Below are 72,089 nucleotides of genomic sequence, written 5' to 3'. Positions count from 1 at the left end.
TTTTTTAAAAAAATGGAAGGGGAAATGGACACTACATTATAGTGTTAAATTAAGAACTGAATATCAGCGTTTCTCATATCCTTGGAAGAAGAAATCAGAACTCATGGTTTGTATATGTTTTTCTTTTCTTTTTTTTTGGTATTTTTCTGCACATCTCTATCTTTTTTCTTCTTTATCTTTGTTTCTGATTGTTATCTTATGCTAGTTTTCAATTTGTATGTTTTGTAAAAGTAATAAAATCATTAATATGGCCAAATTCCTTGTTCTTCCTGTTACTGGAAGATCTGCAAGTTGCATTCATTTCAATACACACCAAGAAATGGATGAAACATTTTTTTTTCATTTGGCTTTCTTTAATATAGATATAATAATAATATAATATAATATATTAATAATAACCAAAATGCCAGAAGGTTTGTATGTGCTTACCATATAAAAACATTAATTTTCCAGAAGGATACAATACAGAAAAATCATTGAAATTAAAAAAAAAAGTTTTTTTAGGCTTTCTAAACCTATTAATACAATAGTTTAAAAGACAAAGATTTATAGTTAAAATATGTGCAGGTTATGGATGGAGGAATTATGACCACTTCTGTAATACTAGTTTTTATTGTATCTGTGTTATCAATGAAAATAGGAAATGTGGGCATTGTATATTACATGCTTGAAGTCTACCGAATCTCCTTCCCTCTCTGAATGGAAACCAGCTGTATCTTCAGACTTTAAACTGGACTGAGATGGATCATCTTTGTTGGAATGAATGCCAGGCTAAGCCCAGATCAACATGGCATAACCAACCATAGTTTGAAGAACAGTTTTCAAGCCACGGCAGAGATTGAGTTGATCTGACATCATCTGTTTCCTAATGAAGAGGGGCAGATCAAGAGGAGAGAAGGCTGCCTTGTCACATCAAAATAAATTGGGTATCTCTAAAGTAGGAGTCAAGCTTAGGAGAGCATCTAAAAATGGTACAATTGTCAAACAAAGATAATCTCTGGATTCTGCCTTCTTCAGAATTTCTCTTATCTTATTAGGCTCCCCCCCCAACAATGGTTAGTCAGATGATCTGAGTAACGTTCCGGCATGAAATAGTCACCCTCTCCAAACTGGCCTGCTCTGGCATGTGGGCTACTTCAAGAAGGATGATGTATAAAAGGATCACGGCTAGTCACTGCTAGTCTAGGTAATCTCTGAGGATTTCTTGAGATAATAATCATTCAGGTTTCTTATATTGCATATACTTTTAGTTGGAGTTCTCTGGGCTTAGAGAAGATCAATACCAAAGTAGGGGTCACTTTTTTTTTGCAGATGTTTTGACTTTCATTTACAGAGAAATTTCCTCAACACGACAATTCAGAATTTGGGATCACCTTGTAGTATTCGTAGTCTGTATGGAATTTGAAATTTGAATTTGCCTTCGTTTGTGGAATTTGAAATCTTTGGGATTGGTTGATAATGGGGAAGGGTCTTTCGGGGAAGTCTTGGTTGAGAATGGTGTTACCTTATTTTAATTCTCCAGGCTCATGTAAATCCTGCAAGGCGATCTCCACGTCTGAAACTTTGCGCTGAAGAAATCTTACTGAAACACAAGGTACTGGCAAACATCTGCAAAAACATGATTTTTGCTTAGTATTGATTTCTCTAAATCCAGAATATTACCTAAAAGATTGTATAATTTCTGAGATTCCTTTTAAAACAGCTTCTTCAGACTTTATAACTTTCCAGATGAACTAGATTTCAATCCCCAGAAATCACTTGCTATGAAGGATCTTCAGTTGAGAGAAAGGTTTGGGTAAAAGATACTAGAGCAAGTTGACCATGATAATCTCAGTCTGATAAACCATCGTTCACTTCTGTGCCAATGAGGGTAAGGTTGTGCCATAGCCTCTCTTTCTTATTCTCTCTCACGTGCCTCAAAGCACCCCACTCTGACTTGGTGTCCCCTAGTTTTGTTGGCCCATTGTAATCCTTAGTGGCATGACTGGGTTGAGCTAAAAATTTGGAGAATTGACATCCAGGCGACCTGCCAATGAGGGATTTTAAGCCTGTTGGCTATATACAAACATAGACCTAGAGCATAGCCCTGCTGGAAAATTGTCACCCCTACAACAGTCTACAAAGTCTTCAGATTTTACTACTTGCCATTAACCATTTTGTAGAATATGCACTAAAAGTCTTTGGGGGAGATACAAGGAGAATTTTCTTTCTACAAATCAGCTAAGAATCAAGGGGGGGGGAATGTAGAGACCTACTTAAGAAATCTGGTCGTTTTACTATTGTGGCACTATTTCACTTAGCTGGTAGAAACTCGTAGGGTAAAAAAATTGTCCAATTAGGATTCTAATAAACACGACATAAAATAGGCAGTAAGAATTAAGTGCACTTTTTCTGTAACCATACAGATGGCTTTTCCTTGGGAATGTTTACAGATCCAAAACATAGATGAACGTAGCTCAAGGGAAGGAAAAATTTGCCACCCTCGCCTTCACAGGCGTTGTTCCGTTAACAAATGTTCCGTTTACATCTGAAAAACAAGCTGTGATTTAAGACTTGACGGCAAAGAGAATTGTAATGCATGCGCAAATTTACAAGTCAAGCGAATAGTTCTTAAATCACTGTCTCCCAGTGTAAATCAAATCCAAGACTGGCTCAAACAAACACTGCCAGTGTACCATTAAGGTATGTGCAAGGAGGATGGATAACATTTTTTTGTTGTTGCTGTTTTTATAAGGTTACATGGTCAGGACTGGAAAATCCAGATGGCTCTTAACATCTAGTGCTTATCCAGAGTTTGCAGCCTAGATGTAGATTTTCAGTCTGGTAAATCCTTGCTTTTCAGTTATGCTCGTTACATCTGAGCTGAGTCAATTTATCCTTTGGTCCCGTAACTAAGGGTATATTTATGTCATTGCCGTAAATGCACAGTGATGCTCTTCTGTCTCTCTCTTTCGTGTCACACCTTTTGAGCATAGCACTCTTACATAACTCTACCATAATGTCATTTTGCTGTGCGTTTTCCTACCATCAGATTTTGCAATTGATGCCCTGTTGCTGGGCATGCAGTACAGTGTTATTCACAGATTTTTTATTATTATTATTATTATTATTATTATTATTATTATTATTATTATTATTATTATTTTGGAAGACAGGAAGAACACATAAGGGCCGGGACACCCTTTTTGTCCTTAGAATAAAGGTCTTTGGAGATCATCTAGGCTAACCCCTGTTCAAGCAGGAAAACCTGATACCATTTCAGACAAATGGTTGTCCAATCTCTTCTTAAAAACCTCCAGTGTTGGAGCAGCCAGAACTTCTGGCTTAATTAATTAATTAATTAATTTATTTATTTTATTGGATTTGTATACCGCCCTATTCCCATAGGACTCAGGGCGGTTTACAGGGCAGTTAAAACCATGAATACAAAAAATTAAAAACAATTAAAACAATTAAATTAAATTCAAGCCCCAAGAGTAAATCTAAAACCCAGTTAAATTAACAACCCCACAGTCTGGACCAAACAGATCAAAGAGCCAAGTTTTCAGGTCCCGGCGAAATGAGCGAAGGTCGGGGGCAGTCCTAAGTTCTGTGGGTAGTTGGTTCCGTAGGGCAGGCGCACCCACAGAGAACGCCCTTCCCCTGGGAATAAACCGCCGGCATTCATTAACCAGCGGTACCCTGAGAAGGCCCTCCCTGTGGGGGCGCACAGGACGATGGGAAGATGATGCTGGCAGCAGGTGTTCCCTTAGATAGTCCGGACCCAAGCCATTTAGGGCTTTATAGGTCATTACCAGCACCTTGAATCTCACCCGGAGGGCAACCAGAAGCCAATGCAGCTCACGGAGAAGAGGTGTTACACGGGAGTATCGGGAAGCTCCCATCAAAACTCGCGCAGCTGAATTCTGCACCAGTTGAAGCCTTCGGGTGGTCCTCAAGGGCTGCATTTAAGAGCTGGCTGTTCCATATAAAAGGAAACTGAGATACACACCATCCTCTTTTCTTCAAAAGAAGTCTCTGTGCCATACCTTTCCAATATGAAAGGTATTGCAACTTGTTACTCTTAAATTCAACCCCTTAAGCTTCCTTTCAAAAATTTCCAAGGTAGGACCCAGTGTGGGTCATTTGAGTGTTCTCTCATTTGGCACAATTCCCATGTGTTTAAGCAAGGAGACCTTTTGGCCAGATGACCCTTGGGGAGAAAAGATGCCCAGATCCCTTCAATGTTGTTGTGATCTTGTGACAGCCCTTCAACAGTCTAACAGTCTATCGAGAAGTGAGTGATTGAGAGAGGTTAGGACATTTTAGCCTGCTTGACCTTGCAGCATGGAATAGATTTAGGAATCCTATTGTTCTGAAAAAAGGGTTTGAAAAAAAAAACCCAAATACAGGAAACATAGACTTGTTTCATTTTTCTTTTCAAAAAAACCAATTCCTCAATCCTGAATAGAAGAGAGAAATAATAAATTAAAAGAAACAAGAAAACCCTTCACGGGCAGAAATATCAATGCGTTTCAGTACCTTGAAATGAACTCATTAATCCATTGGTTAGTTTTCAAACATCCTGCCTCCTTGCAAAAACTCAGGGAATCCATTCTGAAGGGACGTCATCAAGACAACCCCTTCGGCTGAACGTATTGATGCATAGTTTTGTCATAGAATGTCATAGAACAGGGGTAGGCAACCTCGGCTCTTTTATGACTCATGGACTTCAACTCCCAGAATTCCTGAGTCAGCTATGCTGGGAATTCTGGGAGTTGAAGTCCATGAGTCATAAAAGAGCCAAGGTTGCCTACCCCTGTCATAGAATAACAGAGTTGGAAGGGACCTTGGAGGTCGTCTAGTCCAACCCCCTGCTCAGGCAAGAAATCCTATATCATTTGAGACAAATATTTCTCCAATCTCTTCTTAAAAACTTCCAGTTTTGGAGCATTCACAACTTCTGGAAGCAAGCTGTTCCACTGATTAATTGTTCTAACTGAACAAATTGTCTTCAACGGGCGTCGATCAAGGCAAAATGCAACTGGGAAAAGAACCAGATCTCTCTGGCATGGATGCTGAAGGGTAAAGCTTGGCTTTAGGACACAGAATTAGTGGAACTCAATGTAGGTGTGCCAGAAAGTAGTAACTTAAGGCAGAAACGTGACTTGGAGTCTCTTTGGGAGACATGCAGTAATGGGTGAAGGTTTATATGCTATACTGTATATAGCCCATCCATTCAGCTACCCAACAGTGCAATCCTATACATGTCTAGGAAATTCAGGAGTACGCCCTACTGAATTACTTTAGGATTATTTCTACATACCTACCTAAGGATTGCAGCCTGAGGGTCACGGAGGATCTCGTTGAATACTTGAACAGGTTAAATGTCTATGGAGATTCTCAGCCCTCCAGATCATAGTTGTTTCAAAGGTGCCTCTTCAAAAGGCAACTGGACTGTTGTTTTTTTTTCCTTGAGGGAAGAAAAAGACCTTTTGTTTCTACTGATCAATCACAACTGATGAAGTTTCTTGGATCAGAAGTGAAACGTTGTTGTCTTGTTCCTCAAGGGGAAAAACAAAAACAAAACAGTCCAGTTGCCTTTTGAAGAAGCACCTTTGAGACTTGAACAGATTGTTTTCATTTTAGAGCCCGTGAGGTGAGCAAAAGAGAAAGAAAGTGTACGTCATTCCATAACCTCTAACACCCTCTCCAACCTTTAGGTTCTCTTGGAAGCCCTTTATACCATGGGAAAGACAGGATAATTCTCCATTCCTACCTTCAACATTCTTCACCTCAAAGGGACGCACCTTATATACAAGTCTCGCCTAGATCTCTGGACACCTTAATTTGGGGGAAGGAGCCCTCACCAGCTCTAAAGGTAAAGGTAAAGTTTCCCCCGCATACACGTGCTAGTAGTTTCCGACTCTAGGGGCCGGTGCTCATCTCCGTTTCAAAGCCGAAGAGCCGGCGCTTGTCCGAGGACGTCTCCGTGGTCATGTGGCCGGCATGACTAGACGCCAAATGCGCACGGAACGCTGTTACCTTCCCACCGGAGTGGTCCCTATTTTTCGACTTGCCTTTTTACGTGCTTTCGAACTGGGACGAGTAACAGGCGCTCACTCTGTTATGCGGCACTCGGGATTTGACCCGCCAAACTGCCAACCTTCTGATCGACAAGCTCAGCGTCCTAACCCACTGAGTCACCGCGTAGCTCTAGACTCCCAATAATAATGACATAGACAAGAGATGAGGATCAGGGATGACAACATTATGCAAACTCTACAGCTTATTTTGATGGGTGGCTTTTTTTTCTAGCAATTCAAATTGGGATACATGCTCTACCCTTTCATAACCTATTCATTCCTTAACTTTCCCCAGATGTTTCTCCTGAGGACCACACACCAAACCCAGCTGGAAATGTTGCCTGTGATGACATTAGATGCCAATTTTAACTCGCACTTTGCCTTAACAGAAATTGCTAGGAGGGCTACATCTATATGTATATATTTAAGAGAAAAGCATAGCTCTGCTTATAGGCTACACACTCTACCATCCTACATAATCTCCAATAGCTGTAGAGCAGTGTTTCTGGATGTCTGGATTTCAACATGGGGAATTCTGGGAGTTGAAGTTCAGACATCTACAAGTCACCAAGGTTGAGAAACACTGCTGTAGAGTTTTCCCTCCCTTTGCTTTACATATTACATTATTCAAGCATGACACACCCTTGCTCTCATTCACTCAGAGTGGCTTTGAGTCGGGTCTTCAAACTTGGCTGGCTGAGGAATTCTGGGAGTTGAAGTCCACAAGTCATAAAAGGGCCAAGTTTGAAGACCCTGCTTTGAGTGGATAAAGATGGGTTTAGTTCCTTGGAGTTTGAGGAACATCTCATGGGGCTTATTCAAAAATGCCATTTTCAATGGGATCTGCAAGGCTGAAGCCAGATTGATTTCCAGCTTCCATGAGAAATAAATGGAGTGGGGGGGGACTTATACCTATAGCATCAATTTAATGAAACAGTTCTAAAGTACAAGATATTTCTTCAAATTTCAACATTTTCATTTTCCTGGATTTCATGCCTTTCTTGTGAGAAAGATCACAAGCAACAATTGGGAGAGGAGGGCAGTGTGCCAGATAACCACAATCTGTTTTGTCCTTTGTAACCAATTCCCAGTACAAAATACAGAAACAATAATAATAAAATTACAGCCTTCTTCAGATGCTCAAAAATCTGCTTATCAAGGTGAGATGGGTTTCTTTGCTTTTTACCCCCAGCTTCCCCATGGAATGGAGAAGTTAATCTTACAGCAGCTTGTAACTGAGGAGCTTACAAAAGGGGCTTTGTCTTCACCAGATACAGGTCAAGCCAAGTGCAACTGGGGAAGAATCAGGTCCCCCCTTCATGAATCTTGAAGACCAAAACTCTGCTTCGTACAAATGGGTCTCCTTCAATAAAGAACACTTTGTGTATGAATTGATTGCTTATACATGGAGCAAAGCGTGTTGCGATTCCTCTAAGTTGGCCATGCCCAGCACAATGCAATGGGCTACAGATTATCCATTGTCCTCCAACTAGCATGTCTGCTGTAGGGCGAAGCCAACTAATTAGCCCCCAATTGGACTCATCGGGACAATCACCTCCATGTATTTGACCAAACAAACATTCAGGTTGAATTGTCCACATTTCAGAGATGAGTGGTTGATTTTTTTTTAAAAAAAACCCATTCCTTGTTCACCATAGTTTCATCATAGTGACTAGCAAACAAGGAGCAACAAAGGTCTTTTTCGGAGATACTTGAAACAGCTTCTTTTTTGTTTCTTTTCCCCATAGAGTGGAGTTGGCTACAGCTGGATTTATGCAGGATAACGCTCCAAAATCAGGTGCCCACTTCTTTCCAACTTGGCTGTTTTTCGCCTCGGAGAAATTAAAATCGGTTCCCACCGAGCCTGCGCTGTGTTGAATACCACAGAATGCAGACTTGCCATTCAGGGAACAGATCTGATCGCCATGATTATTGTTAGTATTATTTTGGTCCTCTTTCTTCATCAAACACCATTTTTCGAAGCTTCCATTTGCCCTCCAATAAGATTTGGACTTTTTCCCCCACAGGATATCAAGGCATCAGAAGGCACGGTGTCAGTACACTAAAAAGGCCAAAGGTCTATATGTTTTCCAAAAGTCTGACCCACAAGACTATTCAGTGATAACAAACGACATTAGTTATGGCTAATCCAAAAGTTAATCAACATCTTTTTTTTTACAACTAGCTAGTTTTGTACAATTAAAAAGGGGAAATCCATGACTTATAAACTTCAAAACCAATACCCCCTCCAAATGTACAAAGAGTTTCAGTTCATCCAAACATGAGGGTGGGGGGAAAAATGCTCTTGTAATTTTAAGATGCACAAATGTAACCAAATGAGACCTATGGATGATGGTAGATTTTTTTGTTTTCCTGCTTAGCTTTTTAACTGTAACAAACGTAGCACTGTTTGGCACGATGCCGTCTACCATACAGTATATTCAGCTACTCGGAGAACGTGTATAAAGTCCGACAGTCATGTACACTGTTAAGGAAGCTATTAAAATACTGCATCTTGTCTTAGTATTAATACTAGTGGCAGAAATTCTACGTAGAAGTTGTGGACAACACACGTTGTAATTTATATTTCGTTTTTGTTTTTTTGTTGTTGTTTTGTTTTTTATAAAAAAGCAGTAAGATATCAGCAAGATAGGAAATAAAATAAGAAGCAATGTCCAGGAAGGCCAAAATGTTAGCTTTAACCGGGCCTAAGAGCTACTGTAGTAAACTTTGCTTTGCCTATGTAAAACTAAGCTTGGCCTATATGGTTGACTTCCTACGTTTCTTCACCTGTTCTCTGAGTTGCTTGCTTCCTGTTGCTGGGTGTTGAGCAGAGCTCATTCTAGTCCAGGGGTGTCAAACTCACCACGTCACGGGACGCGTCTTGACATAGCGTGGCTATTTTCCCCTTGCCGGAGCTGGGGTAGGTACGGCTTCCACCTGACACATCTGGCCCGCAGGCTGGCATTTTGACACCCCTGTTCTAGTCTGTTTGGTTCCTCTATTCCAGGCGATAAGCAAGCATCATTCTTGTCTCTCATTTTCTCCAGGCTGGGCGGGGTTAGGTTTGCTGAGATTCAAGAGGAGAGCCAAATTGGTACATGGAAAAAGAGTGTCAAATCAGGAAATCTGGGACACAGACACAGAGAGAGAGAGAGACGTATTTACGAATGACAGGATAAGAGAGTAGGGAAGTAACTGGTAGAATGGCTGTATTCTAGTAACTCCGCTTCCCCTGAATGACACCAGCGGGCTCATGATGACACATGTGATTGTCATGTATGGCAGAAACAGCAGGCAAGGAAGGTAAAAGAAGGGGGAGAAAATATGCCGGGATCTCCTCAAGCCTTCACTTCTCTCAGTCTACCATTTTTTCCAACCTCTACAGAGACTTAACTTTTCCTGACACGTCTTATTTTTCCCATAGGCAAGATTTTATGAAGACGTCTATGGAGATTCTCAGTCATCCAGGTCGTGGTTGTCCCAAAAAGTGTTTTTTTTTTCCCCAAGAGGCAACTGGGACGTTCTTTGTTTTTCCTTGAAGAGATTTCGCTTCTCATCCAAGGAGCTTCTTCCATTCAGAACCGAAGAAGCTTTTTGGATCAGAAGTGAAATGTCTTCAAGGAAAAACAAAGAACGTCCCAGTTGCCTCTTTAAAAAAAAAGAGAGAAAAAAAGGACCTTTGGGACAAGATTTTATGAAGTTTATTAGGATGGGGCTGCACCAAATTTAGCGACCGTGATATGGTAGCAGAGTCCTAAAGAGTTTTATGCATCTTTCTCTGCTGCCGTTTTAGTGGTCATCTGGATTTCTGTAGCCCTCGTTTATGATCCTCATTTATACAGGCTGGTTTCCTATGTGCTTGGTGGCTCCTTGGTTGAAATCCTTCATCCAACAGAGTGGAAGGGTGCCATCTGCAGAAAACTGTCACTTTTTGATTCTGCTGATTTTCCAAGCACAGCCTGAATGAGCTTCTAACCAGTTTTTGTATATTCAATAAACTGAGTGGAGCATGTGTGAGTTGCATTTCCCCACGTGATTCAGAGTGAATCTGAGAAGATTCTGAGTGGTTGGAACAGCTCTTGAATTGAATTTTTTTTCCTTTGCATGTGCCTAGAAATGAGGAAAGAGCACACTTATGGATCTTATATATCCTCAGTTCTGGCTTGCAGTCCTATATTGTATCTACTTAGAACGGATGTCTCCAAACTTGCCAACTTGTAGACTTCCAACTCTCCCAACTCTCTTCAACCCTCTTCAAGTTGCCACATTTGGAGACACCTGACTTAGAACTTTCTGCATTCTCTGCTAGGGTTTCGACAACTATTTTGACACCCAACGGAAGATACATACTTCCAAAATGACCGGGCAGGAAAGGCTATTTGCAAAACATCCATTGACCAGAAGGTAAACCGACTCTTCTCAGAAGCATTCTACTACTAGGGGGGTGTGTGTGTGTGTGCGCGCGTGCGTGCAGACACGCAGGTGCATACATGCTCCTTCAAATCACTGTTGACTCCTGGCAACTGCCTGGACACATCCCTGAAATTTTCTTGTCAAGTTTTCAAAAGTGGTTTGCAATTGTCTCCTTCTTAGGGTTGACAGAGAGGGACGGATCCAAAATCACTCAGCTGCCCTCATGCCTAAAGTGGTGGGACCAGAACTCATGGTCACCCATTATACCGGTGTTTCTTGAGCTCGGATCTTTCTGGATTTCTGCATTTGATCTTCCTTAGGTAAAAGGTAAAGGTTCCCCTGCACATGCGTGCTAGTAGTTTCCGACTCTAGGAGCCGGTGCTCATCTCCGTTTCAAAGCCGAAGAGCCAGCGCTTGTCCGAGGACGTCTCTGTGGTCATGTGGCTGGCATGACTAGACGCCAAAGGTGCACGGAACACTGTTACCTTCCCACCGTAGTGGTCCCTATTTTTCTACTTGCATTTTTACGTGCTTTCGAACTGCTAGGTTGGCAGAAGCTGGGACGAGTAACAGGCGCTCACTCTGTTACGCGGCACTCGGGATTCGACCCGATCTTCCTTACCTAATGCATAAAGGAGGTCAAAAAGGTTTCCTAACAGGAGCCTAGGCTGTTGCCTATGGAGATGCCCAGTGATCCAGGTCATGGTTGTCCCAAAGATGCTTTCCTAAATGGCAACTGGATTTTGCTTTTTCCTGGAATACGTTTCGCTCCTCATCCAAGAAGCTTCTTCAGTTCTGAAGTGAACTGAAGAAGCTTCTTGGATGAGAAGCGAAAGGTCTTCCAGGGCAAACGAAGTCCAGTTGCCTTTTGAAAATGCACCTTTACGACTAGCATAGGCTTGTCTTTCGAGGGAGAGGAGCACTGGCGTTCTTGAAGTCCCATTTGCTGCCTTGTAAAAGGTTTTCCTCAATTATGGATACAGAGATCTGTCAAGATTGCTCAGAATCCCAGCCTTTGGACATCCCTTTTTCAGATCTGCAGGGGTCGCTTCTTAGTCTTTTACCTGGCGGATCCTTCTTTTCTTCTAAAGGTCCCTTCCCCAGCTGACTGTCTTTCACATGCACAGAGCTATAACTCCCAGACTTCCTAGCCAATATGACCATTCGCCTAGTGCAACTGGAAGGCAACTAGTTGGGAAAGAGCATCCCAAAGCACCAGTAGTTAGCATTAGAGCCATCCAATATGTGTGATTCTTGATAGGGAGGCATTTTTATTGATGTATGCCTATTTTTTGCATTGGAAGACCCTTTTTTGTGGGGGCATGCTAGCTTCCAGCTGAATCGCGTCTGGACAAGCAGAGTGAATGTAACATAAACTCTGATCTTCATCACTTGTAAATAGCGCTAACACCTAACAGGTGCTGCTCACGATCTTAATCTGCAGAGCAGTGTTGCCCTATTTAATATCATCCATAATTCTGACTCAGCAAGAACCCCTGAGAGTCCTGGTTGGAAATGATCAGGGTTACAGTCCGATCGATCAATATCCATGCTAGTGACAGTTGGGTGTACTCTGGGTTTACATACACAGTGCCCACAGCGTCCTGCCAGTGTTGGAGAAACTGGAAAACTGGAAACTTGAAAACCAAGTGGTTTACTCCTTGGAAAAACCAAGGAGAACACCACGCCGGCAGGAAAAGCTGCTGCATATAAACAGGCAGCACACTGTGCACTCCCTAACACTGATGGTATTACCTAGTTGGGTAATGAAACATCTGAAAGAAAACAACCCAGCTCAGTGAGCACAAGGACGCCACCATTTCTAGCAGTATAAAATTATAGTTGCCGTGATTGGCACTAATCCTGCCCCCAAATGGACATCCCCAGCCCGTTGGGGAGGTGTCAGTGTTAGCATGCACGGACAACCTGAGGGCAGCCAATTAGATACAGGCAGTCCTTGACTTACAACCACAACTGAGCCCAAAATTTCGGTCGCTAAGTGAGTCGTTTGTTACGTGAATTTTGCCCCATTTTACATCTTTCTTGCCACTCTTGTTAAAGGGACCATCGCAGTTCATAAGTTTGTAACATGGTTGTTAAGTGGATCTGGCTTCCCCATTGACTTCACTTGTCAGAAGATCGCAAAATATCACTGTGGGATGCTGCAACCGTCATAAATATGAGTCAGTTGCCAAGCACTGGAATATTGATCATGTGACCATGAGGATGCTGCAATGGTCGTAAGTGTGAAAAATGGTCATAAGTCACTTTTTTCAGTTCTGCTGTAACTTCAAACAGTCACTAAACAAACTGTTGCAAGTCGAGGACTACCTGTACTTCTTTCCAGTGGGAATATTTCAGAATGATGTGGTACAAGCTAGCGTTGCCCAGGGGAAATCAGACTCACAGTGGAGAGTGATTCCTGTAACAGTAGGAATCTGTTGTACTACTACTTTACTACTGCATACTACTAATTACTTAAGTAGTAGTGAGGGATTTCTGCTCTGTGATCTGCTTTCTTACTCAAAGCTCTTCTGGAATAATGGATATCATATTTCCTCCCAAAGTAGGTGTCGAGTTTTTAACTCAACCCTTTTTTCTTGCTCTTGTTTTGCGTTATAGATAGAACTATGTGAAGTTTAAACAGCAAAATCCTATCTGATTGGCTTTCAAGTTTGCCTCGACTTTTGATTCTCCTCATTAGAATATCAGTTAACAGAGGAGTTAATTAATTTCATGTCGTTTATGATCATGACTATCACTATTACTTGTATGTACACTGAGAGTTTATGCACCGGAGACAAATTCCTTGTGTGTCCAACCAAGCTTGGCCAATAAAGAATTCTACTCTATTCTATTACTGTATCACAGCAGACCTTCTCTGTTTGATGGTACCCTCGTTTTATCTCAGTGTCTCTCAGGCTTGGTGACTTGAAGATGTCTGCGCTGTTGCTGGCTGGGGAATACTGGCAGTTGAAGTCCAGAAGTCACCGGGGTCGACAAACACTGTTCTGTCTTATCCATAGCTCCTCCCTCTTGACATTACTAGGAGCTGGATAGGGATTTATGCTGTGGATGTAGTAGCCCATATCAATTTGTATAGCAAAATCTCACAGAGTAGTTTACCCTGTAAATATTGCTTCATACAGAAGGTGGCCATTATTATTATTATTATTATTATTTTAAAAAAGCTCAGTTCTTTCTCACCATTCCCCATGCTTAAAAAAACAAAAATGTCCGGGAGAAAGATTGAGCTAGCTTTCTCCTGACATAATGATTCGGTGTCTTTACAAGAGTGATATTCGGGGGTTTTCAGGTGAGATGTAGGAACATTGGATTCCTTATATGAAGCCTCAGATCTGCTCCCCTCAATTTAAAAGAGTCTCTGGGATGGGAGTGACCTCAGATGAAAAGTTTAGTCTATTGGTTCAGAATGACCAGCTGGATCGGGAGATCTTTGCACATTTTTCTCTCTAATCCTCTTTTCTGCAACCTTTGGGGACGCTCTTCAAAGAAACCAGTGCCACTTCAGTGTGTCTCATGAATCAATTTGGCCTTGTTGGTATTGCCTTCTAAAAAGTGGGAATTGCCTTAAGACGTTAATTGGGATTCTGCATTTTTCATTCATCCAAGTCAGGGGTCTTCAAACTTGGCGCTTTTATGACTTGTGGACTTCAACTCACAGAATTCCTCAGCCAGCCTCATGCTGGCTGAAGAATGCTGGGAGTTGAAGTCCACAGGTCATAAAAGGGCCAGGTTTGAAGACCCCTGATCCAAGTCCATACTGAATTGACCTGGTTGCCTTTTAGTGTTGTTGAGTGAAGCTGAATAGGGGTTCACTCTCTACAATGCTTTTTTTTATTTTTACTTGGTCTCTTTTGGTTTGAATCATCATTGGGGTGGTAGCATCTCTCCCCCGCCCACCCTACAAACTCACTGGTCACCTTTACAACCATTTCATTTCAAAGTGAGTGGCATGCAATGCGAACGCATGCTTCCCATCCAGGCATGCTGCTACAACTTTACAAGGCTAAAAAAAATGACAAAGAGAGAGAAAGAGAGAGAGGAAGAAAGAAGGAAGGAAGGAAGGAAGGAAGGAAGGAAGGAAGGAAGGAAGGAAGGAAGGAAGGAAGGAAAAAAGAAAGTTAGCATTTTAAGGTTATCTAAAGAAATAAAGCAAAAACTCACATCTGGAGCAGCACAAACACAGACCGATTACAAACTAAATTGTGCTATATATCCGTATATACCTATATATATTCCTATCTCTATATATAGATATATATGTGGGTGGGCGCAGGTGCGGGTGTGGGTGTACGTAGATTAAGTAAGAATGGCACTGATTCAAAGGAATTGGGACTTCTATCTTGGTTTCCTTACGTCCACAGTGAAAGTATAGAAATATAGGCCTGCCTGGTTGGTGGGGGCAACTTGTGTCACTTTGTCAATGGAGTTGACGTTCACCTCATCCAATTCCCCACACATGTTCACATACGCCTCTATCTTTCCTTTTTCCCCCCCCAACATCCTCCAAGTGGGTTTTGAATGTAGAAAAATCGATTGGAAACCAGCCTGGTCCACCCTGAGGGGTTTTAGGGGCACCAGAAAAGACCCCCTCTTGCATCTTGGTCAGAAGTGTAGAAGTTCCCTCTTCTAAGTTCTTGAGGAAAAAAAAGCGACCACTCTTCCTTTTTTAAGACTCTTCTTCTGCAGTCGAAACCATCAGACGCATGGCAACAGGCAGGTGATCCGTGAGTCCTGCCAGCTGGGTGATAAAACTGAATTCTTCTACTTCCTGCAGAGGGAACGACAAAAGGAATGTTTTTGTTGTTGTTTTTTTAGAAAGACCAAGCCTAGGACTTCAGCGGCTCTGAGGCTCCCTTCTGTTGAGTCTAACGAGCCATTTCATGATGTCTGGTTGACAGTGAAACCTCTTCCTACAAATCAGCTTGATCATTATTTGACGCACAAGGCAATTTTTTTTTTTAAAAAAAATCGATGCTGCAAGCCATGGGTCTTCAACCTTGGCCCTTTTATGACTTGTGGACTTCAACTCCCAGAATTCCTCAGCCAGGCAAGGTTGAAGACCCCTGCTGCAAGCTGTCAAAAGTTGTGAAATAATAAAAATTAGCCATGCCAACACTGGCCACACACGTGAATTTATTGAAGCCTGGCATTCTACCAAAGGAGCAATTAATAAGCGTATTGATTTAGATCCAGCATATGAATACCTAAAAAGCCAGACCGTTTGAACGACCAGTCAACAAAGGAACCAATCAGCTGCTCAGAATTTAAATATAGCTCCAACTGAACAACCAATCACATGACCAGCTGACCACACTGGCACACAAAAGACAGGTAGGTATAAGCGAAAGAGGAACAAAACAAGAAAATCCTGCTGATGATGTAACCTAGTCTGGTAATGAAACGTCCGGAAACTAAATTGAAACAAAGCTGGCAAACCAGGGCCAAAATGTCAAGGAGTTTAATTATAATGGATTTAGAAGAGAACGTGTGTAACTCAGGGTCAAAGGGTGGGTGGTCTCTGAGCTTGGTGGCTTTCTTGCAGACAGTTCATTACCAAAGTAAGTAATACCATCAGTGCTAGAAGGGAGTGGGGTTTATTGGGGGAGGAGGAGGAGGAGGAGGAGGAGGAGGAGGAGGAGGAGGAGGAGGAGGACGGCCATGGGGTCAATGGTGCTGTCTCAACTAGGTTGTTTTCTTGATAACCAACTAGGTAACATCATTTTATTTATTTATTTATTTTTATTACATTTATATCCCGCCCTTCTCCGAAGACTCAGGGCGGCTTACAAGCTTAGCAGTGGTAGAAGGAGCTACCAACTCAGACAAGCATTTTTGTAAAAAAAAATATTTTGCTTTATCATAAAAGATAAAATACAAAACAGAAGAGACTAGACAGCCATTTCCCTGAAATGGTATAAGATTTCCTGCCTGAGCAGGGGGTTGGACTAGATGACCTCCAAGGTCCCTTCCAACTTCTTCTTCTTCTTCTTCTTCTTCTTCTTCTTCTTCTTCTTCTTCTTCTTCTTCTTCTTCTTCTTCTTCTTCTTCTTCTTATTATTATTATTATTATTATTATTATTATTATTATTATTATTATTATTATTATTATTATTATTACAGAAAAGTCAGACAATCAAACATTAAATAGCAGCCCACTCCCACCAACACTGTTCAGGGCAAGCTTTTGAAGAGAGCAAACCATTGTCCCTTCTTGCACTGTTGATGTTACCCAGCTGGGTAATGAGATGCACACAAGAAAACAGCCAAGGTCAGAGAGTGCCCAGGACCCTACATTGCATTTGCCTTCCAAACAAAAAGCTCCCAAGGCCCACAAATATAAGTCCCACTTCATCGGCACCACAGTCTAGTGATGTAGTGGGGGTGGGGTGGGGGGTGGGGTTTGTCTGAAGGAAGGAAAAATAGAACGAAGCAAATATAACATCAATTAGCTTTCTTTGTACATAAGTATGTGGATGCTGTCCAAACTGTTCGCATTCATATTTGTCCCCAGATTCTGGAATTCAGAATATGTTATATATGCCTGTTTTACAGCAATCTAGTCACACACATGCAGACACACAAATGTACACATACTCGTAATGTACACTTAAATGTATCGCTCTTCTCAAAATTTGCTCTTCTGCACAGATTCCCATTATTCTTGTTGTTAGCCAACATCTGCAGGAGAATAAACCCTAACAGATAATTAAATTTAGATCTTTCCTTGAATTCAGGGCACATCACGCCATTTCCCTCAGTTTGGAAAGATCAAGTTCTCCTTTCATTCACCCCTTCCAGTTATATTACTGAGCCATTAGGATGCAAATTTCTTACTTGGTATTCCTGGTGGGAAAGCCCTTTTCCTTAACAGGGGACCTGAAATTTTAGCTTTCAATTTCATTAAAAATAGCTTACCGTTTTCCACTCCAGGTAGAGTCCTTCCTTGCTGTAAAGCAGGTAGTCAATCCTCCGTCCATTGCCTTTCAGAGCCCCCTTCCTCCCTTTCTGACTTGAGGCCTGGCTCTTACTGGTGGGAAAGACGAGGAAGGCTTTCCGACCGTCTTCGCTTTCCATCGTCCTGGTTTGCAAAGACACACGGGAGGTTTTAGCGCAGGTCACTTCCAGCTCAGTCTCCTCCACCACAGTTTTGCTCATAAATGCAAATAGCTTCCCATTACATGGAGGGGCAAGAAGCTTTCAAGAAGGGGAATGAAATCACTCATTGGTTGGGAAGGATGTTCATGCATCAACCCTTGTTTGGGCAAAGTCACAATAGAATCATAGAATCAGTCACAGAATCACAGAATCAGTCACAGAGTCATAGGTTATAGAATCGTAGGTTCAGTCATAGAATTATAGAATCAGAATCAATCATAGAATCATAGAATTATAAAATCATAGAATCAATGACAGAACCATAGGTTATAGAATCATGGAATCAGTCATAGAATCATAGAATCAGTCACAGAGTCATAGGTTATAGAATCAGAATCAATCATAAAATCAGTCATAGAATTATAGAATCATAGAATCAATGACAGAACCATAGGTTATAGAATCATGGAATCAGTCATAGAATCAGTCATAGAATTAGAGAATCACAGAATCAGAATCATAGACTCAGAAAACAGAGAGCTGGAAGGGACTTTGGAGATCTTCTAGTCCAACCCCCTGCTTCAGGCAGGAGATTTTATACCATCCCAGTCAAATGATTGTCTAGTCTATTTCTGAAAATGTCCAGGAGGCAAGCTATTCTATAGAATTAGAATTAGAATTAGAATTAGAATTAGAATTAGAATAGAATAGAATAGAATAGAATAGAATAGAATAGAATAGAATAGAATAGAATAGAATAGAATAGAATAGAATCTGGAAGGGACCTTGGAGGTCTTCTAATCCAGCCCTCTGATCAAGCAGGAGAACCTATACCATCTCAGACTAGTGACTGTCCAGTCTCTTCTTAAAAACCTCCAGTGATGGAGTGCCCACAATTTCTGGAGGCAAGCTGTTCCACTGGTTAATTATCCTCACTGTTAGGAAGTTTCTCCTTAATTCCAGGTTGCTTCTCTCTTTGATTAGTTTCCAATCATTGTTTCTCATCCTTCCCTCTGGTGCTCTGGTGAACAACCTGGCTCCTTCTGCCTTGTGGCAGCCCCTCAGATACTGGAACACTGCTATCTTGCCTCCCCTATTTCTTCTTTTCTTTAGACTAGCCAAACCCAAGTCCTGCAGCCGTTCTTCGTATATTTTAGTCTTTGATCATCTTAGGTGCTCTTCTCTGAACTTTTTCCAAAGTCTCAACATCGTATTTGTAGTATGGTGACCCAAGTTGGTTGCAGTATTCCAGGTGTGGTCTTACTAGGGTTTTATATTGATTGATTGATTGTTTTTCACTGTTAGAACATTTCTCCTTATTTCTAGGTTGGATTTCTCTTTAATGTTCTTACTCCTTGTCCTCCCATCTGGTGCTTTGGAGAACAAGTCAACTTCTCTGTGAGAGCCCCTCAAGTATTGGAAGACAGTTATCATGTCCCCTCCCAATCTTCCTCTTTGTTAAAGCTAAATACACCTAGCTCCCTTAACCATCATAAGATGAAGCCCCCAGGCCCTTTGTTCCTTTTCTCTGCACTCTTTCTAGGGTGCACCATCTTTTTTGTGTCGTAGCAAACAGCTGCATTTTCAATAGCTGTAGCTTTTACAATATTACTGTTGCAGCAGCTACACTTTTGTCAATGCTCCCTGCTATATTGGAGGGTCAGGGGCAGAGAAGGGAGCAGGCAATCTCTTTTTTTTTTGAGCTGGGGGAAACACACTGGAATAAAGAAGATGCTACTTGCTGGTCCTTGACAGCAGCCCAGTTTTCCATTTGTTTTCCGCTCAATTTAAACAAAACAAAATTGAAAGGAAGACTCTAGGGGCATGTAGAGGTCACTTTGCCTGGTTGTAGCATGGATAGCTAACACTGGATCGGCTAGCTGCTCTATCTTAAAGGAAAATGGAGCTGCGAAATAGGAAGCTATGTGAATTGATTTTTAAAAATGAAATAAGTAGATGGTTCACTGCTAGTCTACTTGACCTAATAACTTGCCCAAGTAACAAGCAAGACTGTTAGTTGACCAATCTCATTCTATACGAACTTGGGAGCCCTAATTTGCAGTATGGTGAATACACACAGGCACAGACACAGACAGACAGACACACGAAGTCTGATGCGTAGTTATCCATTAATTTTAATAAATACGATCCTGGCGTCATTAGGGTTATAGTCGAACCATATATTTAGTGGGTGTCCTTTTTGAGTGTCATTGCCATTTCATTCTTTCCTATATAGAATCATGTCCTACATCGTTCTAATCAACTTCAAGTCACTTAATCCTAAAGGATCTAATTGAACGTGCTTTGTTTCCACTTCGATGATTTCAAATTACACTTCTCACCTTGCAAATTCCCACTGCATGCGTCCTTGTAAAATAAGAAACTTTTATTGTAATACAGGCACCCTCAGGGATGGGATTTCCTGATAGCTTTTGTTTGACCACAGCTTTCTTTTCAAAGCTCCCTGTGGAAGTTTGACATTTTTCTTCCATGTTTAGGGGACAGTCTTCCGCTGAGAAGAGATTATCACTTGCTTAGAACTACCACTCTATTCAAGGCTAGAATAGGAAATGTGGTACTTTTAACAAGATCTTAATGTAGCCTGGACCCTAAAAATTACCAATCCCTCACAGGTATAACACACTTGCTGTCCAAACGGTCCCAAAGAGAGGAACAATCATAAAAACTCTTTCTCCTCCAAAATATAGACATTGAAATAAAAGCCTGATGATACAGTTGAAAATCATGTAGGTTAAAGCCACCATCATAGTCAGGTAACCTCAGTTTGGCCAAAGAAATTAGAACAGAACATAGAATAACAGGTTTGGAAGAGACCTTGGAGGTCTTCTAGTCCAACCTCCAGCCATTCCTGACAAATGTTTGTCCAATCTCCAAGACCTGGAGACTAAAACATATGACAAACTGCTGCAGGACTTGGGTCTGGCTAGTCTAAACGAAAGAAGAAATAGGGGTGACATGATAGCAGTGTTCCAGTGTTTGAGGGGCTGCCACAGAGAAGAGGGGGGGTGTCAAACTATTCTCCAAAGCACCAGAAGGCAAGACGAGAAACAATGGTTGGAAACTGATCAAAGAGAGAAGCAACCTGGAATTAAGGAGAAACTTCCTGACAGTGAGGACAATCAACCAGTGGAACAGCTTACCTCCAGAAATCGTGGGCGCTCCATCACTGGAGATTTTTAAGAAGAGACTGGACAGTCACCTGTCTGAGATGGTATATAGGTCCTCCTGCTTGATCAGAGGGCTGGATTAGAAGACCTCCAAGATCCCTTCCAGCTCTATTCTATTCTATTCTATTCTATTCTATTCTATTCTATTCTATTCTATTCTATTCTATTCTATTCTATTCTATTCTATTCTATTCTATTCTATTCTATTCTATTCTATTCTATTCTATTCTATTCTATTCTATTCTATTCTATTCTATTCTATTCTATTCTATTCTATTCTATTCTATTCTTCTTGAAAACATCCAGGGATAAGATAGATGATAAGAGATAAGATAAGGGCCTTCTGTGTGGTGTCTCCCTCTCTGGAACATCATTCCCTCAGAGATTAGACTGGTCCCCACTTTAGCACTCTTCCAGAAGGCACTGAAGACTTGGTTCTGCCAGCGGGCCTGGGGAGCACAGCAGATGGCTAATTTAACGTGTGTTGTCTTTGGGGGTGGGGTGGGGAGTTATTATATGTTTTTATTATTTTTCCTCGTTGTTTTATTTTGATAGGGTGTTTTGCTATTGATGTAAGCCGCCTTGAGTTGCCATGTGTGAGTAGGCAGCAATACAAATTGTCTAAATAAAATAATAAATAGATGAAATGAGATAGGATAGGATAGGATAGGATAGGATAGGATAGGATAGGATAGGATAGGATAGGATAGGATAGGATAGGATAGGATAGGATGATTAGCCCGATGTACTGTATATGAAAAAATCCATTAATTCATCTAATAGGACTATAAATAGCTTTCTTAAGATATACATTAATCTTACTGTAACATTCATTTTAATAACATTAATTGAAGTTTTAACAGTGGAATTATAGCTAGTGTTTAATAGAAGAACCCAACGGTTCAAGAGCCAACGTGAAGATTTAAATAGACAAGGGACATCCTTGTAACTGGACAGGTTGAAAGAAATATGCATTTGTAAAGAAAGGTAAAGGTAAAGGTTCCCCCACACATGCGTGCTAGTCGTTTCCAACTCTAGGGGCCGGTGCTCATCTCCGTTTCAAAGCCGAAGAGCCAGCGCTTGTCTGAGGACGTCTCCGTGGTCATGTGGCCGGCATGACTAGACGCCAAAGGCGCACGGAACGCTGTTACCTTCCCACCGTAGTGGTCCCTATTTTCCTACTTGCATTTCTACGTCCTTTCGAACTGCTAGGTTGGCAGAAGCTGGGACGAGTAACAGGCGCTCACTCTGCTACGCGGCACTCGGGATTCGACCCGCCAAACTGCCGACCTTCTGATCGACAAGCTCAGCGTCCTAACCCACTGAGCCACCGCGTCCCTATCCATTTGTAGCTACTCCTATTTCAACTTATACTGAATTTGTCTAAAGCCTCCAGCCACTTGCCAACCATGCAGAAGCAATTTGCCATACCATCTTTCACGCCTGAGTTTTGAAGCTCCTCCTCTCTAAGTTGTTTGAGTTTCCCCCAAAAGGTCTGGCTCTTTCTTATCTCCTTAGCCCTACATCAAATGAATGAACTTGCACTAGGTTCAAAATTTGGGTTTTTCTTCACATAAAGACTTTAATACCTAGGCTTTCATTGGATTCACTAAGTCAGGGCATAGAATTCTTAGGGTTACTTTGAAATTCCTATTCAGTCTTACACTGCTTGTAAATCTCCTCCTCCTCCTCCTCCTGCCATGTGATACACTAGAAAGGGAGTCAGTTATAAATGTTTTTCAAATAAATACATAACATGGGGAGAGAAAAAAGAAGAAAATAAAGCAGATAACGTGCCCACTAGTCAGAAACTGACTATTCAGAAGGAGAAATATGACCAGCTCTCAAATACAGGCAACTCTTGATTTACGATTATAATGTAACCTGCCAAATTACAGTTGTAAAAGACCCAAAAGTTGTAATAAGGCCCATTTTATGTAATAAGACTGGCCAGATTTTACGATGTTTTTTGCAATGTTTGCTAAGCAAAAGTAGCACAAAAGAAAAAGTGTGTGGTTATCTGGTGACCAATTTAATGAGCGTCACAACTTTACAACCATCATTCTGGAACCAATTACAGTTGTTATTTGAGGACTGCCCATACAGGGGATACGAATGAAAAGACAGGATTGCAATAAAGGAGGGCCGAAATCAAAAGAGGGGACTAGAACAATAACCTATAAAGCCCTAAATGGCGAGGGTCCAGGATATTTGAGGGAACACCTGCTGCCGGCATCAAGCTCCCTTCGTCCTGTGCGCTCCCACAGGGAGGGTCTCCTCAGGGTGCCGCCAGTTAAAGATTGCCGGCGGGTAACACCCAGGGGTAGGGCCTTCTCAGTGGGAGCGCCTGCCCTTTGGAACCAGCTGCCGGTGGAGCTGAGGACTGCCCCCGACCTCCGATCATTCCGCCGGGGCCTGAAGACCTGGCTCTTCGAGCTCTCCGGCCCAGGCTGAGAATTTTTTAATTTTTAATTTTAACTGGGTTTTTATTTTTCTCAGGGTTTCATTTAATCTTTTTTAATTTGTTTTAACTTTTGTATTGATTTTCTTTTAAATACCCTGTAAACCGCCCTGAGTCCTTCGGGAAAGGGCGGTATATAAATCTAAATAAATAAATAAAATTTGCAGACTAGACCAACCTCTTAGGTGAAAATAAAAAATGAGAAGAAACTTCTAAAGAACGTAAGAAGGAGAACGGAAAAACCTCAAAAGGAAGGTAAAAGTCAACTGGCATGCTAATGAACTGACAGCTGAGAAAGATGGCGATTGAGCATTCTGTTTTCTCAGATTCAAGAACAGAAAAAGGGGTACAATGTGCTAGAGAAGAAATGCTACACTCCAGGGAGAAAAACGTTGGAAAAGTAGACAAGATGAAGAAGGACAAGGAGAGTTCAGGGACAACAAGAGATCAGAATAGTTCAAGCGGAACTCTTTCCGGTCCTACAACAAAGCTCTTAAAACTGGATATTGCATAAGAGAGAGAGAGAGAAAAAGTTAAAGCCCTTTGAATGGAAGATTTGGAGATTGCCACTACGAATTCAGTGGCCTAAAAGGATAGATAGATAGAGATATAGAGCTATCTTTCTCTGTATCTGTCTCTATCTCTGTATATCTGTCTCTATTTATATCTATCTCTATCTATCTCTGTGTCTGTCTGTCTGTCTATCTATCTATCTATCTATCTATCTATCTATCTATCTATCTATCTATCTATCTATCTATCTATCTATCTATCTATCTATCTATCTATCTATCTATCTATCTTTCTCTATCATCTATCTATCTATCTATCTATCTAATCTATCATCTATCATCTATCTCTATCATCTATCTATCTCTATCTATCTCTATCATCTATCTTTCTCTGTCATCTATCTATCTATCTATCTATCTATCTATCTATCTATCTATCTATCTATCTATCTATCTATCTATCTATCTATCTATCTATCTATCTATCTATCTCTATTCTCCATCTATCTATCTATCTATCTATCTATCTATCTATCTATCTATCTATCTATCTATCTATCTATCTATCTATCTATCTATCTATCTATCTATCTATCTATCTATCTATCTATCTATCATTCTTCAGCTGCTAAGCCATGTTTGAGTTCGCAACCCTTCTCTTCTTGTCTTCTATCTTTCCCAACATCAGGATCTTTTCCAAGGAATCCCCCTCCTCTTTTCTCTCTCCCTCTCCCTCCCTCCCCCTCATCTTTGATGTGAATAAGAGCAACTACCACACCCCTGCCTGAAATGATTATGGCTGACAAGGCAGAAGGAACTGGAGAATGGTTAAATAATGAGAGAAGGACGGGGAAAAAAATCTTTTAAGAAAATTTATGGGTTTTACTGGAGGCAACAAGAGCTGGTGGGCATTTGTCTATGTCAGGGGTGTCAAACTGCCAGCCCACGGGCCGGATGCATCATGACAAAACCATGCCCACTCCATTGCTGGCAATGGAAAAAAAGTCACGATACGTCGCAACATGTCACATGACGTTGCGAGTTTGACACCCCTGGTCTATGTGGTCATCAAGTATCAGAGCTAACTTGATGGCATCTGCCTTAGATGGGCTAAAGTGCTACCAGTTGGATACATGCATATAGTTTTAAAGGGCTGAAATGATTCACAGCCTAGTGAAGACGCAGAGTTGATGATAAGATTATTCCTGAAGAAATATGCTTGACAGAAGAATTGTTGTTAGCCAAATGATCATTTAGACTACACTCTGAAAAATGAGACAGATCCCCCACCTCTTAGAAGCAAACCTCCATAACATTTGAAAGTGTGCAGCTCCTTTTCTAGAAAATTAGAAATACATGGAAATAATTGCTGCCATTTATTCCTATTACTCATCCGTTATCAGGCTTTAAAATGTAAAATCTCCTCTTAACGTATTCTGACATTTATCTCCAGAGGCCTAATATATTAATGCCTGCTTGCCATTTCTGGTTAATTTAAGTTTTGTGGAATCAATAATTTGCAATGGTATTTCTAATTGCCCAGTAGGAACTTTATTTTGATACAAAGAGGGTTCAGCCCTAAACCGTGGTCTAATTTATTGCCTTCAGTAATACTCTTGACAGACCACTCTTCCGTCTACTCAGAGGGGGGCATGAAAGAATTGAAATTTTCATTGCTTGAGTCAATGAATAATTTTGGTTTTGATGGAACTGACCTCTCTTGGAAGACCAGCCAATTATGGACACTTCATAATGGGAAATTAAATAAAAAGCTGAGAAATAGATGGAGTTATGCTCATTGTAGGAATTTGCCCTGCAGGATATCTTTTATCAGAAGACATTTTCTAAACCCCAACTTTTTAAGCGCTCTTATATGTTGCAATCATTTCTCTATCATCTCTCTTTGTCTTTCTGTCCTACAATTTATATGTGTAGAAGAAGGACAGGCAGAACCTGGGGCGGAGTCAAGAGAGTAATCAGCCTGGAGTCATTATGTTCCCATAAATGGTCCAAGTCCAGCCCCTCTTAAATTCTGTTGACTCTTGTCTAGCGCCAATTTAGTGCCGACCATTAGTTGACTAGATTCTTGTGTATAGGCATAAGCAATAAGTTAACTGAATTGTGGTGCTGATTATTCATGCCTGAGAATACATGAGTTAGGCTGTGGTGCTCAGCCACTACACTATGCTACTTAACTCTTATCTTGTGGCTCTCTAGATGTGTAGATCTTCACCAGGAATTCTCAGCAAGCTCTCACCCCCATTTGGGGACCATATATTTGAGGACCCCTAGATATTCATAGTAGGGAAATATCATAACAATTGACAATTGTTACAAGAAATAGCATAACAATTGACAGTCGATCACCTTGCATTTTGTGAGATAATTGTAGGAAAGGGATACCTAGCTTAATTCTATCTTCAGTAGCAAGATTAGCCACTGATCAGTTGGACTTCTGACTGCTTCGTTGATTTTTGTATTGTTTGACGCCAAGGATAAAATAGGTCCCATTCTCCTAGGCCAGGGGTAGGCAACCTTGGCTCTTTTATGACTTGTGGACTTCAACTCCCAGAATTCCTGAGCCAGCTGGTTCAGGAATTCTGGGAGTTGAAGTCCACAAGTCATAAAAGAGCCAAGGTTGCCTACCCCTGGCCTAGGCAGAAGTTGATCAGAGGCTAAGTACATTTCATGTATTCTATCTCCCATCAAGCTCACATTGACCAATTCACCCAACATCCTAATCAGATCTGATTCTCCTACTTTTCATTCCATTTTAAATTTTCATCCTTTACTTTCAATTTGTTCCCTTGTAAGGATTGAATACGTACACTTTGGAAGCACTAGTTTTGGGACCATTAATAAAATAGATAAAGATGAAAGGGACAGGAATAGGTTGGGTAGACAATTGTGCTTTTCAAAGAATAGAATCATAGAATCATAGGGCTGGAAGGGACCTCAGAGGTCTTCTAGTCCATCCCCCCTGCCCTAGGCAGGACTCCTTATTCCACCCTGGACAAATGGTTGTCCAATCTTTTCTTGAAAACCTCCAGAATGGAGCATCCACAACTCCAGGAGGCAAGCTATTCCGTTGATTAATTGTTCTCACTTCAGGAAACTTTGTACAAATTTGCATGCAATAGAAGGGCATTATAAAGGATTTATAAGGCTTGATAAAGTATTAGTACCGCTTTATAAAGCCTTAGTAAGACCACACCTGGAATACTGCATCTGGTTTTGGTCACCACATGACAAAAAAATCTGTTGAGACTTTGGAAACAGGAAAAAAGCAACTTAAGATGATTAAAGGCCTGGAGACTAAAACATATGCAAAACGGTTGCAAGAACTGGGTATGGCCAGTCTAGAGAAAAGAAGGACTCGGGGTGACATGATAGCAATATTCCAATATTTGAGAGGCTGCCACAAGGAGGAGGCGGTCAACTTATTTTCCAAAGCACCAGAGGGCAGGACAAGAAACAGTGGATGGAAACTAATCATGGAGAGCAGCAGTGCTTTTTTTGTAAAAGAAAAAGGTGCCGGAACTCACACATGTCATACAACCCACCTTGCCAACCCTACAAGGTTCCATCCAAAAAAGGTGCCGGAACTCCGTTCTGAGCGTTCTATCAGAAAAAAAGCCCTGGAGAGCAACAACCTGGAATTAAGGAGAAACTTCCTAACAGTGAGGACAATTAACCAGTGGAACAGCTTTCTTTCAGAAGTTGTGTGTGCTTCATCCCTAGAGGTTTCATCCCTAGAAGAGGCTGGATAGTCAACTTGTCTGAAACGGTATAGGTTCTCCTGCTTGAGTAGGGTGCTGGACTAGAAGACCTCCAAGGTCCCTTGCAGCTCTATTCTGATTCTGATTCTGAAATTAAAGCGATCAACAAGTTAAAGCATTTTAGCATTTTCAATATGTTTGAGAAATAGCCTCTTTCACTCCTCGCCCTAACTATGGGGGTCCGCAGTGAGCAGAGCGAAGGACCTCGTGTATCATAGGTTCATTGTGCAAATGATGCAATTAGGTAACATGTAATGACTTCCTAACACATGTGCTGCCATCCTGGTGTCATCACACGGCTTTTAGCAGACTCTTATGGACCTAAATGTCGTCAAAGACTTCCTTAATCGTTAAAGCAATGATAGAGGCATGTACTCCAGAAGCAATGTTATTTATTGACCCTTTTTTCTAAAGAAGTAGATGTAGAATTCTAGATGATTCTCAGTAACGTCTTTAAAACTGCAGCCTCCTTAACTTTATTAATAGGTTTTCTGAGGTTAGCGTCGGAGGGCTAACAGAACTCTAATTTACTGTGCTGTTTCCAGATGTAGCAGTGCCAGTATTAACTGGGTGATAAATTAGGTTTTTATGCCTTTGCCAATTTTTTTTTATTGAACAATTTCCGTATGGGTCTGTTTTAAGCCTAATCTAGTTGGCCCATGACATTAGCCATTTCAGAGATGTAATTATTTCTCTCTGTTTGTGCGTTTTAATGATGATAAAATGTCAGGGTTGCAAACTAATATGTCAGTTACTAAAGGCTTTCAAAATAAGGCTGAACTAAGATTCTGAATGACTAAGGGCAACATCTACACCCATTCTTTTGTGCCCACCAGATGTGGACCAAAGATGCTCCTGCTACGTAAATGTAGTGTAAGGTCTGTTTTCCCATTGGTGGGAAGTTTGGACTCCAGCTCTCTCCCAGGATCTGGTCTCAAACCAGCTGTTAATGCTTCCACCATCTCCAGGAGAGAGACTCAACATCCTGTTTCCAGTATTTTTGGTTAAAACTGGCACGATGCCCCAGTGGTTAAAGACACTGAGCTTGTCAGCTGGAAAGCTGACAGCTCAAATTCGAGACCCAACCTCTGCGCATTGGGGTGAGTTCCCGTCCCTTGCCTCAGCTCCTGCCCACCCAGCAGTTCAAAAGCATGCAAAAGCAAAGAGATAAATAGGTACCACTTAGATGGGAAGGTAACAGCATTCCCTGTGCCTCAGCATAGAGCCACGGTGGCCACATGGCCACAGAAATAAACTTCAGACGATGCTAGGAGAAGAGCACAACTCCCAGAATTGGACATGACTGGACAAGGGAAAATTTTGCCTTCTGGTTAAAACCTGGCTCCAGTTTCTCCTACTCTATCTGCAAAAAGCAATTGTTTGAAAAACACCCAGCTGCAAAATGGTCATATTGTGATCATTTTGCTTTACAAACTCACCACGGTTTTTATATCCGACAAAAGAATGGATGTGGACTGGGAAGTCTGGGGGAATCTCTCACTACTTTTCTTCCTGGTTGTTTTGTGTGTGCACAATTGTGTTTTTACAACAGTCTTTTTTTCCTGCATCACTTCCCTTCGTATCAAGTTCTGGGTTTTGATTTTTTTAAATATTGTGGCAAAGCCCAGGCGAATGTACAGCATGTGTAAATACAATGACCAACCAATGCAGAAGGAGAAGCTGCAGTTAGTTATGTTTCCTTTTTTCTGCTTTTCAAGTGTGTGTGTTTGTTTGTGTGTGGGGGTGATTAATGTAGAGTAATTAAGAGTGTGACTAGGAACAAAGATGATTACAGATTGCTTTATGAAATGGGAGTGGAGTGGGGAATGGAAAAAGGCAATTTGTTGGGAAACTGCCAGCTAGTCTGAAATGGGGAGATCAAGTGTGGGTTTATCTTAGAGTCCTTGCGCAGTTGCAAAAGGTATAAGCTTGATATTCCCAAAACCTTATCTGGTCATTCCCAGGGTAAGGCAAGCAGTCTGGGAAGATTCTTGTAACATAGGTGATAAACAATAAAGTTATTTACTTCAGCTAGTTATGATTGCTTGCACCTTGACAAACTGGAGATGCATGGACAGCCGTTACCAAGGCCTGATCTTTTTATTCAGCCCTACAATTTTCACCTTTTGTCCTCTTTGTTTGGCTTATATTTTAAGACTTTTGAATAAGTAGCACATTCTAAGAATTTATTGCTTAAATTTGTGTCACCTTTCTTTGTTGTGTGGGACTTAAGTCCCACCATGCAAAGTAAATATATAACATTCAAAAATAAGCCAATAAAAGTATCTGTGAGACATAAGTAAAATATCAACAAGTGAAGTGTTTAAGTTGGAGCAGCCCATTTATACTGGTGATAGAAATAAGATGGAAAGCAAAATAATACGTACTTCTGTAAGTTATCTGGAGTGCACACTTCTTCATCATATAGTCCTTTCGGATCTAACAAGGTTCCTGAGAGAAAAAGAAATATAAATGCAGCAGTCTACTATTATTCCAAAGCAAAGGGACCATAAAAGTTTGAAATAGTTTGTGTCTGTATTTTAAACTATTTGGACTTCTTCACTTTTTCCAAGGTGATGGATGGATGGATATCACATTGGGCAATAATGTCTGTCTGACAGAAAGACAGAGTAATTTATTGTGGAGATGTAGTAATTGACTTAATATGTTGTGTGAAGCACGCTATCGTGCAAAGTCTTCTTATGGTTTATTGAGGGGAGCACACTGTACCTTGCAATTATGATTGTTAATCCAGGTTTCAGGCTAAATAATGTTGTGCAAATCCTAGCCAAAGGCTTGACCGTATCTTTAATTTGGTATCTATTGGGAAGGCAGTATTTTTACTGGTATCTTTAAAAGTAGAGTCTGGTCTTCATGCCACTTTCTCCCACAGGCTTTATGGTGACCTTTTAATTTGCTCTTCAGTCTCCTGATCACCTAGGTGTGGTTGGTATCAGCTGTTTACAGTTGGCAATTTACTTACCTTGACTAAAACCAAAGCACAAGCTAGCCAAAATGGGAGATCTAGGCTCTTTAAGCAGGTTCCTCCTCCTAGCTAATGGACACCTGTCCCACTTCTGGAACACAGCTTTCCATCTTACCAATTGCCCATGATTTGTCCTCCCCTGGACCTTGGCGGCATGGGTCCTTGTAGCGGATGAACAAGGAGTGCTGCTGTTCCAACTTGTCATCTGCAACCAGAAGGAAGACACTTGAAGGAGATCCATAACGTGTCAGAGAAAGTCATGGGAGAGAGGTAATGGAGCCAACATTTATGACAAAATTCCAGAAAAATGTGGACCTTTAAGGTACGTTGTGGGTGTTCCTGCACAAACCAGAAGGGCTTCAAAACAAAGAAAACTGATAGCAGGAAAAGACCTAGTGGGACTCCTGCTATCAATGCTGTAAACACTGATGGGTTTTTGCACTGACAATACAAGGGGCAGCCTTTTGCTTTAACTGTTTGGCTTTGAATCACTAAAGTGCGGGAGGAATTCAACCCGGATGTTTTTAAGAAGATAAGAAATAGCACGCTTCAAGGGAAGTGAAACTTTGTGTGTCAAACTAATTGGTGAATGTGATGCATGATGTGTAATGAAGGGAGGGAGATTCTGTAGGATATGATGTGTCAAGGGGAGGAGAATTCAGATTCTGGCATCCATCCATGAGTGCCGATGCTCCGTTCTGCTCATTTTGTTAGAATAAATAATCATGCAGTGCTCTTTGATCTGTCTTTTTAATCGGAACCATGACATCTGCTTGAACAGGGGGCTGGACAAGAAGACCCCCAAGGTCCCTTCCAGCTCTATCCTGATTCTGAGTCTTTGAGTTTATTTGGTTTTTTTTGGTTTTAATTAATTAATCATTTTAATCGCTATTTTATACTTAATATATTTTTATGTTTTTTTAGTTTTTGTTGGATGATGGACATGTGTTTATCTGAAGTTTATCTGTTTATTATCTGTTTGAATTAATACTGTCCCCTTTACCCTTTCATAATTTTGTTTGCCAAAATCTTGATTAAGACTTTTGCTGTTCTTTTAGTTTTTTTAAAGTATTATTTTTCTCCTTATTTTACTCTATGTAATTTGTAAAACAGGTTAACTCACAAACAAGTCTTTTTTTTGGACCTACTGTTTTCAAAGACCTCTTTCCAACTCATAAATTTATTACATTCCAAAGTGATTTAAAAAGCGAGGATTGGTAAATTTTGTATTCACAGCTATTCTAGCTGATAGACTATAAATAATCCTGTAAGAATTTATCGACGAGGATAAAAAAGACAATGCCAATGGCTGCTTAATATTTAGGTTCAGAATGCACTCTCCCTGCCTTGGTTGTTATTACAGTTTTTAAATGGTTTTTAATGATTGTGTTTGAATGGCTGGTTGTTTAAGTCTTGTATGCTATTTCAACCAAGAAAATGGAGTGGATGTGTGTACAGTATGTAACTTTTCACCTAAGCCTTCATGAACCCACACTTCATCATACTGCCCATTTTTTAATCTTTATTTTTTAAGGCTTTATAGATTTAATGATAATTTCCTTCTTGGATAACTATGAGCCACCCAGAGTTATTAAGAGCTGGGCAGTGTTCAAGTTTAATAAATTATTACAATTATTATTAGACCCCGGGATTGAGTGTGTATACTTATCTCTCCGAGACAGGCTTTATCACAGAAGAGAAGGGGAAAGAAAATCCTTTAAGCAATTGCAAAGAGTCAATATTTTAATTTATTGTTTTGCAGGGCACGGGAGGGGATTGATTCCAATTTAACTTTGCAGAGCCTTGTCTAGTACTATAAAACATTACATTCTCATTTACCGTCCACTTCACCCTGAGCAAATGCAGGTAGCTAACAGCACCTCTTAATAATTTTTCCTTGGTAGGGTCTGGAGAAAAGTTAGCATTCTTTCCTTGGTTTCTCTCAAGGGAATCCCAGAAGTAGCTTTTCCAGAAGTGCTAATGATGTCATTGATCATTGTCTACTGTCAAGGCAACACAATTCATAAATGGGAGGCTTTAGCAAAGGAGCTAAAAATATACTCGTGCAATGAAGGTAATGCCAATTGGATTGTCTAAAAAGGACTTGTATTTTGAACATATTCTTTTATCGGGGTGGGGGGTGGGGGTGGGGGTGAGAGATCTAATGGCCTGCAGGTATCAATAAGTAGGGCAGGAAAATGGAACCTCTTAAAGCTACATGTCCCCTGTGTTATAAATGACAGAGTTAGTGGTCTGGGCCATAGGAAAGAGGGAAATCTCCTGTGTCCTGGGATGGGGTAAAACAAGAGCCCCTGAGGTCAGGAAAAGAAGTAAGAGAGGAGTTATTGGAAGGCCTTCTTAACAAATGAACTATGAAGAACCTTGGATGTTGTTGAGTTCAATTGTTACATCCTAGGACATCTAGTTCTTCAAAGAACTAGATGTAGTTTTTCACAGAGGGCAGGCTGGAGTAATGGATGGAAGATTAGCAAGGAGAGATCCAACCTAGAGCTAAGGAAGAATTTTCTGACGGTGAGAACGGTTAATCAGTGGAATGGCTCACCTCTGGAAGTTGTGGATGCTCCCATCACTGGTGGGTTTTAAGAAGAGGCTGGATAGTCCTTTGTCCAGAGTAGTACAAGTTCTCCTGCCTTAGGCAGGGAATTGGACTAGAAGATCTCCAAGGCCCCTCTCAGCCCTACCATTCTATGTTCTAAGAATGCCCCACTGTTGACAAGTAATAAGACACTTTTGGCTTTTTGAGTTTCCTGGAACGGACCATTTTAGTTTCGTTTAACCCACAAACTGAGATTCTGAGGAAAATTCCAACATGCTTTTAAGATGTTTCCTCAGCTGTTACATTAAAAGTTACAACTCAATGGAAACGTCTGAAAGGGGTCACATCCAATGCTCCCTGGGGTTCTGGGTGCATCAGTCGTTTTGAGTTCTAGATTAAAAAAAAACCCCTCACCTGATGAGCAATTGTCAAAGTTCAGGTCACCACAGACCACATCAAATGCCACCAGCTCCTCTGGATTGGCTGTACTGGAAGAGGAGGTAGATTTTCTGAAATCAGCCAGCCAATCCTGAAGCAGATCCAGTTGTTCACATCGAACAGTTGTGTCCTCTGTAAAAAGGACAAGGCAAGCCATTCAAATTTAATCATTAATTTTTAATTAAAAAGGTTATTTATTTATTTATTACATTTTTATGCTGCCCATCCTCTACAAGGTGACTTTGGTTACCATTTCAGCAGCTGGTTAAATGTGGAAGGTTAACCACATTCCAGAAACCTAAATATTACATATAACAAACTTTTAGTAGTATACAGATTATCAATTTCCTGCAGAGACTTGATCCAAACTAATGGATGATCTCAAGCAACCCAGGCTTGCCCTCCTTATACACAAGACTTAAGACTTACCCAAATGATACTCTTAAAAATCTTGTTTCTTTTTCGGGAAAAACATTAATATGTATAATTCACAACCATACTTGAATAATGGCTGTTTTAAAAGCATGGCGAGGATAATGGATGACAGTTTTAGCATTCTTAAACCACAGGTCCATGCTGAAACCTCTTTCCAATTCCACCATTTAACCAAGACACCAGAGAATATATATATATATATTCCTAAGGTAAAGGTAAAGGTTCTCCGCACATGCGTGCTAGTCGTTTCTGACTCTAGGGGCCGGTGTTCATCTCCGTTTCAAAGCCGAAGAGCCAGCGCTTGTCCGAGGACGTCTCCGTGGTCATGTGGCCAGCATGACTATATGCCAAAGGCGCACGGAACGCTGTTACCTTCCCACTGTAGGGGTCCCTATTTTTCTACTTGCATTTTTATGTGCTTTCGAACTGCTAGGTTGGCAGAAGCTGGGACGAGTAACAGGCGCTCACTCTGTTACGCGGCACTCGGGATTCGACCCGCCAAACTGCCGACCATCTGATCGACAAGCTCAGCGTCCTAACCCACTGAGCCACCGCATCCCTTAAATATATATTCCTACGACAAGTTAAATGGCTCAGATACCAGCAGATATTAATTAGCTCTAGGTTCTGATTTTCCACTGCAGATAAGCTGTTGCTATTCAGTGAGACGAAACAAAGAGTCGCAAATGCAGCTCTCATTGTATGGAAGAAAATTCCTGCCTGAAATTTGAAAAGCTGGTTTTCCTTGGCTACGGGTATTTAAAGATTATTCAAAGGCAAAAGCAGTAATAACAAGTGCCTCTTTCAAAAAAATAAAAAATGAACCGGCATCTGCAAGAAAAAAAAAAGGAAAGAAAAACCATCCAGGCATCCCCAGCTGACCTTTGATCACAAAGCAAACGAGTATAAATTTTAGATGGGCAGCTGGAGAAATCTAAAGATGAATAAGTGGGACTGGAACAAGAACCAGAGAGCCAATTACAGAGAAAAATCAAAGACTAAAGGTGATTAAATATTCATTGGAGAGCCGTGCATTGCTTCAAAAAGATTTGCATATAAGAGGCCCCAGGTGCAATTGCTAGTATCGCCAGGATAGGTCTTCTAAAAAGCTTGTATCTGAAATAATGTTCGTCAGGGGTTCGTTGCAAGTAGAAAAAAGGAGCCACCAGCATTAAGAGCCTTGGTGGAGCAGTGGGCTAATGCCTCCTTAAGTAACACCAGCTGCCTGCAATTAGTGCAGGTTCGAGTCCCACCAGGCTCAAGGTTGACTCAGCCTTCCATCCTTCCGAGGTAGGTAAAATGAGGAGCCAGATTGTTGGGGGCAATTAAGCTGACTTTGTAATAATGCCGCTTGGGGTGTGTGTGAAAGCCCTAATAAGCAGGCATATACATAGAATGAAGGCTACTGCTAAGTTTGTAAGCCGCCCTGAGTCTTCGGAGAAGGGCGGGATATAAATGGAATTAAAATAAAAAAAATAAAAAAAATAAAATTAAGCAGAGAGACTGGATGATAAGGAGTTGCTGTGGCAAATTTTTTTTTCTTCAAAATTTCAGGAATGGGACGTTACTACTCCAGGCCAAGAGCTGACATGCATCCTTGACGCTATTGGGACTCTGTTAAGTCTTCCTGCGCTCGCCCACTGCTTGTGCGGCCTGGTTCTGAATGGGCCATAACCCAGTACCGGGTTACAGCCTTGGAGTTGGGGACCCCTGTTCTATGGAGTCAACCTTCCCAGAACCAAGAGCAAAATCTCTGACAACGTCGATTTTTCCCTCTAGTGCAGGGGTGTCAAACTCAATTTCATTGATGGCCGCATCAGCATTGCGGTTGCCCTCAAGGGGCCGGGTGGGTATGGCCTCGGTGGGTGTGGCCTACTAGGTGGGCGTGGCTAGAGTTTATATGGCCTACTGGGTGGGCGTGGCCAGCTCTACATCGTTGGCATCAAGGGTGCCTATGTGGGCCTGGGCAGGAGTGGGACAGATCTGAGGGTCTCTGGCAGAAGGAGGGTCTCTGGGCCAGGGCCAAGGCAGTGGGGGCCGTTCCCTCACTGTTTCCAGGATGGCTTTGCAGGCCACATGAAACCCCCGGGCCTTGTGTTTGACATGTCTGTTCTAGTGTATTCCCCAGATAGAACTACCGTGTAATAATTCTTTTTATATGCTCTTTTATAATATGGATCTAATAGATTGACTAAGCAATGGCTGCAGGCTTCCAGGAACACTCAATTCTATCCAAATTAAAATAACTTGGAAGCCAATTGGATTTGCCTCTCCTGTATTCTACTCTTAATGTTGACTCTGGCACTTTTTAATACTGTTGCCAAGAGGACATGGCCAATCTTCAGAAATTGCTTCTAGCCCCTGTCTACACGTGGTGACAAGTGGCCAGAAGAATATCCCCAAAGTGGGACATGTTGTAGTTTGGCTCAAAGCTGCTCCAATTCTTATCATCAGAATTTCCCAGATGCTCTTCCCCTCAGACTAGGCAGAACCTCCACAGGTAGGTTGTGTGTTTATTTTACCCCATCCGGTCACCTCCCAGAGAAGGTAACAGGCAGAAGAAACTGTTGCTGTTCTTGGGACTGCAGTTTAAAAGACACAGTGCGCAAAGGGAAAGATGTGTGGAGAAAGAAGGAAGCAAGCCATCCCAAGCATTTCTTCTGAAAGCTATATGGTGTAGGAGATTATCAGACTGAGTCCAAGAGTGGAGTAAAATACATCATCTGTACACCCAGAAAAGATCTAAGACCAGCCCTCCTTGAAGTTCACTGACTGGTGCCACTTTGCTTTGACTGTTACTAGTTCAGATTCTTGTGTAAAGGTAGTAGTACTAGTACTTCACGTGATTTTGATTCTATACCTCTTTAATGCAGTCTAGGACTATGTTGGCTTTCATTCTTCTACCTATACACAAGAATCTGAACTAGTAACAGTCAAAGCAAAATGGCAACAGGTAAGAGTCAGTGATGCGGTGGCTCAGTGGGTTAGGACGCTGAGCTTGTCGATCAGAAGGTCGGCAGTTTGACGGGTCGAATCCCGAGTGCCGCATAACAGAGTGAGCGCCTGTTACTCATCCCAGCTTCTGCCAACCTAGCAGTTCAAAAGCACGTAAAAATGCAAGTAGAAAAATAGGGACCACTACGGTGGGAAGGTAACAGCGTTCCGTGCGCCTTTGGCATCTAGTCATGCCGGCCACATGACCATGGAGACGTCCTTGGACAAGTGCTGGCTCTTTGGCTTTGAAACGGAGATGAGCACCGGCCCCTAGAGTTGGAGATGACTAGCATACATGTGCGGGGGAACCTTTACCTTTACCTAAGAGTCAGTGAACTTCAAGGAGGGCTGGAAGAGACCTTGGAGGTCTTCTAGTCCAACCCCCTGCTCAAGCAGGAGATCCTATACCATTTCAGGCAAGTGGCTCTCCAGTTTCTTATTAAAAAGCCTCCAGTTGATGGAGCACCCACAACTTCTGAAGGCAACTTCTGTTCCACTGGTTGATTGTCCTCACTGTTAGGAAGTTTCTCCTTAATTCCAGGTTTCTTCTCTCTTTGGTCAGTTTCCAACCATTGTTTCTTGTCCTGCCTTCTGGTGCTTTGGAGAATAGGTGGACCTTGTCTTTTTTTGTGGCAGCCCCTCAAATACAGGAATGCTGCTATCATGTCACCCCTAGTCCTTATTTTCCCTAGACAATGGGGGGGAGTCAATGGAGGAAGGCCAGATTGCTTTAACAACCCTATGAGTCACTTAACTGCAGTGAATCACTTAATAACTGCGGCAAAAAAGGTCATAACATGGGTCAAAAACTGCATAACAACTGCTTACTTTGTGATAGAAATATTGGGCTCAAGTGTAATCTGAAGTTGAGGACTGCCTGTATTAGAATTACTGCTAATATGTCTGCAAAAGGGACAATGAAAGAAGGGATTGGTGAACTGCTTAAGGCAAAACACTCTTCTGTCCAATCTAACCAGGTGGCGGTGGGGGAAAAAAAAACACCCTTCGGTGCAAAAATGCAAACTGAACATGGGCTCTTGACACCCATGGCTTTCCAGGTGACAGATGCAGTGCAAGTGTGTGTTTGTCTACTCAGGCAAACCGTGACCTTTCAAGGTCTCCACGCTCAGCCTGATTTGCATCATTATGGAGCTCGTCCTTACTTTGCAGAGTTTGATTTATTGCTGGCCAGCCAGTTAGAGGCACTTGCTGTAAATGTCCTTGCCTGACCCCTTTGACTCATCCATCATTCCAAGATAATGCGCTGTTGGTTGGAAGGCTTCCTTTGAAATTGCCAATAACATCATACAAGCACACTACATGCACGGTATATTTTCATTAGCTTTTTGCTGAACTTTCTCTTGTTGAGTGCTGCTCAAGATCCAGCAGACATTTTTAGGTGAGAAAAATTGAGATCGGGGTGTGTGTCCAACTCTGGTAACTTTAAGACCTGTGGACTTCAACCCCCAAAATTCCTGCTGGCCGTTCTCTTCTCCTCTGCAAGTTATGAATGTGAAAACTTAACCAGTAGGTTTCTGTTCGGTGTTGTGTCATAGCTTATTGATAAAGCATGCAAAAACTAGACTCCTGAAGTAACTTAGATCAGACTAAAATGGAGTCACCAGACGTAGAGTTTCATCCATGAACTGTAGTTTCTCATTCTGGCTTATTGTGGTAACCTTTCTTAGTGCTTAGTCAGGTGTCTTGTCAAACAACCATACTAATCTATAATAGCCTATAATATATAATAGGTTGGCTGAGGAAATTGGGGAGTTGAAGTCACCAGATCTTAAGGTTGCCAAAGCTGGATACCCCTGATACAGATGCTTTTAAATGTGAGAGCTCTCAAGGAGATATAGATTTAAAAACTCTCAGCAAATTGAGGCAATCAACACTGGTTGTGTTCACAGAGCATGCTAATCCCCAGTTGGCTACAGCATGGTTTACTAAATAATACTCTTGACTGGGTCCACAAAAATCTACTAAACAGCTTACGCTCCACCATGACTACACTCATGTAACAGCCCAAGCCAAGATTAGTCTAACTATATTATAGGCTAATAAGTTGTTTGACAAGACACCTGTCATCACCAAGAAAGGTTACCAAGACAAGCCAGTATGAGAAACTGCAGTTCATGGATGAAACAGTATGTCTGGTGGTACAAATTACCTGACTCCCTTTTAGTCTGGTCTAAGTTACAGCTGCCAAAAAAGCCAGCACAGTTCTAGGCTGCATTAATATAGGGATAGAATCAAGATCATGTGAAGTGTTAATGCCACTTTATAATACTTTGATAAGACCACACTTGGAATATTGTATCCAGTTTTGGTTGCCACAATGTAAAAAAAGATGTTGAGACCCTTGAAAGAGTGCAGAGAAGAACAACAAAGATGAGTAGAGGACTGGAGGGTAAAACAGATGAAAGAATGGTTGAAGGAATTGGGTATTAATTGTCCTCGCTGTCAGGAAACTTCTCCTTAGTTCTAGATTGGATCTCTCTTTAATGATCTTCATCCGTTACTTCTTGTCCTGCCCTCAGGTGTTTTGGAGAATTGGTGGACCACCTCTTCTCTGTGACAGTCCCTCAAGTGCAGGAAGACTGCTATTGTGTCTCCCCTAGTGAAAAAGAAGGACTGGGGGTGACATGATAGCAGTGTTCCAATATCTCAGGAGCTGCCACAAAGAAGAAGTAGTCAAGCTATTCTCCAAAGCGCCCAAAGGCAGGACAAGAAGCAACAGATGGAAACTAATCAAGCAGAGAACTAACCCAGAACTAAGGAGAAATTTCCTGGCAGTGAGAACAATTAATCAGTGGAATAACTTGCCTGCACAGGTTGTGGGTGCTCGAGGTTTTTAACAAGAGACTCAACAACCCTTTCTCTGAAACACTATAGAGTCTCCTGCTTGAGCAGGGGGTTGGACTAGAAGACCTCCAAGGCCTTCCAATTCTGTTATTCTGTTACTGCAGGAGACTAGTTTTTGCATGTTTTATCAATTAGCTATGACACAACACCCAATAGGAACCCACTGATTAAGTTTTCACAAGCATAACCTGCAGAGAAGAGAACGGCCAACAGCAAGGTGAATGGACCATGTTACAAGTAATAAGTCCATCTTTGGAATTGCTGAAGGACCAGGCTGGCGGGGCAGATCATCATGGGGTATATACATACAGTACGGTTGCTTAAAAGTTGAAAATGACTTGATGGCACATAATCAATTAATCCATCACTCAATCAATCAATCCAATGATTTTCCAGTTTTATGAGTCAAATGTGATAGCCCTAATTTTCTTTATCTCTACTTTATGATGCTAAGTTTTCTTTCCTTCTTTAAAAACAATTCTTTACTTTGTTATCTCCAGTACTACTTGTAGCAATTTATTCAGAACAGGACATACTCTTAAACTTTTGGCAAACGTTTATGTTTATGTTAAATGTTGAAAAGCCAAGAATCTGGATGTATCTACTAAAAAGGCACTTGTTCTATCAAGTGATTTGCCCCAAACTATCGTTAATTTGGATATTTTCATTTTTAAAAGAAACTTTGAATATATAACTTAACCCCAAAGCATTACCGGATGACATGCTGTTTATTTTGAGATAAGATTTATATAATATTTAGATTATCTGGCATTCCCATGGGTAAAAAAAGACAACTATTTATTGAAATAGGACTGGTTAAGCGCCAAAGGCATCCAAAGCTACTTCTGAGTACCTTTATGCAACCAAGAAATAATTAAATATAATTATTTTTTCACCCAATCAGACTCACGAGTTGATTTTCAACAAGTATCTTTTTCTGAAGATTCATGTGATAGTTGGAAAAGATTTATATCTACCAGAAAGAGAAGCCAATACTAGTTTATTACATGATGTTTAGGAAATGCAACATTATTTGAAAGATGGAACTTGCATTAGATCAAGTTCCATATGCTAGGATCAGCCATGCTAGACCTGGAAGACTAATTTGCAAAGCCATTGAAGAAAGACAAGCCATATTATAAATTCATGAGGCTCTCTGGATTCCTTTATTCATATCTCTTTCCATTTGTGCATATGCCCGTCCATCAGGTATCTTCCCAAAAGTACCAAAAGGCAAGATGAGAAACAATTGATGGAAACTAACCAAGGAGAGAAGCAACCTGGAATTAAAGAGAAATTTCCTGACAGCAAGAACAATTAACCAGTGGAACAGCTTGCCTTCAGACGTTGTGGGTGCCTCATCACTGGAGGCTTTCAAGAAGAGACTGGACAGCCATTTGTCTGAAATGGTAGGGTCTCCTGCTTGAGAAGGGGGGTTGGACTAGAGGACTTCCAAGGTCCCTTCCAGCTCTGATATTCTATGTTCTATGTTCTTCCATCTCATTTTTATATCACTCTACACTGTTAAAGTAAGGTAAAGTAATCTGGGTGAGATTCAAGGTGCTGGTGATGACCTATAAAGCCCTAAATGGCATGGGCCTGGATTATCTGAGGGAGCACCTGCTGCCAGCGTCAATTTCCCATCGTCCTGTGCGGTCCCACAGGGAGGGCCTCCTCAGGGTGCCGTGTCAGGGAATGCCGGCTGGCGGCCCCCAGGGGGAGAGCATTCTCTGTGGGCGCGCCTGCCCTTTGGAATGATTTACCTGTGGAACTCCGGACTGCCCCCGACCTGCGCTTGTTTCGCCGGGACCTAAAAACCTGGCTCTTTGAGTTATCTGGCCTGGACTGAGGGGTTTTAATGATTTTAAATTGTGATTTTGACTTTTTGGGGCTATACTTAATTTAATTTTATTTTAATTTTATATTGTATTGTTTTTAAATTTTGCCTTGTAAACCGCCCTGAGTCCTTTGCGAGTAGGGCGGTATATAAACCGAATTAATAATAATAATAATAATAATAATAATAATAATAATAATAATAATAATAATAATAATAATAATAATAATAATAATAATAATAAAGCAAACTGAATATATGTTAATGGCATGCAGAAAAAATATCCTGCGATACTTCTATCTGTCCTCCTCAGTTGCATGAAACAGAATCTGATTTTGAAAGGTATTTAAATGGAGAAGAATTTGGCTTAGCTTTCCAAGACTAGGCAAGGCTGGCTGGCTGCCACCGCCTAGCTTGGTCTCTTTGTTTCACAGAGTATTGAACCTTAGTCTAATCCTGCATGCAACATTTTTATTTTCACAAAAAAAACCATAGGAACTTTCTCATACCACATCAGGATGATCAGAAGAACAATTCCATACTTACCTGCCAGAGCTTGCAAGTGGGTGCAGGAAATGTATCCCACAATTCTTTGGTCCTGAGGTGTACTTCCCACTTGCACCTGGAAGGTGAGAGAGAGCCAGAGAGAAAAAGAGAGAGAGAGAGAGAGAGAGAGAGAGAGAGAGAGAGAGAGAGAGAGAGAGAGAGAGAGAGAGAGAGAGAGAGAGAGAGAGAGAGAGAGAGAGAGAGAAGTTAATGGGACATTTGGTCTCCGTCTAACCTCAAAATGATGAAACACAAGATCTGTTTTCTTAGCAAAGGTTTTACATGAGCAGATCCATTCTCAAGGTAGAACCATGCAGAGAAATAAAATTACCCCGGGTTACTTTAAATCACCCAATTTTTCATATATATAGATGTGAGACGTGTCTGGAAATAGTGGAACTAAAATATCTGTGAACATTTGTCTACTTTAAAAAATAGCATCTTCTTTTCTCTATGTGTTCCTACAACTTCGCCTTGTGTGCAAAAAGGACTCATTTGTTTTTAAAAGGAGGACTATGTTTACAAGTTAAATAGAGAGTTAGCACCAATACAAATTGTATTGTTGGTAGCAAACAACTGCCAGTTTTCCAGAAAAGGATCACAAAGCAGTGCTTCAACATTTGATCATTTTCAGCAGGGTGGCAAGAGGGAATAATAATAATAATAATAAAAAGATTATTGTGAAAAGTGATCCTGTCAGAAGGCATATCTTGTTTCTAGAGGTGCTCATGAGAGACGTTTGGCTTTTGCTTCGGTTTAATTTTACTTTGGGGAGGATCGAAGTAGCTGAGCCTATAAGTAATAAATGGTCTTGACATCAGATATGCCTTTTTATAACTAGCTTCATCATTTATGCCCTCTGGCATCTGTGAAGACTTTAGTAAGGCTCTCTGGCTCTTGTTCTGAATTTACCAGAGCAGATTTTTTGTAGAATTTCACACACAATCCTTGCCATGGTATTGCTTTTCAGAATGCTATGGATCTTTCTCTACCAGGAGATTGTGGGAGATTTAAAATAACAACTTATAGCTGCCTACCTTGGTCACCATGATATACAAAAGATGTTGAGACTCTAGAAAGAACGCAGAGAAGAGCAACAAAGATGATTAGGGGACTGGAGGCTAAAACATATAAGGAACAGTTTCTGGAATTTGGTATGTCTAGTTTAATGAAGAGAAGGATGAGGGAGGACATGATAGAAGTGTTCCAATATCTCAGGGGCTGCCACAAAGAAGAGGGAGTCAAGCTATTCTCCAAAGCACCAGAGGGCAGGACAAGAAGCAATGGATGGAAACTAGTCAAGGAGAGAAGCAACCTGGAACTAAGGAATTTCCTGACAGTGAGAACAATTAATCAGTGGAGTGGCTTGCCTTTAGAAGTTGTGGGGGCTCCATCACTGGAGGTTTTTAAGAAGAGACTGGACAACCCTTTGTCTGAAATGGTACAGGACCTCCTGTCTGAGCAGGGAGTTGGACTAGAAGTCCTCAAAGATCCCTTCCAATTCTGTTATTCTGATTCATCTCCCCTTTCAGCTCAAGGCTACACCAAGAAGCCTTGGCAAAGGGCTTTTGAAGCTGGAATTAGCTTGGTCTTGTCTTCATACAGCAGCAGATGTGTTAGTTAGGGAGGAGATCAATGCAATATTGGAAGACCTGAAAGAGCAGCTGAGGAGAGATTGTCATGCAGAAAATCTATCTAGAGGCCACTAGAGTCAAAAATGACTTGATGGTAAATAATCATCATCTTAGCCCTTCTTCAGCTTTTCCTTCTAGGAAGAGGCATCTCTAAGTACCACTCAAATTATGAATACATTTAAAATAACGTAGGGGCAGAGCTTCATGGGAAATTGGATTGGGACTTGATTGACTCATCCCTACGGTGGTTCAGTAAAATTCTCTCATCTCCAACCAAGTTTGTCTGCCTCTATGTTCGTTTATTCAACACTAATGTAATTGGCCTCCTCCGTAAACCTTGAGGCTGGTTTCAAACCCTCTTCCATCAGCCCCCTAAGACTCAAGAGATCCCCAAAATAGCTATCAAACTGCACCCTGAAATGCAAAACAGTATCTTTTGCTGTTGCATCAGATGGACACTTTGGTGGCAGCTGCAGGAGAGAATTGTGACAATCAAATAGAATAGGTTTTTCCCCACCTACCTGACAATTATCGCCAAGAATAATCTTGGCATCAATGAGATCTTTATTACCTTTATCAAAGATGATAAATAATTCAAAGATGATAAAGGGTTTGGAACCTAGATGGTATAGCGAACAGTTGAGGAAAGTAGGTATGTCTAGATATCAAAGAGAAGAGGGGATTGACTTGTTCTCCAAAGCACCTGAGGGCAGGGCAAGAAGTTAATGGGTGAAAGATCGTTAAAGAGAGATCCAACCTGGAATTAAGCAGAAACTTTCTGATCAGTGGAACAGCTTCCCTCCCAGAGCTATGGGTGCGCCATCACTGGAGTTATAAAAAAATAGATTCAACAACCATTTGAGCTGGATGACATAAGGTCTCCTACCTTGAGCAGGGAGATGGACTAGAAGACCTCTAAGTTCCCTTCCAGTCCTGTGATTCTGTGTTCCATGTTTAAACAGGATGCAACGGCATATAGGATGCTTTGCGCCACCTTTAATTTAATGTACAGCGTTTGGTTTTTGTATACCTCTTCATTCTCCCGGTTGGTCTGGGATTCCAGGAAATGTAACTTAAAAAGGAGAGAGTTTCCAGGATGCATATTTCTTGAGCAAAGCTGCACAGTGGGAGCTGAGCGAGGCAGGGATAGCCTTTCCAGGGAGTTGTGTAGCAAAGCCATTTGTGGCACCGGCTAAAATACAAAAGCCATTTCCAACCTAAAGCTTTTGAAAGGTTTTCTTTCTCCTTCCTTGCCTCTATCCTGAACGCCCACCACATTATTGGCTTCAAACTGGGTCTAAACAAGATTTGCAGAAAGCCTTTTTTATGAGTTTGGCATTCTTGCTTGCAGAGACGTCTTGTGCTTTTATAAAGCCGCTCTGTTAGTTACGCTAAGATGATCTATTATTTAAACATGTTCAAACAGAATGAAATGTAAGTATGAAATGTTAATGGGAAGAGCTGCAATCGTTGGCCGGGTGCTTTCTTTCCCCTTTGGTTGATACACCTGACGGCTGCGGTAAACCAACCCCCTTTTGTGGAATTTGGGGTCTTGAGATGGGTGGGAAACGATGTGGGTCTTAAAAGAAATATTTTCAATTATTTGAGGGGCTGCCACAAAGAAGAAGGGGGGGGTGGGTTTCGACCTATTCGCCAAAGCACCTGAAGGTAAGACAAGAAGCGATGGGTGGAAGGTGAAGAAAGAGGGAAGCAACCTAGAACTAAGAAATTTCCTGACAGTGACAACAATCAACCAGTGGAACGGCTTGGCCTCTGAAGTTGTGGGCGCTCCATCACTGGAGGCTTTGAAGAAGAGACTGGACAGCCACTTGTCTGGAATGTTAAAGGGTCTCCTGCTTGAGCTGGGGAGGAGAGCAGACTAGAAGATCTCAAGGTTCATCCCTACTCTGTTATTCTGTTAAGGATAGGATGAAATGGGAAAGAGATCGTGAGAGGAAGAACTAAACAGAAAAAGAATCTCAGCCTTTCAAAATACCAAAGGATGCAGGTTAGCTGTCAGATGGAAGAAGTTCAGAAGAGGACACTCAGTAAAGCTTCAGAAGATGATATTTGAGCAGATTGGCAGGACAGTCTTTCTCAGCCAAGATGTCCTACGTGTCGATAGACTGCAGCTTCCAAACTTCCCTGGCCAGCATCAACATGGGCAAGAATTTCCAGCCCATCCACTTAACCACCAAGAAACGTCTAGGATCCTTTCTTTACGAGAAGGATAAGTAAAGGAATTGCCTTTCTCCTATGGTTTCTGCTCATCTTGGTAAGGTTGCTGCACAGTCAGCATGCTTGGGGCTCTTTGTATCAAATAATACCATCAAACACAGTGTCTCTTAACTTGGGCAACTTTAAGATGTGCGGACTTTGACTCTCAGAATTCCCCATAAAGCCATGCTGGCTAGGGAATTCTGGGAGTTGAAGTTCACACATTGTAAAGTTACTAAGGTTGAGAAACAATGGAAAAGATCTAAGGAGTGCATCTTCCCCATGGTAATAGCATGACATCCCCCGCAGAGATCTGTGTGGCTCCCACTTGGGGTGATGTTCTGTAAGTATTTTAAAAAGTATGGCTATTCTTCCAGGCCATCCACATAGGATGCTTATGATCACTGTATTTTGGGGGTAAATGCATTCCTAAAATGGCTGACCACTTCAAGGGCAAACCTGAAAAAACAGAAACCTGTATCCAGAATCTAACCTTCTGCCCAACAGGCCTGTCTCCCCAGTGTGTTTGTTTATTAATTTTCTTCTTGCCACAATCAAAAAACTTTAAGAAGTTATCATCCAATTACACGAAATATCCACAGTGCAAAACCATCAGCATATAAAACAACGTAGAATAACAGGTTTGAAAGGAAAGAGGTTTTCCAAGGTTTCCCCCACTGAAGCAGGAGACCCTACACCATTCCAGACAAATGGCTCTCCAATCTCTTCTTCAAGATCTCCAGTGATGGAGCACCCACAACTTCTGGAGGCAAGCCCTTGCACTGATTAATTGTCCTCGCTGTCAGGAAACTTCTCCTTAGTTCTAGATTTGATCTCTCTTTAATGATCTTCATCTGGTTGGTTCTTGTCCTGCCGTCAGGTGTTTTGGAGAGTTGGTGGGGCCCCTCTTCTCTGTGACAGTCCCTCAAGAGCAGGGAGACTGCTATTGTGTCTTCCCTAGTCCTTTTCTTCCTTGGACTGGACATACCAAGTTCCCTCAACCGTTCTTCATATGTTTTAGCCTCCAGCCCCCTAATCATCTTTGTTGCTCTTCTCTGCACTCCTTCTAGGGTCTCATCATTATTTTTGTATTGTGATGACCAGAATAACTAAAACTACCTGTACAAACAGGGGACAAATAGGTAGTCACAAGGTGTCCTCAATTGCTCTGTCTTCAATTATTTCTAAAAAGCTAATAAGTTGGATGCTGATGAGGTATTCCCGAGGAGACGTCTTGCAGCAGAGACATAGTCACTGGAAGCTTCCATCTCCCTTGCCACCCTAAGTGAGGAGCTATTAGAAGGTTCTCCTGGGACTTCCAATTTGAGTAGCTTAATCATGGGTGGAAGAGGCAATCTTAGAATTCCATTTTATTGCCACAAAACCATAAGGTGTTTGTAAATGTGGCTGACCAGTCTGTAGAACTGATTCTGAACAGGGTCTTCAGAGTGTCAGCTTGTGAGCTGGCAATCAGGGCTGCCTGCAAAGGCATTGGTCGCCATCACTTCTCAACAGTTAGGTTTAGAAAACAAGCTTGATCTATTTATGAATCCACCCATTCTCAGGGTTCACAAACTAACCCAAAAGGCTGATTTCACACCCTGCACTAAGCCACCCAGAAAAACACACTAATCAAGATTAAAATAAACCAAGCTCAGCAAATGGTGTAAAGGTAGCTTGTAGGTCTTTAGTTGACCAGAACAAGCATTTGGGTTGAACCCAGACAGGGGGCTCCTGCAGAGAACATGAGGGTGAATTGAAGCACTGAGGCCAAAGGTGAAGAGATGTGCTGGCACAAATAGCTTAGAAAACCGAGGAGAGAAATGCGCCCTCCTTCTTCCACCTCAGAAGGTGGGTCCCTTGGAGACGTCCTGCTCATAGCATTAGTAAAAAGCCACGTGGCCACAGATTCAGGCTATGCACACCACACAGCACTCTATTAAATGCTGGGATTCTACATGTTGAAGTGATCACCTTAGACCTGCACAATATTAGAAGGTGAATTCATGAGCTGAATTCATGAAGAATAAGGCTTTTAATAACATTATGTGGGCTATCACATTTTCTTCCATCTTAAATGAAAATTACCCTGTCATTTTACAGTTACTGGAATTACTGAAGAATATGACTAGTTGTGCATAGCACACTAAAAATGTAAAGGTTCCCCCGCACATGCGTGCTAGTCGTTTCCGACTCTAGGGGCCGGTGCTCATCTCCGTTTCAAAGCCGAAGAGCCAGCGCTTGTCCGAGGACGTCTCCGTGGTCATGTGGCCGGCATGACTAGACACCAAAGGCGCACGGAACGCTGTTACCTTCCCACCGTAGTGGTCCCTATTTTTCTACTTGCATTTTCACGTGCTTTCGAACTGCTAGGTGGGCAGAAGCTGGGACGAGTAACAGGCGCTCACTCTGCTACGTGGCACTCGGGATTTGATCCACCAAACTGCCGACCTTCTGATCGACAAGCTCAGTGTCCTAACCCACTGAGCCACCACGTCCCAGCATAGCACACTAGGACTACTCAAAATGAAGACTTTGCAGCTGCTGGAATCCCAATCATTGACTTGAGCATGAAGCAGACCCCCCCCCCTCTAAGCCATAATATGGATTATTTCTTTTAGCACTCATATTTCTTTGAGGGCTACCACAAAGAAAAATGGGTCAACTATTTTCCAAAGCACCTGAAAGCAGGACAATTAGCATTAGTTTGATGGAAACTAATCAAGGAGAGAACCAACCTAGAACTAAGGAGATTTTTTTTTGACAGCGATAACAATGAACCAGTGGGATGACATGCCTCCAGAAGTTGTAAATGCTCCAATCCTGGAGGTTTTTAAGAAGAGATTGGACAACCATTTGTCTGAAATGGTATGGGTTTTCCTGCTTGAGCAGAGGATTGGACTAGAAGACTTCCAAGGTTCCTTTCAACTCTGTTATTCTGTTATGGTCTATAATTGCAGGAATCACTCTTTGTTAGCCCAAACCTAAGATTTAGTGTGTTTTATCAGTCCAGCCCATGAATGTGAAAAGTGGCAACTCTTCCCTTTTCACTACACTGGTTATTGAGAAGAACAAAGAAAAAGGAAAAGCAATGAAAGAGATATTCACATTATTATTATTATTATTATTATTATTATTATTATTATTATTATTATTATTATTATTGTTGTTGTTGTTGTTGTTGTTGTTGTTGTTGTTGTTATAGCAAAGAACATTATTATTAAAGCAATTTTTCTTGCTCTGCTTAATAACAGAAAGCCAGAAATGCTTCTTCCTAATTTTCTCTTCCATGCTTCCCTCCTAGTTGGAGATGATTGGAGCTGTAGACAATTTGAAACATGCTGAGATGAGGAAGATCTTCGAATACAGCCAGGAAGGGTGGATTCTGGCCAAGGCTTGCATTAGCAGAGGCAGCATGTGTATTATAAAATATTTAGATTACTGCGTAGGCCTAATGCAGAAAGCTTGTTTTAAAAAGCTGACAAATCCACTAACTGAGGTGGGCCCGAGGTAGCTGCAAAGTTTTGAAACTTTGGTGGGTCAGTTCGTCTGTCTCTGTATAAGCAAGCCAACAATTTGATCTCTAAATAAGTTCTACACCATCACTAGTGAAGTTTTGAACTGTTTTTCTCTTTGAAGAGCTGCCCTGTCAGCACACGGCAGCCTGCTTTGATGTTACTTTTGATATTCACATCACATTTTGTCGACTGAAACTCCAAGCTAGAGTCTCAGATTGGAGGAAGACATTTAGACCTTGATCAGTAATAGTACAACAATGGCCTGCATCAAGGAAAGTTTTAGAAATATTGGGGCTCCAACTCCTGAAATTCCTCAGTCAGTAGGAGTTTTAGCCATGAAACATCTGGAAAGTGCTGGGATGGAGAAGATTCACTTAAAAAGTTCTTCTTCTTCTTCCTCTTCTTCTTCTTCTTCTTCTTCTTCTTCTTCTTCTTCTTCTTCTTCTTCTTCTTCTTCTTCTTCTTCTTCTTCTTCTTCTTCTTGTCTATGGAGATTCTCAGTCATCCAGGTCATGGTTGCTTTAAAGGTACTTGTGCTGCCACCACGTGGCTGTTTTGGAGAAATTACAATGTGGGCAGTCAGACCCTCCTACCCTATGATGTATTTCCTCTTCCCTCCCCTTTCTGGGATGGAATTCCTCCTCCTTTGTCCCTAGAGACTTCTCCTTCTCCATTAACCAGCAAACATGTGATAACAGCAGACATGTGCAGACGCTGGGAGTATTACCATTTTCTGACCTTGGAAATGCTTCAGACATCAACTTAATGCACCCCACCTGTTGTATCCTACTCTACAAGCAATAAAGGTATTTTTCGATGATAAAAGGTGTTTCCACGAGTTCAACTATCTGGAGAGAGAGCTGTTAATGGTAATGGCATCTGCTTATATAGACCATAGAAGTCTTAACAAGGGATTAATTACAGTACAACGGCTTTGATCCAGAATAGTCAGAAAATGGTAATACTCCCAGTGTCTGCACATGACTGCTATTAAAACATGTTTGCTGGTTAATGGAGAAGGAGAAGTCTCTAGGGACAAAGGAGGAGGAAGTCCATCCCAGAAAGGGGAGGGAAGAGGAAATACATCATAGGGTAGGAGGGTCTGACTGCCCACATTGTAATTTCTCCAAAACAGCCACATGGTGGCAGCACAGTACTTTTTCATGTGGCAACTAGACTTTCTTTTTTCTCTTTGAAGACGTTTCGTTTCTCATCCAAGAAGCTTCTTCAGATCTGCCCGGATGGTGGTGAATGGAAGGATTTATACTTCTTGCAGACAGCTGTTCATTTACATTCTTCTAGAGAGCCGTTGAGGCCATTTGGAAGCTTATCTGTGTCGTCATGGTCACCTGAGTAGTACAAATGGGTGTGGAGCCTTCTTGGAACTGTTGAAAGGACTGAGTTGTAGACTGAAAATAGATGATGCCATATCCCTCCCCCTCTGTTAAAAGAGGGCTGTTCAAAGAGGCCATCTATATCAAAGTTGAATAGCCTTCTCTCAAAAGAAGGGGAGGAATACGGCACCATCTATCTTCAGTCTACAATGCAGTACTTTCAACAGTTCCAAAGTCCAGTTGCCTTATAAAAAAGCACCTTTGAGTGGCCTCCTCCTCCTCCTCCTCTTTTTTCTTGACCCTAAATTAAAAGGAGTGATAATAACTACATTCTATTTACCTTCAGTTACATTCTGTAAACTGAGGTGGCTTCTGTTTTTGTTTCTGGCAAAGATTTAGAAGTAATTCAGATTCTAGGATAGGGTAAGGATAAGAAGGAGGAGGAGGAGGAAGAGGAGGAGGATAAGGAGAAGCTCATCTGACTATATATCTATATCTATATCTATATATCTATATCTATCTATCTATCTATCTATATCTATATCTATCTCTATATCTATCTCTATCTATCTATCTATCTATCTATCTATCTATCTATCTATCTATCTATCTATCTATCTATCTATCCTCAGATGAGCTATGTCTATCTGCACATGCTGAAAGAGGGCCAGAGATTTGAGCACCAACCACATTCTGGAGATTCAAAGCAGATCAAAACAAAAGCTTTCTACCAGCTTTTATTGATGCTTGATAAAATCCTACTTACTAGATGGATCAACAATGAATTCTCCCTGGTCCCTCTTCTCAACTGATTCTACCATTGATATCATTTGTTACTATCTGAAATTCTTTCTGCCACGATTTGGATGAAATCTATCCCATTGATAAGTCCTTATTTTTCTTTAAAAAATAATCCACCCACTTGAATTAAAAATAAAACAAAATCTTTTCGTTCTTGCTTAGGGAGTGAGATGATTCTTGTTTAAGGGGGAAAAAATGGTACCTTCTGTTAATTTCTCCCTCTTTGAAACTTTTCTCTGTTTCTTTCATTTGGACAGTTTCACTGGCTGAGTCATAACTTCACAGGGGACCAACCCCAATCATTAAGTAAACTGAAGCAGATGCTTCAAACAACAGCTCTGAGATGTCACGCAGGGATGACAGAATTAATTCACTGTATTTTTACAGCCAGGGTACAGAGCGTTTTAATATTACATATCTGGCCCCAGATAAACCTGTTGGCAAATTCCTCAGGTTATTTAGCTGAGAAATTGACCAACAGGTCAATCCCTCAGGTTAATTTCTCAGGGAGCTCGTGGGAACTTCATCTAGTAAAATAGCATGCAATGACTCACTCCTTGGTATCTCACAATCAACCAGTTGAAGAGGAATATATCTAATAATGCTTAAGTTGAATGTAGGATGCTATGGCTCTAATTATTCATGAGTCGGGGTACCTGCTGGTATTTCTATGGTCTTCACTGTCTCCACAATGTTGGCTGTCCTTTCAGTCCTTTGCTTTGATTTCCATCTCTCCAAAGAGTTGGCATATTGGACGTAGAGAACCAAAGCTATAAATCTCAGACGTTTCCAAGGAGCAGATCCTATTTGCAAATTAACTGCTGGCCTCTACTTTACAAAGGATGCGTACTGAAAAAAAGAGTCTTCAGAGCAATAATCACAATCACATCCATTTGACTTGCTTTTTAGTTTACGAAGGCAGGGGTCCACTTTCCACTTTTGGGGGTAGGGGGCAGGTTCTTGTGGCTGCTGTTGACTTTGAAAACCTGAACGAAAGAGTCATCTTGTCCCCCTTTCACTGTTTTTGTGGGGTCCTTGGTTGTTTTCCTGCAGATATTTCATTGCTTATCGAGAGAACACCTCCAGTTCTAGAAGACTAGAGGCTTCTAAGAAGAGATCGGATAGCCATTTGTCCAGAATGGTATAGGACAGAGGTAGGCAACCTTGGCTCTTTTATGACTCGTGGACTTCAACTCCCAGAATTCCTGAGCCAGCATGGCTGGCTCAGGAATTCTGGGAGTTGAAGTCCACGAGTCATAAAAGAGCCAGGGTTGCTTACCCTAGGTATAGAATCTCCTGCTATGGGCAGGGAGTTGGACTAGAAGACCTCAAAGGTCCTTTTCAACTCTGTTATTCTGTTATTTTATGTACTCAGTTTCTATAGCTGCCATCTGAAGCAGGTGACTCTGGGTGAGGAGCACTCATAAATCACATGTTAACCAAGGTGAGAAATTTGTGGATCTTTCGTTATGTTTTTGGTCTACCATCATAAGAGCGCTGGGCAGCATGAGCAGCGCCGCAGCTTGTTAGATGATGTGATGTCATACAAAAGATCTGAAGTGGTTTCAGGTTCCTCCTGCTCTTCTAAGACCTTCCCTGGAGGCATTTCCACAAAATCACATCATCTTTTCTCTGTGCTTCCTTCTTAATACTCCCACCGTTTATTTAGTTATTTCCCACACTCTCTGTTCAACGTTTTTAACCGTTATCTTCTTTTCTCCCTCCCCTGCCTTCCTGTGTTTCTGTAAACTGTGACCCAGCAGTTCATGCTAAGGTTGCATCTCTCCTATCCTCCTGAAATATATCACTCTAGAAGACTGAAGCACTTAAAAAGAAATTAATTATCTTCCTTGTTTGCTTTCTGCCCAGGATGCCTCCTCCTCCTCCTCCTCCTCCTCCTCCTTAACAATTCCTGCTGAGTGCTTATTTCTCTCAAATATCATCTGCCACTCACGGTCCCTTTCTCTCAAAGCATAATTGTAAAAGTGTTATGGTGAAGGACTAAAAGAGGGGTCAACCTATTTTCTAAAGCACCTGAAGGCCAGACAAGAAACAACAGATGGAAACTAGCCAAAGAGAACCAACCAAGAACTAAGGAGAAATTTCCTGACAGTGAGAACGATTAACCAGTGGAACAACTTGCCTCCAGAAGTTGTGGGTGCTCCAACACTGGAGGCTTTTAAGAAAAGACTGGACTGCCATTTGTCTGGAATCGTAGAGGGTTTCTTGTTTGAGCAGGGGGTTGGACTAGAAGACCTCCAAGGTCCCTTCTAACTGATATTCTATGTTCAATATTCTAAACAGAACCAGTACCTTCTCTATAGTACTTTTCTTCATTCTATTTTAAGGCTTTTGATGTTCTGCTGCTTGACTGAAGTATTCTGACATATCAGATCCTCTTTGATGTAGCCTTGAAATGAAATGAAGATGGAAAATTTTCATTCTTCTTACTTTGCTTGTACCAGAAGGTGGGGAAAATAGTTTTGCCAAGAATTATCCATGCTGTCCCTTCCTAACGGATTCTATCATGCTCCTTTTGAGGTTTTCCAGTGTCAGGAAGAATCAGGGAAGGGAAAACAGCAGTCTGGAATATTCTCCCCTCGGAGTTCAGAATAGCAAAGCTGAGACTCTGGAAAGAGTACAGAGAATAGCAACAAGGATGATTAGGGGGCTGGAGGCTAAAACACATGAAGAACGGTTGCAGGGATTGGGTATGTCTAGTTTAATGAAAAGAAAGACTAGGGGAGACTTGATAAGAATGTTCCAATATTTGAGGGTCTGCCACAAAGGAGAGGGGGTCAACCTATTCTCCAAAGCACCTGAAGGCAACAAGACAAGAAACAATGGATGGGAACTAATCAAGGAGAGAAGCAAACTGGAATTGTGGAGAAATTTCCTGACAGGGAGAACAATCAGCCAGTGGAAGGGCTTGCCTTCAGAAGATGTGAGTGCTCCCATCATTGGAGGCTTTCAAGAAGAGACTGGACAGAAATTTGTCTGACATGGTACAGGGTCTCCTGCTCAAGCAGTGGATTGGACTAGATGACCTCTAAGCTCCCTTCCAACTCTGTTATTCTATGAAATTCCTATTTGCTTTTCTAAAGCTCTAATAACTTGTCTGTGTACCCGGGCCTGGGCCATGGAATATGTCAAGGGCCCCCATAACGTGGCTTCACTATTAACAGATTAATCATCACTGTTGCCAGGGCTTTTTTTCTCACAGAACGCTCAGAACGGAGTTCCGGCACCTTTTTTGGGATGGAACCTTGTAGGGTAGGCAAGGCGGGTTGTATGACATGTGTGAGTTCCGGCACCTTTTTCTTTTACAAAAAAAGCACTGACTGGCTGTTTATATTTATATGTACCGTATTTATTTTGTTGGATGTTTTTATTTTTTCAAATATCTTTTCAATTATTAAATAATATGGTAAGCTGTCCAGAGTCACTTGGTTGATTTGGACAACCATAGAAATTGAATAAATAAAAATAAAATAAAATAAATCTAAACGGTCCCGCGTCTCTTCCCACTGTAGGATTATACCCTAAATGAACCAGCTTGTGGCGATTAAAACAAAGAGACTCATGGGCATGCTCACACCCACACCCACACAGAACACAGGGCCTGGGAGCAATTCTTAAATCATTCACAAACTGTTTTTGAAGACAAGTTACTATTTCAATGTCCCGTTTTCCATTTGTAGCATAGGGGAAAATCATCAGTGAAGGGAAACTGAACGAGCCCAGATCCATTCTATCAACTTAGACAACCACCACCCCCACAACTAAGCAAAAGCAGAAAGTCAACATAAAACCATTATTGAAGGTCATTAATTTGGTCACACAATTGAAGAAGTTAAGATTACAGTAATTGTTCCAGTGGGTATGAGCTCTGGAAGGACAAAGGACAATAAGCATGTTGGAAAGCACCATGAAAGGCACTAAATATTGCATTAATTCTCCGTATAAGAGCTTTTGTCCATCTTGTGTTTATGCTCTGTGCTTAGGAAGGCTAAAGAGATAATTGATTTCTAGCTACATCCAGAATTGCTATTGTGTTCCTGGAAATTAGAGACTCACACATAGCTGATAATCCACAGAAATTATGGAAGAATCGAAATATGAGTTCTCAAGTTAGAAGGAGAGAGATATTCAAAGGGTAGAAACCCTATCAGATTCCATGGGATTCACACGACATGCTGAATCCTAAAGCTGGATTAACATAACCCAGTCCCTGTGCTCATATAACATGCTATGTCCACCCAATGATTCATGCTATTTCTTAATTTGAGAAGCTGGAGTGCATAACATACTGAGACAATAGTTGGATTCACACGACACGCTGCCTCAAGAAGCAACAACTTCATTTTAACCTCCTCTAACATGTTGAGTGGACCTAGTGTCTCAATGCTCTTGAATTCCAGTGAGCTTCCATACTTGAGGACAAGAATATTCACTTCCAGGTTCCCACCCTGCAAATTCTGCATTTGCAAACCGTCTCCACCCCTTGTTGTCATACACAGGAGAGGGGAACTTATTCTGTACCACGAGGGTCTTACCTTGAGAAACAGGGCACCCTTCGAGGACAAGGCATCTGTTCCTTTTCCGTTGGGGTAACAGTGATAGGCAGCGTCCATAACTGGGTAGCGGCTGGCAAAAAGCAGGCCACTGTTCACAAATTTGAAACTACAGCAGCCATGGCAGCTGTAGACTCCAACGTCATACAGAATGTACTCGAAATAGCGGTGCAGCTGATTTTTCAACTTCTCTGCTGCCCTTTTGTCAAACACTTCCTGCAAGCAGAGGAAGTCCAAGTTGGCAGGAAAGAAAGCAGAGATCTCGTGGTCGAAAGGCTCGTCCATATTCTTCTTTTTCTTCACGGAAGTCTTCTTCATAAGAGAGGCCTTGTAGAGGAGTTTACTGTTCACGGTGCTTTGGTCAACTGGACCGTCTCCAGAGCGCATCTTCACCAGGGACTCTCGGGAGGCAGTATAACTATCCAAGCTCCCAGAATCCCCTTCCTTTTGCTTATGGTTGGGTGTTTGACTTTTCAGGATGTCAGCTTCTGATTCAGGTGAACAGTTGACTGCTCCCTTGCTGTTATTCATGTGGCTTCCCATCCCGTCTGCTTCTAGGTCTGAAACATGACCATTATCCTCACCACCTATGCGCACAATGCAAGTGTTACCATCTTCTCCATTGCCAGCATCTCCTCCAGCTTTGGGGTCTCTGCCATCTTCATGGTTAGAGCCAGTATTGTCACCTTTATACTCCATGGACGTGGTTCTCTTAATGCTCGTGTTGACCGACCGGTTATTGCCATCTCCACCTTGTGGCGAAATGAGGCTGCTGAAGCTTGCTGCACTGATCGATGTGTTGGTGGGAGAATCTATGTAGATTTTGATTTGGGGCCTGCTTGCCCCGTTCCGGATCCTTCGCCCAATTTCCTTGGCTCGGGCCTGTGTGTTGAAAACATTGTTTAATCTTGCCAAGGAATCTGGGAGCAAGCAGACGTTGGCGCTGCTAAAACAAAAGCTTTTCCCATTGCTGGCCGCCTTCCACTCGGTGAGTAAGGTGGATCCGTTGATCTGGCTTTTGTCCTGTAGTCTGGAATAAATGTATGGACGTCTCATGGACTGGAGAGGGGACCATAACAGGAACCCAATCAGGGCAAAAGGAAGGGAAACCACCAGCAACGCTAAGTAGATGGGAGTGGTGATGATGATGCAAAGAGCATGGAAGTAGCATGGGTCATCTCCCCTTTGCCGTTTCTCATAGGTGGTAGGCACAAAAGAGGCCAGGAGCCGGTCCCCGAGCCAATAGCATGGGAAGATTAAGCCCCAGGAGAAGGAATGCAGTGCAGAAAGAAAGCCGTTAGGAAATGGGGAAGTGTATAAAACCATTGCAACTCAGTTAGGACACCCCTTCAGCACCTTCTACATGGTGTCACCACCGTCTGCCATCCGTCAGAATCTGGGTTTGCAGGCCAAGAGGTGGAATGGACATGCTCCTGGCAGTTGAGGTCTCCTGGATTGCAATGAGCATTTATCCTCTGAAGGACACCAACTCAACTTCATTTAGGATGAGCAGAAGGTGGGCTTCCTGTGAGCTTCAAGGGTCTAGAGGCAACAGGTTGTATCATTTCTCACTGCAGGCAACATGGAGGTTATCGGGACATGAGAAATGGAAGCGTCTGAAAAGGTACAAGACAAAAAGAGAGAAAAAGAAGGAGATTGAGAATAGCTGTCAATTATCAGACATTTGCTGGAGACAATCACGAGTGGCCTTCACACATTACACAAAGCTTATGATATGCATAATAACCATGATTGGAATAAACCATTAGCTGAGCTCACCAATATTCTAAGCCATAGTTTATGTCCTACAATGATTGGGTTCACATAACTAGGGGACAACTCAGTGGGTTAGCAGCTGCTCGTTCTAGATCACAGAGCTTTACTACCAAAGGAACATCGTATCAAGCTAACCCACTGGATTGCCCAACCTCAAGACCATTGCTCTAATTGAGCCACCTAAGCCTGCCGATTCTTTTTAAAAAAAAAATCATTCCAGGCATTCTGCTTGATCACTCAAGTTTCCATGAGAAAAAAAAATGAATTCCAGCACTTTGACCTGTAGAGTTTAAAAAGGAAAAATAAAGTGCTTGGAAACATCTTATACAATGGCCCACTAAGAATCAAATCGTTGCCTCTTTGCCTGAATTTGGAACAATGAAGGAGGAGGAATGAGGATAATTGAGAGAGCTAAAATGCTGGTTTTTAAAATTGGGTAAAATGAAAAGGTGGCTAAATGAAAGAGCTGTCAAATCACGCTTACCAGCCCCTCCTGCTTGTTATTCAGAAGCAGGTCCCATGCAGTTTCCAGAGAAGCTTGCACACGAGTGCAGCATAAATCACTGAAAACATATCTGGCATGTTATTTCTGTTGAGCATTTATGTTGGCAGTGCTGCCTCTATCCCCTTAGGGAGGCCTTCCTCCCCTTTTTCATCACAGCTTTCTCTCTACCATGCAGACGATCACCCGTACACAACCCAGCCTGCGTTATCTCCCAGGCAAAACAAATGTCAATTGGAAATGTGTGGATAGAGCACTTAGATTTCAGTTGACCAGAGGAGTGTCAAAGTCAGGATTTAACTTTTTTGGGGTGTGGAGGAAAGAGCAACATATGAAGAACATGTGGAGGAAGAACTGGATGGGACTTTCTTCATTTTTCCTTGAAGACTGAAGAAGCATCTTGGATGAGAAGCAAAAGATCTTCAAGGAAAACCAAGAAGTCCAGTTGCCTCTTGAAAAAGCACTTTTGGGACAATCATGGCCTGGATGACTGAGAATCTCCATAGACATCCTCAGCATATATTTCTTAATTCCATTGCCCATCAAGTGCTGGTCATTTCTATTCACAGAAAACACAGTCTTGTAGCAGTTTCAAATCTTGCTGGGAAGATGTTTGGGCTGGTTTAGTGACAATGGTGTTTTTAACCATCTCTCTCTCTCTCTCTCTCTCTCTCTCTCTCTCTCTCTCTCTCTCTCTCTCTCTCTCTCTCTCTCTCTCTCTCTCTCTCTCTCTCTCTCTCTCTTCGAAACGCCATTGTCACGTATCTTGGCACTTACTGCCTCTTAGCCAGCAATACCAATTATGTGCATATGGTTCTTAGATTGCATTATATTATTTAAAGTCTAAAGGAAGGAAAAATGAGTCTGCATGGAAGAGGAATGACAGAATAAATCAGGAAGAAGAACTTATCAGAATCTATCTGATTGTAGATGTACTATAGACCATGTTGGTAGATGGTATCCAACCTTATAGTTATGAACTCTTAAAAGAGGACCAGGTATCATCTCTTTAATGACTGTGAGCTTCTAGAACAGGCATGTCAAACTGCCGGCCCGTGGGCTGCATGCCTCACGCCGAAACAGTGCCCACCCCATTGCCGGCAATGGGGGAAAAAAATCACGATACGTCGTGCAACGTCATGTGACATCGTGAGTTTGACATGCCTGTTCTAGAACATAGAATAACAGAATTGGGAGGGATCTTGGAGGTGTTCTAGTCCTCCTGCTTGAGCCGGAGGTCCTATTCCATTCCAGACAAATGGCTGTCCAGTTTCTTCTTAAAAGCCTCTTGGCAAAACTAATTTTTCCACTTTCTGGTGCAAGGAAAGTAAGAAGAATGAAAAATTTTCCATCTTCATTTCATTTCAAGGCTACATCAAAGAGGATCTGATATGTCAGAATACTTCAGTCAAACAGCTGAACATCAAATTTCTCTTTTAAGAAAGCCTTAAAATAGAATGAGGAAAGGTACTATAGAGAAGGTACTGGTTCTGTTTAGAATATTGAACATAGAATATCAGTTAGAAGGGACCTTGGAGGTCTTCTAGTCCAACCCCCTGCTCAAACAAGAAACCCTATACAATTTCAGACAAATGGCAGTCCAGTCTCTTCTTAAAAGCCTCCAGTGATGGAGCAGCCACAACTTCTGGAGGCAACCCATTCCACTGGTTGATTTGTTCTCACTGTCTGGAAAATTCTCCTTAGTTCTAGGTTGCTACTCTCTTTGTTTTGTTTCCATACATTTCATGTCTTGCTTTCTGGTACTTTGGAAAATAATTTGACCCCCTTTTATTTTTGGCACCCCTCAAATATTGGAACACTGCTATCATGTCTCCCCCTAGTCCTCCTTTTCATTAGACTAGACATGCCCAATTCCTGCAACCGTTCTTCATATGTTTTGGCCTCCAGCCCCCCAATCATCCTTGCTGCTCTTCTCTGCACTCTTTCCAGAGTCTCAATACCTTTTTTATATTGTGGTGACCAAAATTGGATGCAGTATTCCAAGTAGGAAATACTACATCCATTTCCAAGCTACATTTTTTTTCCAGCTGAGAAGGACATTTGTTTAGTTTGGTTTGCATTTTAATGTCTCCTTATCTATTTTTTGCATGTTCAACGTGAGATGCAGATCTGTTCTCTGGAAGTCATAATTTTCTACATTTCGCAATGTGTCTTGCCAATTAAAATATAAAACGATCCCGGGGACCAAAATGATACATTTGTGAAAGCGCTAAAGAAACACTGTTTCCGTCAGGGATGCTAATTTGCCTGCCAAAACCACCAACTTGGGTATACATCGGTAAAACTGCAAATAGAAATGTGTACCTTTGGAAAAGCAAGCAGGAAAAAAAAAGGGCATATACATTTTAAGGCAAAATATAAAAGAAGGCTCTTGTGCAAAAAGCCACAAAAACGAAAAACTGAGGCTAAACAAAATTAACACAAATTCTATTCCTCTACGCCAGTGTTTCTCGCTGGCTGGGGAATTCTGGGAGTTGAAATCCACACATCTGAAAGTTGCCAAGGTGGAGAAACAGTGGTCTAATGCACCAGGTTTGCATAGGAACCTAGGGCTGGATGGGACCTCGGAGGTCTTCTAGTCCAACCCTCTGCCCAGAGCAGGAGTCCTCATACCAACCCGGACAAATGGTTGTCCAATCTTTTCTTGAAACCCACCAGTGATACAGCTCCCATAACTTCTGGAGGCAAGCAGTTCCACTGGTTAGTGGTTCTCACCGTCAGGAAATTCCTCCTTAATGCCAGGTTGGATCTCCCCTGAAGAATTTCCAAACATTGCTTCTTGTTATGGCCTCAGATGCTATGGAGAATAAATTGACTCCCTCTTCCCCTGTGACAGACCTTCAAGTATTGGAGGATGGCCCTCATGTCTCTCTGCAGTCTTCTCCCAAACTTGGTAAATGTAAGGTTTTGAAAGCGGAAGAGGTAATCTGAAAAGGTTAAATCGTGGCGACTGGATCAAAGTTTATTAACATTGAGACATTTTGTTACTCATCCAAGGAACGGCTGCTGGAATTGGGAATGTCTAGTTTAATGAAGAGAAGGACGAGGGGGAACATGATAGCAGTGTTCCAATATCTCAGGGGCTGCCCCAAAGAAGAGGGAGTCAAGCTATTCTCCAAAGCCCCTGAAGGCAGGACAAGAAGCAACGGATGGAAACTAATCAAGGAGAGAAGCAACCTAGAACTAAGGAGGAATTTCCTGACTGTTAGAACAGTTAACCAGTGGAACAACCTGCCTCCAGAAGCGGTGAATGCTCCAACACTGGAAGTTTATAAGAAGAGACTGGACAGCCATTTGTCCGAAATGGTATAGGGTTTCCTGCCTGAGCAGGGGGTTGGACTAGATGACCTCCAAGGTCCCTTCCAACTTTATTATTATTATTATTATTATTATTATTATTATTATTATTATTATTATTTAACATCTTCAGTCAAAATAAAGATTTGGGTAGGCAGAGAGTCAGATAGTCATTGGAAAGAACCAACTCTTGCCCTACAGACTGCAGGGAGTTTCTCCCCAAAATGAAATTTACATGGAAGAGGTAATCAGGATGGTTATAATGAGACTGTCTATTCCATGCCCAGCAGGCTTCCTAGATATGACGTGTGCATGGCATAATATAAAGACAGAAAGGTTATAGTTCACCCTCCTGGAAGGCTGAGATTCAAACCTCCATTTATTCCTAACGTTTGCTGTTTTCCTAGACCTGCCTTGCGGAGTCAACGCGAAGCTAAAATTGTGATAGTGATGGTTACTGATGCTAAACGTTCATAGGTGATCTACCAGGAGAAAACACAAAGGATTGGTTGCATAGTTACACAAGTGGAATAACGCCTTAAAAAAACAATGGCAACACTGAAATCTAAGTACTACGCAAATTTAAATAAGTGTGTGTGGGGTGTCCTTGCTGCACTCTGAACCTGGTGGCTTTATTTATTATTTATTATTTAAATTTATATACCGCCCTATTCCCGTAGGACTCAGGGCGGTTTACAGGGAAAATTAAAATACATAGTATACAAAATTAAAATCAATTAAAACTATTAATTAAATTATAGTCCCTGAAGTTAAACTAAAACCCAATTAAATTAAATTAAATTAAAACCCCTCAGTCTGGGCCAAACAGCTTGAAGAACCAGGTTTTCAAATCCCGGCGAAATGAGCGAAGGTCAGGGGCAGTCCTAAGTTCCGTGGGAAGTTGGTTCCATAGGGCCGGCACGCCCACAGAGAATGCCCTTCCCCTGGGAATAACCCGCCAGCATTCCTTAACCGGTGGTACCCTGAGAAGGCCCTCCCTGTGGGAGCGCACAGGACGATGGGAAGTTGATGCCGGCAGCAGGTGTTCCCTTAGATAATCCGGACCCAAGCTTTCTTGTAGACATTTCGCTACCAAACTAGATAACATCATCAGTGCTCCACCACTGCAAGAAACCACCAACCTCAGAGAGCACCAAGGACCCCCACATATTTGTTGGGGGCAATTAAGCTGACTTTGTAATAATGCCACTTGGGGTGTGTGTGAAAGCCCTAACAAGCAGGCATATACATAGAATGAAGGCTACTGCTAAGCTTGTAAGCCGCCCTGAGTCTTCGGAGAAGGGCGGGATATAAATGTAACAATAAATAAATAAATAAATAAATAAATAAATAAATAAATAAATAAATAAATAAATAAATAAATAAATAAATAAATAAATATTTCAATCCTAAGTTTAGAAATATTCCCTTCGATCGGTAAATTTAAATATCTCCATATGCCCTACTGGGAGGTCCCTGAAGGAAGCGTAGGATTAAAGTGATTGAAGTTAACACAATCAGTAAAATCATGAGACTGGCCTAAGAAATTTGGCCAGTACAAAAGTGTTTAGCAGAAACTTCCCTTAATTTTCCGAAACAAACAATGAGATTATGGAACAGTATCAAAAGATTACTTGGCTCAGCCTTCACTGCTCGAAAGTAACCCAAGTTTTTCGTCCTACAATTAAATTCTCCACCTGAAACAGGACTCCCAAATCTGTTGGGTATTTATAATGTAGTTCTAAACACCTAGCTAATTGTGCAATTGCTCACCAGAGCAGAATTCTCTAATCTGCAGCTATTATCTAGGGAAAATAACAAGACATTCTTTAGGGTATAAAAACGCCATGTGGCCAAAAGACTTAGAGTAATTCCTTTTCTTTTCTTTTAAAGATGTGTATCCAATAGGGACGATTGGAGGTTTGTATAAGAAATTGTTCATTTTATAATTGGGTTCTGTCCTCATCCCTCTTTTGAGGAATAGATCTCACCACTGCTTAAATTAAGCACATTTAAGATGTAGCCCAAAATACAATAAAGCAATATAGAATTCTCTCCCTGCCCACTCCATGTATCTCTCTCTCTTTCTCTCCTTCCTGACTGCCAAGATGTGTGTTCCCATGATAGCACTATATTGTTAGGATAGATGTCAAGTTATCCAGGATTCATTTGGTGAAAGGGACAGTTTTTCATTCAGAACAAACAACCAAAACAGAGAGATTATGTACTGAAAAACCACAGCATGCTTAAACTGTCCTCTTTTCCTACCAATCCGCAAGGAACTTTGGGATACAAAGTTGGTAGAAGAATACGAGAGGGTGAGGGGCAAAGAAAGCCACTCCAAATTGATGACAATAAATATACAAATTGTCTGATGCAGTATTATTATGGAAGGAGGCCACACAGTTACTTAAATCTTTTAAGTGTCTAACTAAATCTTCAAGCAGCATCTGCAACAGAGAGATCAAAGTGAGCAAGAATGGTGCATTGCAACGCAACCTCCATCTCTTCCTCCTTTTATTGATGAAAAATATGGCCAAGTGATCCATCTTGACCCTTTGGATCCCCACTTGCCACTCGAAGTTGTCCCATCTATGTTGCCTGCTGCCTGGTGCCTGCAGAGGTTTCCAAAACTGGTACCCAGTTTATAAGTTTGAACAAGGGATTGGGCTAGAAGACCTCCAAGGTCCCAACTCTGTTATTCTGTATTTAGGATCTTCTGCTGATTGACACATTCACTTAAACTATCTTTGTTCAATAGTGGTGTATGTAACATAGAAGCTCTTAGCTCTTTGGTGGAAGAGACCCGTGGCTCACTGTAACTTGGTAGCTTTGAAGCTTCCTAAAATAAATTATTTGGAATCTCTCTGATTGTTGGTGCTTTGTGGGTGAAATTCCCACCACAGAAGCAAATGCTCTTTCATCTACTGAATTCAAACTGCTTAGGAGGGGAAAAAGTGAAGAAGTCAGGAAAAATGTTCTTGCTGACTCCATTAATGAATGTGCAGTGATTCAGCCTTTTAAAAGCTAATGTACATCTGCTTAGATAAGCAAATGGGTGATTGTTGCTGTCTCCCACATTAAGGAAAAGAGGCCGCAAGAGTGATTTGACTTGCCCACTTTTTCATTCCTGTTGTGCATTCCTGTGGTTGACCAAGGGCCAGAGTTCAGTTAATGGCTGGAAAAGTCTTGCTAGCTGGGTGGATGACATGAAAGGGGGAGCATGAATGCAGAGAATATAAATGTACATTTGTCACCCAAGGACAAGGAAGACAGGAATGGAGAACTGACTAAGTAAAAAATCCGCACTACCACTCCTACGCACTCAATAACTCTACTCTTTCTGGGGTAGAATAAAGTCTGAATTTCTAATCATTTGTTCTTGCCTCAGTGTGGGTCAGATCGCAAGGATGGGAAGACTGTGGTCTTCCAAGCTGCATACAGCCGCCGGCCTCTTTCTTATAACCTCAGAGACATTCCATGAAGCCAGCCTATTGACAGCAAACAGCCAAATAACAGCAGCACAATTTTTGGTAGGTTGACCAAAAAGGTGTACTGCTCTGATTTTACTTCTCTTTCCCAATACTTCCCAATGGAAGGAAGAGATGAGAAAGCTCCCCAAAAGGTTTTATACTGCACTAGCGAGGCCACACTTGGAATACTGCATGTCCAGTTCTGGTCACCACGATTACAAAAAAGAAGCTGAGAGCAGAGAAGAGGAGCAAAGACCATGAGCAGTCTGGAGGCTAAACCATAGGATGAATGGTTGAGGGAGCTAGATATATAAGCCTATCAAAGAGAAGGATTAGGAGGGACATACAGTAATTTGTCCTTCAGTACTTGAGGAGCTATTACAGAAAAGAGGGGGTTGACTTATACTCTATGGCAGAGGTCCCCAATCTTTTGGGCACCAGGGACCGGTTCCATGGAGAGAGGTTTTTCCGCAGACTGGAGGGTGTGTGGTTTTGTGTGCTGCCTGCATCCCACGGATGGGGCTTTGCTTGTTTGTGCAGACCGGTCCACAAACTGGGGGTTGGAGACCCCTGCTCTAGGACACCAGAAGGCAGGGCAAGAAGAAATGGGTGGACACTTGTTAAAGAGAGATCCAACCTAGAAGGAGAAATGTTCTGACAGTGAGAACAATGAATGGAACAGCTTGCCTCCTGGAGTTGTGGGTGCTCCAACATTGTAGGTTTTTGAACGTAGACTGGACAACCACTTGACCGGGATGGTATAAAGGAGTTCCAAGACCTCAAAATCCCTTCCAGCCCTATGATTCTATGTTCTACGTTCTTCATTGTAGTTATGTAGAAGGATTAGCCGATGGTTAAATAGATCAGAAATCTTGGAATACCTTTTCCAACACATTTCATTAAAAGGCATAATAGGATTTCAGCTGTAGTGCATGTAACCTTATGCCTTTTAATGAAATATTTTAATCAGAAAAAGATGCTACCAGACTTTCTGGGGACATTGTCCTTCTGTGACATTATATCAACGTAATCCTACCACAATTTTATTGAAAAGGCAAGGCCTTAGTGAGGTGTTACATGAATTTAGACACTGTGATTTGCAAAGCAAGATTTGTGGCTCAGTGTGTTGAGTGAATAAACATAATCATAGCAAAACACAGCTAAAGAGAAGGCAAGAAGAACCAAAAGGAGAGAAATATTTATAGCTTAAGGTTGAACTGTGGGACCTCTTGATGCTCTCAGAGGTTGTTTGCTTTCTTGTAGACGTTCAGCTAGGCAACTTCATCACTGATGATATCACTTAGTGGGGTAATAAAATGTCTGCAAGAAAACAACCAAGCTCTGAGAGCACCAAGGACTACATAAAGCAAGAAGTTATTAAAAAAACCACAACTCTTCGGGTGCTTCTTCAGACATGATAGTCTTTGAAAAAAATAATTATTTGGACCATCACTTGGTCAGTTGTACCAGGGGTTGTTTTTGATGTGGCATTCAGCTCAATTTTAAGTGCTTGTTTAGAATAGAATATTGCTGGAAGGGACCTTGGAGGTCTTCTAGTCCAGCCCCCTGCTCAAGCAGGAGACCCTATACCATCTCAGACAAGTGACTGTCTAGTCTCTTCTTAAAAACCTCCAGTGATGGAGCGCCCATGATTTCCGGTGGCAAGCTGTTCCACTTCTTGATTGTCCTCACTGTCAGGAAGTTTCTCCTTAATTCCAGGTTGCTTCTCTCCTTGATCAGTTTCCAACCATTGTTTCTCATCCTTCCCTCTGATGCTCTGGTGAACAACCTGAACCTCTTTTGCCTCGTGGCAGCCCCTCAGATACAGGAACACTGCTACCATGTCTCCCCTATTTCTTCTTTTCTTTAGATTAGCCAGACCCCAGTCCTGCAGCCGTTCTTCGTACATTTTAGTCTCCAGGCCTTGGATCATCTTAATTGCTCTTCTCTGAACTTTTTCCTGCTGTGCAGGAGATCAGTTTCAGACTATAGTCAAAAAAAAAGGAGATCTTTCTCCACCACGTGCAACTTGAGGAGAAAAGAGGAGTGTCAAAAAACTAAGGACATCAAAGAAAATGGTTTGTCCTCATCCACACTGGGCTTTGGTCTCTCCCATTCTTCACCTCAGCCCCACCTACTTTGTTGTTTCTGTCTCCCTTGACAGAAGAAAGATTGTCCACCACTCAGTTATCTGAAGGGCTGACAATTATCAAACCTGATCCAAGGTAAAATCAACCATAATAAGCCTGCCTGGTTGTATCTGCAAATGTGACAATGTCCACTTATAATCATACCAGCGGAGAAGGACAGGAGGTGCCATGTCTTAATTCACTTGTAAGCAGTGCTTATTTTTGTAAAAGAAAAAGGTGCCGGAACTCACACATGTTATACAACCTGCCTTGCTTACCCTATAAGGTTCCATCCAAAAAAGGTGCCAGAACTCCGTTCTGAGCATTCTATGAGAAAAAAAGCCCTGCTTGTAAGGTTTATCCCTTTCCTTCACTCCTTAAAAGTTAAGTCAAACAGTTTGCAGCTCTCTCCTAGATACGCCACTTGGGCAGTCCATAAAGTACCAAAGGCTGTTCCAAACAAGCTGTCAACTCAATTGTGTTTTACTACAATATTTTATTTCTACCTTGTGCTTGTAAATGACTTGAGTTGCCGGGTCCCCAACTACAGCCATCGAGTTCAACTCAGTAGGAAAATCCCCAAACAGCCAAATACATCTTTATTTCGCCCAGCGGAGCCAGGAAGACTGTGACACATGTTCAATATTAAATGAAACTCAGAGCATCTTGCCCTGAACCTATTTATATGCGCAGAAGGCACTCAAGGAGGGTTCAAGAGCAAACATCAGTTGCCTAAGCAGCATCAAGATGAACAGAGAGATACACAAAGGTCCCTGATCATGTTCGTTAGATATTCTTTTTTAGCTCAGATGCTGAAATCAAAACCCATTTTGCCTTCGGTTGGGCTTGAGATGCCTTCCAGAAATCAGTCTTTATTTCTCACACCTCGAATACTGCAACCAGTTTTGGTCTCCACACTATAAAAAAGATGTTGAGGCTCTAGAAAAAGTGCAGAGAAGAGCAACAAAGATGATTAGGGGACTGGAAGCTAAAACACATGAAGAATGGCTACAGGAACCGGGCATAGCTTGTCTAGTGAAGAGAAGGACCAGGGGAGACATAATAGCAGGGTTCCAATATTTGAGAGGGGTCTCAGAGAGAGGAGGGGGTCCACCTATTTTACAAAACACCCCAAGGCCAGACGAGGAGTAATGGATCAAGGAGAGATTCAACCTGGAAATAAGGGGAAATTTTCTGACTGAGAACAATCAACCAATGGAACAGTGTGCCTCCAGATGTTGTGGGAGTTTCATCGCTGGCAGCTTTCAAGAAGACACTTGACTGCCATCTTGTCAGAGATGGTGTAGGGTCTCCTGCTTGGGTGGGGAGTTGGACTAGATGACCTACAAAGTCTCTTCCAACTCTATTATTCTAATTCTCTCTCTTGGTTCCTTCAAGCACATACATTTCGTACAGTGATGTAACCATCAAATCCACGGTGGGACCTGAAGCTGAGATGTGGTTGAGAGATTTCTCACTAAGCCTGTGCCCAAAGGAAGAAAGTCAGGTAAATAGATTCTGCTTTATTTGCAGAAGTCTTGGTTTCTCTGAGCTTGGTGTTTGGCCTGTGGATAATTTCATTACCCAACTAGGGGAAGGTCTATGGAGATTCTCAGTCACCCAGGTCATTATTGTCCCAAAGGTGCTTTTTCAAAAAGCAACTGGGCTTCATTTTGCTTTTCCTTGCAGACGTTTCACTTCTTATCCAAGAAGTGAGCTGAAGAAGCTTCTTGGAGGAGAAGTAGAACGTCTTCAAGGAAAAACAAAGGAAGTCCAGTTGCCTTTTGAAAAAGTACCTTTAGGACACCCAACTAGGTGACAACATCAGTGTGAGTTCCGATATAGAAGCAGGCAGCAAAGCCCGCACTCACTCACAGCTACGGTATTTTATGGTGCTTTAAAAAGGTAAAGGTAAAGGTTCCCCCACACATGCGTGCTAGTCGTTTCCGACTCTAGGGGCCGGTGCTCATCTCCGTTTCAAAGCCGAAGAGCCAGCGCTTGTCCGAGGACGTCTCCGTGGTCATGTGGCCGGCATGACTAGACGCCAAAGGCGCACGGAACGCTGTTACCTTCCCACCGTAGTGGTCCCTATTTTTCTACTTGCATTTTTACGTGCTTTCGAACTGCTAGGTTGGCAGAAGCTGGGACGAGTAACAGGTGCTCACTCTGCTACACGGCACTCGGGATTCGACCCACCAAACTGCCGACCTTCTGATCGACAAGCTCAGCGTCTTAACCCACTGAGCAATTGTAATAGGTACCCTTATCTCACCCCAGTGCAACGGGAACAAAAATGGAACGTAAATCAACCAATAGTAATGAGACCTCCCCTTTTGTGCAAGCAACAAGTTTATTTTTTAGCTGTTACTGAGGAAACAGTGATACAGGTAGTCCTTGACTTATGACCATTTGTTTATTGACTGTTCAAAATTCTGACCACACAGAAAAAAGTGACTTATAACCATCGCTGCATCCTGCAGTTGCATGCTCGTTTTGGGTGCTTGGCAACCATCACACATTTGTGACAGATGCAGCCATCACGAATCATGTGACCTTTCCCCAGCCAGTTTCCAAAAGGCAAAGTCAGAGGGGAAGTCAGCAGGGAAAATGTTCAAGTTGCGGTCGTGTGATGTCTTGGTTAACAACCAGAGTAATTCATTTAACAACCATGGCTAAAAGGGTCATAAAATTGGGTGTGGTGATGCCTCATTTAACAACCACATTTGCTTAAGAAGCAATTTCCCGGTCCCTATTGTTGTCATAAGTAGAGGACTTGCTGTAATAATATCCTGGTTGAAGTCTGAGTGGGTAGATTTCAGGAGCAAAGACTAGCATGGTTTAAGAGAAAGTTTGAAAGTTTTTCTCCTCGGGATCCTCAGTTCAAAATGTTCAAGAACACCAAGGAGACCTTGCACGATACAACAAATTCCCCAAACTCACAAACACAAACACACACACACACACGTGTCTTTTTCATTCAGAATTGGTTGGGAAACATTATTTTCCCGGTGGTATATTTACTGTTCCGCCTCTCCTATGATACTAGTTAGAGATGGGGAAAATACTCAATTTTGGCTTCTCTACATTTCCCATTTTTTGACAATTTCAGGTCGTTGAACCGATCTTGTTCTCCTTTCAAAAGCTGCACTAAGATTAAAATGAATCTCGGTGTGAATTTTTCCAAACATGTTCCAGTTTTTGTTTATCATTTTAATGCACATGCTTGCAAATAAGTTCTCTAATATATTGGATATTTATGCAAGATTGACTTGGGTAATACTGTATGTCTTTCTTATAGTCTTTTCACTATTTTTCTTTTTTTAAAAAAAGAAAAGAAAAAGAAAACACTTATATTAAACTATATTGCACAGTTTGGAGAACTTTACAAACATGTTCCTTGGGAATGCCTCTTTACAAAATAAGAGAGGAAGATAATAATAACAACAACAACAACAACAACAACAACAACAACAACAACAACAACAACAACAATAATAATAATAATAATAATAATAATAATAATAATAATAATAATAATAATAGGCCTGGAGGAACATTGTCCATAGGGTCGCGATGGGTCGGACACAACTTCGCAACTAACAACAACAATAATAATAATACATTAAAGCTTGAGATGGCCTAATCCATACATATATTTTCTCTTGTCTTGCACATAGTAAAATATGTTAACTGGGGACACAAAAACAATTGATGCCTGGATTCACTGGATATTCTTTCTAAAGGAGACAATCAGAAGCGTTAAAAATTCTGCTTTGCTTTATATATCACTATTAGTCATTATAAACGTTGTACCGGTAATACATCATTATCAATGTTGTAAGCTGTCTGAAGTCCCCTATGTGTGAGATGAGCAGATATATAAATTTGTGATGACAGATAGATAGATGGATAGATAGATAGATAGATAGATAGAGAGAGAGAGAGAGAGAGAGAGAGAGAGATGATAGATAGAGAGATATGGATGGATAGATAAAGAGAGAGAGAGAAAGAGATGGGGGAGAGAGAGGTAGGTAGGTAGGTAGGTAGATGATATAGTTGAAGTCATTGGGATTAAATTTAGTGGGTATAAATGACATAAGTTTACATTTGGTAAGAACTGGAAACTAGTATTACTGCCAGGAAGGAAAACCCTTCCAAATTGTCTATCACAGTTTTCTTAATCTTAGCAGCTTGAAGATGTGTAGACTTCAACTCCAAGATTCCCCAACCATCCTTCTGGGAGCTGACATCCACACATCTTCAAGTTGCCAAGGTTGAGAAACCGTGGTCTGTCAATTCCCATTCAGCCTGATGAAAGAGAATTTGCTTTTGAATAGTAACTGTCCTACCTTTTGGGATCAAAACCTCTCTGGATTGATGTACAGTTTCTCCACCTTCCATGTTTCCATTCAACCCCAAGGAAAGACATCAGGGGGCACCTCTGACTACAGGTTGTCCACAGTATTGTCCGTGAGAAGGGTTGGAGAATTTGTTCTTCCCCTTAAATAAAATAGTCTGGATAATCATTTGACTGGGGTAGTATAAATTCTCCTGCCTTGAGTAAGGTGTTGGGCTACAACACCTCTGAGGTCCCTTCCAGATCTATGATTCT

At 41.6% G+C, this 72,089-nt stretch overlaps 1 protein-coding gene across 1 annotated transcript; it reads right to left on the bottom strand.

Annotated features, from left to right (window-relative positions):
* Positions 1-15,174: 15,174 nt before the first annotated feature.
* SMPD3 (sphingomyelin phosphodiesterase 3) lies at positions 15,175-57,605 on the bottom strand (the record flags this gene model as incomplete). Its single annotated transcript, XM_081336230.1, has 7 exons — positions 15,175-15,276; positions 17,424-17,586; positions 29,931-29,994; positions 30,645-30,734; positions 33,501-33,656; positions 42,202-42,277; positions 56,262-57,605. 7 exons carry the CDS (start codon positions 57,603-57,605, stop codon positions 15,175-15,177), a joined length of 1,995 nt encoding a protein of 664 aa, XP_081192356.1.
* Positions 57,606-72,089: the final 14,484 nt, after the last annotated feature.

This window comes from Vipera berus, assembly GCF_964194415.1.
Source record: "Vipera berus genome assembly, chromosome: 10".
Lineage (NCBI taxonomy): Eukaryota > Metazoa > Chordata > Lepidosauria > Squamata > Viperidae > Vipera > Vipera berus.
Note: the sequence above shows the minus strand (reverse complement) of the source record. Positions and strands in the feature narration are given on the sequence as shown.